The following is a 72,089-nucleotide window of genomic DNA, read 5'->3' on the forward strand; positions in this document are numbered from 1 at the left end:
CTTAAAGTAAATAAAGTTTTTTTTTATCGCACCATTACTCGTTATAACGATACTGGTAGCATCGGCAAACGTCATGGAGGTGGTCATCAAAAGACTGCAACGTCACGTGAAATGGTTCAAAAACAGAAGAAGCGACTTGAGTAAAGTCCCCGACAAACTGTCAATCAAATGGTGAAAAAACTGAAAATATCTGACCATAGCATCCGCCGCATACTGAAAAATTATCTAAAAGTCAAACCTTATAAGTTGAAAAAGGCGCATGATCTCACACCAAAGCAGCAACAAGTCAGACTTGAGAGAACGAAGGAGTTGCTTCGCTTGGACGAAAGCGATCAATTTTTTATAATTTCTGCAGCATAGCAAAGCGTCTACGACTCTCCTGTGCCGTAGGCATGCAAAACTGCAAACAAACCCACACATAATACTAATACAAGAACCATGGGTATGTCATAAGCGTATCTGTGGTCTAGGCACTATGTCGTGAGGACAAATACTTCATTGTGAAGGGAATATGAGACCGCGAGTATGTATTATCATGCCGAGGTTGATCGAACACACGATGTTAAAAGAGCTATGCTCCGGAGATATCGTTGCTGCAAAAATAAAGTACTTGAAAAGTGGGAACAGTGTCGAAGCTATCATAGTTTCGGTCTACCTACCCTACGACTCTTTACAGCCACCTCCTTCGAGGGAGCTAAGAGAAGTGGTGAAGTATGCAGAATCCAATAATCTGGGGCTAATAGTGGGCTGTGATGCAAATTCACAGAACATTGTGTTGGGAAGCAGCAAATGCAACCCCAGAGGTCTCAAGTTACTGTATTTTATCCTGTCATCAGATTTGGTCATTCAAAACACTGGCAACAAACCAACTTTTGTGACCAGAAGGAGACAAGAGGTGATTGATTTAACACTTACCAATAGGTCAGTTGAAAATCAAATCAACCAATGGCGAGTTTTAGAAGAGGACTCTCTTTCTGATCATCGTCTAATCGAATTCCGACTGGGAATCGATACAATATCAATACCTTCCGGTAGAAATCTTCGAAATGTGGACTGGGATAGGTATGGTGAGCTTGTAACAGAGCGATTACCAAACCTGGAAAAACTCAAATCAGCAGAAATTATTGAAGATGCTACTAAGAAATTAGAAGGTACTTTAATCAATTGCTTTGAGGAACTGTGCCCACTCAGGCAAAGCGGACAGGGAAAGCGGTTCCCTGGTGGAACCCTGAACTGTCGAAGCTTCGTGTATGGTCCAGAAAACTTCTTAATAAGGTCTTAAAGACCCAAACAGAAGAGGACTGGGCTAATCATCGACTTATACAGAGAGAATATAAGAAAAAAGTACGGAACGCCAAACTTGAATCCTATAGAAATTTCTGCAGTAGCGTTGAAGAAATGAGAGAAACAGCGAGACTTTGTAAGGTCCTTTATCTAGACCGCTCAGTAAGACTGGACTCCATTCGAAAACCTGATGGTTCATACACCATTTCAAAATCGGTAACGTTTAATGCTCTACTCGAAACCCATTTTCCGGGTAGTAGAACTCTCTCTGACGTAGAGAGTGGCATGAACAATAACGGTAGCAACGGTGGAACCTCTAGGTACAGCTGGTATATTGCTAGTCGGATAGTGACAAAGGAATCGATAAGGTTTTACTTGTCTTCCTTTGAGAGCTTTAAGTCCCCTGGACTTGACGAAATATATCCAGCAATGCTTAAAAAAGGAGGAGACAGGCTGATTGAGGCCCTGAAAAGGATCTTCACAGCCTGTCTTGCATTTGGTTATATACCATCCCAATGGCGACGCGTAGGAGTAGTATTTATTCCGAAACCAGGAAAAGAGGACTATTCCCTAGCAAAAAGTTTTAGACCAATCAGTTTGACATCGTTCATGCTGAAAAGTCTGGAACGAGTGGTGGAGAAACATATTCGAGTGGGAGAATTGCCGAGAAGTCCACTTAGTAGAAATCAACACGCTGATCAGAGTGGAAAATCATGTGAATCATCCTTACACGATCTTATTAGCAAGATTGAAGCCGGACTGGAAGCTGACGAATACACAATGGGCGTGTTTGAGTACATTGAGGGGGCTTTTGATAATGCCACTTTCGGCTTAATATGTTCTTCTGCCGAACGACACGGAGTTAATCAAACCATAGTAAAATGGATATATTCCATGCTCTCTGAGAGGCTGTTAACCGCTGGTGGGAGCAGTGACGAACAAATCACAGTCAGGGCCAAGCAAGGATGTCCCCAAGGGAGTGTTCTTTCTCCGCTGCTGTGGTGCTTCGTCGTAGACCCTCTATTAGTGGAAATGCAGGAGCTCGGTTTTCATGTCCAAGCATACGCGGACGATGTCTGTGCACAAACCTCGGATAAATCCTTAAGGAGGCTTGGCACGAAAGTGCAAAGAATTCTTGACAAAATCGGTGCATGAGGCAAAGTCTTTCCGTTAATCCGAACAAAACAACCATAGTCTTGCTTACGAGAAAACTGAAATTGGATGGACTCAGTCTTCCAACACCGAAAGGTCTTTCCAATGAAGTTAAATATCTAGGAGTAATCTTGGATAAGAAGCTGACTTTGGAGACACACGTTTCACTGAAGGTTAATCGTGCATTGAAGATTTTTCAGCAATGCCGTAGAGCCTTTGGTAAAACCTAGGGTCTGAAATCTGCTGTGGTCCTATGGATATACACAGCACTCATCAGACCAATCATCACTTACGCTTCTGTGGTCTGGTGGCGACGGAGCATGGTTAAGTCCACAATCCGGGAACTATACAGGCTGCAAAGAAGTGTATGTTTATGCATCACGGGTGCCATGAGTACAACCTCTGCTGATGCCCTAAATGCTATTCTTGATTTGCTCCCCCTGGATCTTAAGATACAACAGGAAGCAATAAAAGCAATGTGTAGACTCCATAAATAAGGTTTCTGGCACGGAGATGGAACTTTGGGACACAGAGAAATCTTTAAGTTGCTATCGGAGCATTATCCACTGTTTTTGGTACCTAAAGATGACTTGATACCCACAGTCTCATTTGGAAGAAAATTTGATGTCAGATTTCCATTGCGTGAGCAATGCAGCAATCCAGAATGCATGCAGGGAGGTTTGACGGAAATTTTCTTTACCGATGGGTCCAAGAATGAAATAGAGTCTAGAGCCGGATGGTACTTAAACGATAGTAATAAGTATCACTATGCTATGGGGGAAATGGCAACTGTTTTCCAAACAGAAGTTTTTGCCATCTTGAAAGTAGCCGAATGCATAATCGAGAGGAGAAGGAGCGGGAAACAGATTGGAGTCTTCAGTGACAGTCAGGCTGCACTGAAGGCCCTGCAAAACGCGAAGCAAACCTGAAAGATTGTTCAAGAATGTAAGAAGAAGCTTAATTCTGTCGCAAGACAAAACAGGCTTGTACTTATATGAGTTCCGGGACACTTCGGTGTTCAAAGAAACGAAATTGTCGACGAATTGGCCAACCGTGGAGCAGCGGTGCCCCCACAAGGGCCAGAGCCAATAATCGTAATCAGTTCCGCAGGAATCAAGAATTGGATCAGTGATTATGTAGGCAATCTACATAAAGAGCTATGGTCCGGTCTAGAACGCTGCGGAACTGCAAAGTGTTTTGTGACAAGCCCGAACAGAAAACTGTCAAACTTTCTATTAAAATTTGGAAGGAACGACGTTCGGTTGATGGTCTGTATTATTACAGATCACAACCCATTAGGTCAACATATGACTACCATTGGATTTATTGAGGAACCAGTGTGACTGTCTTGCGTGTAGGGGGCGGATAGCACTGAGCACTTTCTCTGTGAGGGTCCTGCCTTTGCTACAGCAAGACTACGAGGCTGGGTTCCGATGTCGTGAGACTGAGTAATATTCGTTCTCTAAAACTGGAGGATATTTACAGATTTGCCAAAGAATCTAGAAAATTCTCACAGGACTAACTATCTCTGTCTCTGTCTCTATTCTTTCCTATCTCTTTCTATGATACTTTTCTCCTTCCCTCCTTGACTATCTACCCCCTTTCCAGAGCTTCAAATACAATGGGCTTTTTAGCCTGAGTGTTTTAGGAGCCACCAAATCTCCTGGTGCTCCTTGGCTCGACTTTTTCAAATTTCAATTTCAGCAGTGAAGACATTGGTACTGTGAGCTTAGAAAGCCCACCGGAAAACTCTCTCTTGTGTCAGCCCATATGGGACACGAAGATGAGGATGCCCATCCTTGCTAGTGAAGGAGGCCCTAGTTGAAGTGGCGCACATTCCTACACCTCCTGGAGAAGTGCATAAATAAACAAAAGAGTTGAAGTCACTTTTTGGTTTTATTCTTAGCTAAAACGTGTTTATATAATATGTTATATATATAAATATATATAGTTGGTGCGTACACCCTTTTTGAGTGTTTGTCCGAGCTCCTTCTCCTAATTGTGGTGTGCGTCTTGATCTTGTTCCACAAAGGGAGGGACCTACAGTTTCAAGCCGACTCCGAACGGTAGATATTTTTATGAGGAGCTTTTTCAAGGCAGAAATATACTCGCAGGTTTGCCATTGCCTGCCGAGGGGCGACCGCTACTAGAAAAATGTTTTTCTTAATTTTGATGTAATAGGGGTATAATCCTACCTTAATTAATGCGGTAGAGGAGGTCCTTGACCTCATTCTGACCTCTTCCCCAATTATGTATCGAATGCTTACCGCTCACTCCTTTTCGGCTCATAGATATATTCAGTTCAGTTTAAACAAAATCAGGTCGAATAGATCCTCTTGCAGAAACCTTAGGAGTACAGTCTGGGATCTGTATTGCAGATATTTTCAAAATCTTCTTGAAAGCAGAATTAGGAACCCACAAGAAAATTTAATTATGGCTCATGAAGAAAATGCTGCCAAAGCGTAGAGATTTGCCATAAGTCCGTGAGGTTCAAACGCATTCTGTCGAGAGATTCCAAGCCCTTGGGTATCTGAGGAACGAATCGGGGTGTTTGCCGAGGAATGGCCAGGAGTCAGTCAAATTACTTCTTGATACCCATTTTTTGGCGAATCGATTATTGAGCAATTGCGTGTGGAGAATCACACATTTCGTGCTTGCCTAACTGTTTACTGGATAAACGATAACTGGCTTGTATGATTGACTAGTTCAAATTCTTTAAGTCGCCTTGGCCCAATGGCATCATATCCACTCAATTGCAGAAATTTGAGGAGATTTCTTGACAGGCAAGAGTTGCACATTCATACACAAAAGGTGTGAAATTCCTTGTTGACTGTTATCGCATGTCCAACATGCTTTTTGAAAAGGCAAATCTCCTAATTGAGGTGTCTGTTTCCCAGAAAGGGTTCGCTAAGGGTGCCCTTCACCACACTAAGGGGTATTTCAATAAAGTCCTCCCGGAGGCAATCTCTAAGTTTCTGGATAAAATAGCGGTCGGATCCGACCTTATCAGGTATATCTAGGGAATTCTTAGCGACAGAACGGTCGTGGCAGATTGGGCGGCGTCCCTCTTCGCGGGTAAATAAGTGGAGGATCTACGCAAGGCGATATTGTCTCACCATTACTCCGGGTAGTCGATGTTAACGGCTGCTGGAGGAGTTGTATACGTGGATGACGTGGCACTTATTGATGGAGAGACATTTTTGGACAAGCGAATTGCGGCTTGCCAGTCAAGTTGCCGAATTCACGAGGAAATGTAAAATACTCACACTTCAACTTATTCACTTTTTTTTTCTTTTCGTAAGTCACACTAACAGTTCTTTTTGTGGAAGCATGTGTGCATAGAAAAAATTAAGACACCAAACAACTGGTGAAACCCGGGGGCTTAAGAATAATGAAATGGGCATCGCCCCAAGACGATGGCGTAATAATTTGACAAATTTCCGAGTTTCCGATAATTTGGCGCTTTCAACAGGCTACTGCGACAAAAAAAAACGACAGCGTGATGAAAGTATTTGAGTGCTGCAAATCCCAGAGCCCAGATCTCAATTCTATTGACGATTCATTGTGAAAAACAAAATTGTGCAAGCAGCTTCGGTTGCTACGTGACAGGAGTACCAGGTAGCTGAATCCTGCACGCTCATTTCACACGTATTCACACACTCGACCAATCAGTCGTTGTTCAGCCGCAACGAAACAACATGAGCGATGGTTGTGTTAACTTTTTTTTCGTTTATCGCCAACACAATCTCAGTTTTTTAGTAAGCAAACTGATTCATAACTCCTGCTATGTCAGCCAATCAGCAGATTGTATCAAATTCGCTGAGAGCCGGTTAACGGTATGATATTGAACACACCTGTATACATCTTTTCAACATGGAAATGATCGGTGATTGTGACCGCACGCTCTCTACTACAGCAGCAAGCCATGGGATTATGAAAAAATAATATTTTTTAGCGAGAAAAAGTTTGAGGGAAGTGACCATTTTTTATTAAGAGTTTTCCAGATAGTGGTAGTTTTTCGAAAGTGGTTTCGCAAAGAAAATACTAAAAAATGATTTTTGTGCACCAAAGAGCAGATTATCAAAATCATTGAAGTTTATGCATATCATTCAGACCTTTTATGAATGAAGATTTTTAAATCATCTGCGTAGAGCAGAAAATTTACGTAACAATGGTGTAATTTTGTTATACAAAGTCTTAAACAGAGTTTCGAAAGATTCGTTTGCTCTGCCTCTGTTGCCTGTGTCTGCATCTTAACTGGTTCTATAACTGCCGACGCTGCTGCCGTTCTTGCTATCGTTGTTCACGCTGTTCGCTGTCGGCAATATCGCGACATTATCTTCGCTGCATTAGCATTCTCCCCATTTGTTGTTTTTGGCTTTTAATTGTTGTTGTTGACGTCTGTACGGTGCACTGTTTATTTTTGCTACTTACACGGATTATAAAGCTAGAACCGAAAATTTAAAGCGTAATGGAAGAGATATGTAAGTGCACAACTGAAGGCATATGAAGAACAGGTACTAAGTAGAATAGGCTTGATCACAGCTAAACTGATTTTGGGATAAAGCTCATGAAGGTTGAGAACGAATGTGCTCAAACGTTTCGTGAAGATATGTGGGAGGCTGGATTTGCGATACAATAAAAATAGTGTCTCAGTAAATTTTAATGTTAGTGAGATACCGCACCGCAGACCGCATTCCGAACGTAATCGCGAAGTTATGCTGATCTATTCAGGCAAAGACATTTAAAATCGGCCTATTCTGATATGGGTGAAGTAAACGTTTGTGTGCAACTTTGAGGTGCAGCTGTCAAGGTATTCTGGATACCATTAAAATTATATTAGTCGGTAACAAATAACTATAAGTGCCTCGGCACTTCTCTGCTCGCTATCTTTGGGCTCTGCAAAACGGTTTATAGCAGTTGTTTCATCTATTCGTCACTTCCTAAAGCTTGGCAAATCGAAGAGGACTTATGGTATTTGGAACACTTTAGTTTGTTCTCAATTAATTCTCTCTAGTAACTGTAGCATGTATTATCTCGAATTAAAGAAACGCAACACAAATAATGGACCATAATATTATTGTAATAATAGAGACACAATTCAAAATAATACTCTTTATGTGTTGCAAAACTAATCACCCGTCCAAGCGCATTGACATAACTAAAAACATAACGACACTTTTGCAGTTAAAGAAGACAGTCCCGGAACAGAATTGCAGCGGGACAGCGGGTAACGGGTTAATGGGATCAGCTGATCCACTTCTGTCGGTCGGTTAAAAACAATTGTGACGGGACGGTTTTCAACTGGCATTTTTTGGTTATATGCAATTCTGCAATTCTGTTCAAAGGGATAATGATGATAAAGGAATTCCTAGGCCAGTTACAAATGTGTGCTGCGAATTGGTTTATGGACAAATCGTTTTGGATAAATTCAGCTAGGGTTTATTCGAAAGAGCAAATATTCCCATTATGTATGGAACACGATGTTTTTTAAATGACTGGCCTACCCATTGTTAACACAACTATTAACACAGTTTTCCAAGACTTGTTCAATGGCTTGCTTAATATTCGCCCTAAGGGCCTGAACCGCTAATAGACTGTTCACATAACATCGGTCCTTCACGACACACAAAAAAAGGTTAACGGCGTGAAATCGTAGCTCCGAGGTGGCCAATTGACATCGGCGAGACGACTGATAACACGTATACCGGACGCATACAGAGCAGTCTTAGACGATGCAGCTATAGTTGTCGCCGGGGTTACATTCCCGCCCATATATTGGGGGAAGAGGATAATTTGGATAATTTTATACACATTAAATAATCAAAAACAAGTTGGCAAATATATTTATATTTTATTTATTAAGCAAGTAAGCACACAAACTTAAGACAATTCAGAGTAAAAACTACAGAAATCATTCAATTAAAATATTAAGAAATGAAAAAACAATATGACGTTGTAGTCAACATTATACAATAGTTTAACCGTTCATTAAAAATCATTTCTTAGTCAACTTTTACCACACTATATATCTTACGAATAAAGAAAAAGCAGGCCATGAAACCTATCGTTCCTGTAAGTAAAAAGAACAGGAACACCATAATACAAGTATACCCGAAGTATAAGAACACAGACGCTCCATCTTTAATGGAAAGTTTAGTAAAAAAGTAATGACAGCAGTAAATGAAAAGATACACAGCCGTGAATCCCGATGTTAAAAACGATCTCCACCACCAATGGTAGTCTTCTGCACATAGATGAAAATAACACAGCAAAACTGTGGTCTCCGAACAGGTTATGATCAGTATTAAAAAAACGAGGAATAGAAAACCAAACATATAGTACATTTGATTAGACCAAAGGGAACTAAGAATAAAAAATAGTTGAATAAAAATACAGCCAAAAGGTAAAACGCCACCCATGATTATTCCTGGAATTGGTTGTGTGTAAATCGATTGGTCCGGAATCTGTCGTGGAATTTGATTTGTTCGCACAGGATGTTCCAAGGCCTAAAAAATTAAAGTTTTTACATTACTTAAATATTTATATTTCATTTAGAAACAAAAATGCAACAACTGTCTTATCATATTTTAAATAAACTGTTTAGAAACACTTTGCAGAGCGATTTACTAATGTTTCAATATGATGTTCCTCTGCTTGGTTATTTATGCACTATTTGTTGAACAACATTAAGACGCGCACCAAAAATTGGAGGGGGGGTTCGGTACGCTGTTTGTATACTGCGCCGTCTAGTTCACAACTGTCAGATATGATTGACGTACGACGTCATTTGCAAAATTATAAATCGTCCGGTAATAATGGTTGATTTTGCCCTACCCTGTATATACATACATATACACATGTATTATATATATATATACTTACCCTAAAGACTATTAATTCGTACCCCTACGGTCTCTTCCTATATATAGTATATCGGTTTGCAAAACTAAAAACACGCCACTACTTCTTTATAAAAATATAATATCATATATTCATCTAACAACTTTTTAGCCACCGTAGCCGAATGGGTTGATGCATGACCACCATTCGGAATTCACAGAGAGAACGTAGGTTCGAATCTCGGTGAAACACCAAAAATTAAGAAAAACATTTTTCTAATAGCGGTTGCTCCTCTGCAGGCAATGGCAAACTTCCGACTGTATTTCTGCTATGAAAAAACTCCTCATAAAAAAAATATCTATCGTTCGGACTCGACGTAAAACTGTGGGTCCCTCCATTTGTGGAGGAGCTCGGCCAAACACCCAAAAAGGGTGTACGCGCCAATTATATATATATATATTTTTGAATTTTTCTGGGTAAGCAGTTTTATAGTCTACTGAATTTTAGTTGATTTTTGCAATTTTTTTTTGAGGTGCTAAGCTCGTACTTCCATAAAAAAAAATCCATCACGTATTTTGTATGAAAGAAAAGGGATGTACTTTGTAAAGAAAAACAAAAAAGAAAGGATTGAGCATACTCAGAAAAATTCTAAAAATTCTGGTTGAAACGTTTCATAGAATTTTGAATGTACAATAAATTTGGAGAATTAAATGTTAAATGATTTTTGTTTTAGTATGAACTATATTTTTATATTGTAAAAAAAAAGTGAGGGGTGTTTATTATTTTGCAACGGGTTGTGAATCACTAACATTACGAATTAATAGTGGTTAGGGCAAGCAAATATATATTTTTATAATCAAATGCGCCACAAACTGCGAAATTTACCACAGGGTTCGACATTAGAACATCACTATTCTCATGAACCTACGCACGGGGGCAGATAAAATAATACATATGTAATAAATCCGCAGTAGAACCAACTAGTAATATTTTTCTACCCAATTCGCTGTAATTTCTTGCATCTTTACTTCTGGACTCTTACGCTTCAGAGGAATTACTAATGGGAGGATACAGGAAGAAATTATATCATTACCATTGTATACAAGTTTGTGAATAGTTCCCCCTCTAATCGTTGTACAAACTTATAAGAAGCACCGATAGATTTGGAAAAGAAGGTTTCTTTCGTTTGATTAACTTTCAAATTCAAAACAAATGGCAATGAAATTACAAGCCATACCACGGTAGGACATAGAGGAGAATGTGTTCGCAACGCCGAAGGGCGCAGGGCGCTTCTCCTTAGCTTGCTTGAAGTAACAGAATATATGTAATTCAGGGACCAATAAATAAATAGCAGTTATCCCGAATTTACAATTGAAAACGTTGCCCGAATTCTGAAATTTAACGAAAAAGTTGTTTCATAACAGTTATTAGATGGAATGATCAACAGAAAAAACAAAAGTTGGGAAAAGTTCGTATCGGTGACAGAACAAATATTTCTCTTATATAACGGTTTTCAAGCAACTAAAAAAAAAAATAAAAGATGTGTCTGTTGTAACTCTTATCGGCGAAATAAAAAATGTTTCTCAATTTAAGCTCACTGATATCGATGGGCTTTCCGTAATTTTTATAAAGAAATGTTGGGCGGTTATTTATTCTCTAAAAATAATACTACTAAAATAATACTAGATAATTATTTATGGAATTTTCAACGATAATTGAAAATTAACAAGTGTGCCTCCACCACTAAAAGCCTAATTGCAGCATCGGTCTGCCACTGGATGGTGACAATTGACACAATGTCCAATTTCGCCGTTTTTATTGAATATTGCATATTACACGGATTTTTCCAAAGTGTATATACATATATAATTGGCGCGTACATCCTTTTTGGGTGTTTGGCCGAGCTCCTTCTCCTATTTGTGGTTTGCGTTTTGATGTTGTTCCACAAATGGAGGGGCCTACAGTTTCAAGCCGACTCCGAAAGGCAGATATTTTTATGAGGAGCTTTTTCATGGCAGAAATACACTCGGAGGTTTGCCATTGCCTGTCGAGGGGCGACAGCTATTAGAAATCTCTTTTTCTTAATTTTGGTGGTTCACAGAGATTCGAACCTACGTTCTCTCTGTGAATTCCGAATTGTAGTCACGCACCAATCCATTCAGCTACGGCGGCCGCACAACATTTAGTTATTATATATAAATTATCTTCGTTTGGATTACACTCTACTTTACTATCATACAATCGTAGCGTAAAATCGTATTCATGCAGAAGGCGTTGCATGGTTTCAATTGATGATATACCCTCTGAAATATTCACTGCCTCTTCTGATGTGCCTCTGGGAACTGCTTTACGCCCCCTACTCTTTGTATTAATTACAATTTTCTGCTATATTCTGGGATATGGTCGGGATATTAGGCGGTTTCCCCGCAAAATGAGAGGATCGGGATCCCCTTGACTACCTGAGATCTGCTATTGGATAGGTGGGCTCAACTCGGCTATGGCTGGATAAGTGCTTCTAGCGCTAACAAAGCTTTAGCTCTCTAATTTTATGAGTGGCCTTACAGGACATTGTCTGCGAGGTATGTATGTGAAACTCTGCATTTGAGCTATTTTTGACCCCGATATACGGAGGATGAAGTGAAATCAACTCAGCACCCTTTCCTTAGCGGTCATCAGTAGTTAACACAACTGTAATTTAGTCATCATTCGGCTTTAAAATGCTTCGAAAAATTCAGAGCTTCTAGAGCAGTTCCCTCATAACAGCAATTGTGGTTGAGGTCAGGATTTATCTGTGCTGAGCTGCATTTTAGGAGTCATGTTAATGTGTTGCTGGACTCAAATGTTCCATTTCTCTGCAAAGCCTCAAAGGTTTATTTACTGATGAAAGCATATATGCAGTCATATGATTGGCGGGTTTGCCAAAACTCAATAGTAGGACTATTCTTTTTTTAACTTATCAGAGATAAATTAAGAGATGAGTACTCCAATTTCACCACATTTGAAATAAGTGGAGCACCGGTGTTTAACAGGTTGGGCAGCCGTATGAATATTATTCCGGGTTAAACAACTAATTCAGCATTTAAGTTATGGTTTCCATTCTGTGGGCGACCGAACAGGGACCGAACGGTGCACCAGAGCTTTGATATCTGTCAAACATAAGTTCCATTTACCAGGTTCGTGTTTCCAACGTTACTTGTGATGAGCTATAATTCAATACTTGTATCGAGAAGTTTGATATTTCTTAGTATAAACTTATAACGTTTTCACTCACGAGCTCTTTTCGTTATTTTTCCAGTGAGTTAAAAAATTCAGCTCGCTCAAAAGATGCAATTAACTCGCGGGATGATTTATTACAATTTTCGACGTGAATTATGGAGAGAAGTGCATTGATCACCTTGCTTCGACTTTTGGCGTTGAAGCACCCCATTCAGCTACTCCGAAACACTGGTACAACGAATTTCAACGTGGCCGTCGATCCTTGCAAGTTGAATAGCGTGAAAGCCGCATTTTTGTTCCCGAATATCGACGTTTTTCAAACTATTGAAAAAATTCTGAGTGGCACAACTGCTTTGAAAATTGGTTCAAGCGAATACAGTATTCACTTCAAAGAATAATATTTTGCAAAACAATTAAGTTACACACAGATGTTGTGTTCCGGAACTCCTACATTTGATTTTGAACTCCATCCAGCAGTTCGCAGAGAAGTTTTAACCGTACTAAATGCTATCGCTAGCAATAAAATAAAGATTTACATTGCCGGCCAACAAAAGCATTTCTCTTTAAAAACATATCCCCCAATATACCGTAATTTAACAATAATACCAAATTCACATTCACATTCAGTGTAGTCTCTTTGAACATTAATACACTTATACCAACGAGATTCCAATTTATGACTTCCATCTCTGAAGTGAGAATCTGGAAGCGCTGTAAAATGCGCTTCTACAGCTGTTATAACCTCATCATTTGATGGAAAACGCTTTCCACACATGATTTTTTTTAGGTCTGGATGTGGCTAGGGGCCAAAACAGATTAATACGGTGGTTAGTCTAACAATTCGAACTTTAGTTGGGGGATTTAAATTTTTTCGCGATTTTTTCCTTCAGCTGATCTAGCAGGTTAACAGAAATTCAGAATTTATTGTTTTACTAGTTTGCAAGTAATCCACAATAAAAAATTCATTTCGCTACCCAAAAAAACTGATGCTAACACCTTCTTGGCCGATTTCTTGACACGAACACGTTTCAGAGCCGATTTTGGAACCAGATTCACACCACTCTATAGCCTCTTGTTCGATGTAGGATCTTGGTGATAGACCCCAAATCAATGCACAAAATAAACTTTATCCTCTAAATGTTGCTAAGAAAGTCGCATTCGAATGTGGAATTTTCTCCAGTCCTTATGCACTTTAAACATGAGTTCACAAATTTCCTTTGCTTTTAAACCTTCCAACTATAAAAATTCAATCAATGCTCAATACTTGATTTTATCTATTGTAGCAAATACTGTGAAACGTCGACAGATTGAAATGAACATACGTTCATATAAAGAGTATATCAATACAACAACAACAAAATTAGGCCCCTTTTATCGAACCCCAAAACTTATTGAACAACCTAGTATAATAATTAATATGTTGTATGTCATTACCCGTTTTCGAAATCCTAAGTATGCTCCAACAAAAGTTAATGGCACAGATACTCCAAACCACAGGCCAAGAAGGGCTATAAGTGTGCTAAATGGAACTGCGCCCGAGCTGCTCTCATGCCAAAGAACCAAATTCATCACGAAAAAAAGGCCAAATACAATCCTAAAGAAAAAAAGTTATAAAACTGAAAATCATTGATTTAGTCTTCTTACCCAGGACATACTACAGATGTAAGAATAACATTGCTTTTCCACTTAACTCCTCCGAAACTCTTATAAATTCGTGCCGATACGTATCCCGCCGGAGTGCCAAGAGAAACAAACAAAACCATTGCGCAAGTCATAAGCGCTCCTCGGTTGGCGGGTGAAAGGAAACCCAAACAAGCAAACGCCAATGTAATTAGAGTCATGAAAGTAACTTGTACGCCAGATCCGAGAAAAATTGATAATAGCATTCCCTTCCGCGGTGGCCTAAATACGTCTCCATGTACTAATTTCCAACCAAATTCTTCTTGCGCATCTTCACCACTGTCCATTTGGTTGTAGCGTGCAATATCCTTATGTAGTGTCCGTAGCATTATCATTGCTACCATTCCCGAAAGAAAGAGTACTATTATTAAAGAGTTAAGGATAGAAAACCATTGAATATTTGTGTGTGGCATTGATTCCAAAATGTAGTCCCAACGCGATGACCATTTCACAGAGTTATCCATAATAAACTCAACGCTATATGTATAAGCGATTGAGAGGTGCTCACCCCGATTTAGTGAGTTACTTCGTATAGCGAGTGGGTCAGTATTAACGCAATCTATTTTTGAGTTATCAAGGTGGTTAATTGAACGTGGTTTTACCTTTACAGATATTATTCGACCACCATTTCCGTGAAGCCCGACACTATCATCTGGGTGGCCGCTATGATATGTAATTTGCAAGTCAACATGATTAAATATATAATAAAAACCCTGACGATTATAATTAGGGTTAACAAGGCAGGCCTCATCACTATCTGGCTGAACAAAGCAGCCCATAGGAAATCCTGTACTACAATATTGTTTGTCGTTATCCAATGGGTAACACCAAGTAACAGGCATATTATCAACAATCCAGTGATGTTGATAGTTAAGACTAATTCCTTTCTTTAGTGTCATAATCCGACGGTCGCTTTCCATTTCTCCACCAGTATAATTCTTAAAGCAAACCTGAAAATAAAAAGAAGATATATTTTAAGTGATACAATTTCATAAAAATAAGAGTTGTAATAGATTAGATTTGTCGGGAGTGGGACAAGTCCAAGCACTCAGTCAGGAGACCGTTGTACTACCAAGAGTTGTAATAAGTAGGATCTATATTTTAAGATATTTTTGCAAATTTGGAATTTAGTCCAAAAGAAAAATTTGAGACCTCATCCAAACTTCCAACATATTCTTGATTTCATTACCTTTTCATTATTGGCTAAACACATTGTCTGCTATTTTTCTAATACTATGAAAGAAAACTTCACAAATTATTTAGCAGCTTGTGCTGTTTCCTTTTGAAACAAATAAACAACTAAAATGTGTGAAACATATTCAGATTTTTTTATTTTCAGACGTAACTGCACCGAACCTTGCAGCAGTCCACAGTCCCATTGAAATCTCAAGCGCATTCTTCGATTTTCAGGCGATATCATAAGGAATGGTGTCATATTCACTATGGAGCCTCAGTAGGTTCCTCGAAAAACACATAGCGCCAACTTATAACCTCACTTTTTGAATAACATATATCATACACTAATGAATTGGCGGCCGCTGTAAGCGAATAAGTTGGGCGTGACTATATGATAGAAAAATAGCGGTCGCTTCTCAGCAAACCAAACAAACCCCCGAGTGTATTTCTACCATGAAAAAGCTCCTCATAAAACAACTATCGGCCGTTCAGAGTCAGCATAAAAATTAAGGTCCCTCCCTTTAACACGTTGAATGCCATGGGGATCACCGGTGACCGGCACTAAGTTTTTTTGTAGCGCCGTGGGGGTCACCGATGACAAATATCCTTCGAATAAAAGCACAGAGAAAACAAATACAAATTTATTCGTTTTTATTGCCCAAAAACATAGCAAACGAGTCATAGTTGTCATAGATTGACAAAAAAAAAGTGAAAATTTCTAGAACAGCATCAAATTGTTCAAAAACTTTATTTATTTTTAAGTTTTCTCGGAAAACAGCGCTCACTGCGGCACTAATGATGTGAAACAAATACGATTGTAATTTTACGTATATCAAAATACAAATCCAAAGACTGTTTCACATGATCTTTGAAAAACGATATCCAAATATAAACTACAAGGTTCAAGTTTTATGTTGGCTATTCTTAAAATTTCTCAGCGGGTCAGATTCAAAAATGGAAAGAAAGTTCATTGAAGATCTTGCTAGTGATGCCGAAGCGTCAGCCGGAGCAAACAATATGAGAATGCTGAACCGCACAGTTTATGAGCAGATCCTTAGATGGAAAAAACACTTTGAAACAATTAGCAACATTGCTTTAGCAGTGAATTCAGCTTTGAAGTGGCCAGCACAAGAACCAGCAGTAAAATAACAATATCCTTCCCAGTCTAGCGAAGATCAAGGATGCAATTAGAAAGCCGAAGCTCAAGGTGAAGCAGCGGGCGAAGATGGCATACAGCCAGAACTATTGATCGCCGACCCTCAAATTTCAGCGGAAATTATTCATCCCCACATCACCGCCGCCTGGGACAATGGAAAGCTGTCTCCGTACAGAATAAGGCATCATCGTGAAGGTACCAAGAAAGGCGATTCGCATGACTGCGGCAATTGGCAAACTCGGTGGACTGGTGGATATTTGTGGAGGAGATGGAAAAGTAACATGGGTGACCGGTGGAATTTGATGAAAGCTTCTGCTACCTCAGCTGCACTATCACGGCAAACGGCGGAGCAGATAAAGATGTCAACAATGTTCGGGTGAATGCATACAGGATGGGTGAGTTCGCGAATCTCCCGGCGCTCTAAACTGTGAATATTCAGCTCAGTTGGGAAGTCAGTATTGTTGTACGGAAGCGAAACATGGCTGGTCTCTAACACCATCACACAGAGGCTACAATCTTTTGTCAATAAACTCCGCATCATCAGTAGAATATTCCTGCCGAACACTATCAGCAACGACACCCTGTGAATATTAACGAAAGAGGAACCCATCTTATGGCAAAGACAACGCAGAAAGTGGCGTTGGATAGGTCACTCGCCTAGAAACCACCAGGTAGCATCATGAGAATGGCGCTGGACTGGAACTCGCAAGGCAACAGAGGTCGCGGCCGGACAAAGAATACTTGGAGAAGGTCAATGTTTTGCGAGCTAGTAGATGCCGACATCATATGGGAAAAATCTAGTTGCGATAAACCTTTATAAGCACGAGTATTTAAATATAATATCGGCATTATATACTCGTATATGTATATATATACAGTAACCATCCATATATCCCTCGTATAACGCGGTATTTCGCCCATATTTCTATACTAAAACGCATAAATTTCATTCACAACATAGTTTTTCCTCTAAACCTTTTTTGACGTTCAAAATTAAATGTTAATAATTTGTATAAAGCGTCATATGGAGTCGAATGAGCGAGTTATACGAGAATACTCCTACAACGCGGAGCCAATCCACCTAATTATAGGGGAATTTACTGTACATATATAAGTATATATAATATAACTGCCGCTTATCACACCCTTTTTGTGGAGGTTTGAAATAGAAATATCGCAAATCTGGTATGATACCCAAAAATACAATAATTGTTACTGCCATAAACTTATTTTTTGTAACTATTGTAATAAATAAAAATACTACTAATAGTCGACGTAATAAATATTAAAGGTAACTTACCAAAGCACATTTGACATTTTTTAAGAATTCGATGTTATAAGGTCCTGGTCGAATGCGTTCTCCAAAAACGACTTGTCCTAAATTTTCGACAGGAGAGTTCATCTCGTTACCAGTACAAAAATCAAAATGATGGTATTCATATGGAATTACTGATTCTTCAGTGTTCAGCCGATTAACGTAAAGTACAATTTCCGACTATAAGTAAAGAGAACAAAAATTTTTATATTAATAATAAGCTTAAGTTTGATTGCTTAAAAAGAGAATAATTTTTATATAATCGTAGAGTATAAAAAGTAACATTTGTCGAGAAAACGCACACTGTTGCGTAGTATAGGATGTAAAGTACCTACCATAAGATTAGCTGACTTCGAAAATGAGCAGCTAAAAACTAAACCGTTCCTTTCATATTTGACTATAAGAAAATTATTTGGTAGAGCATAATTTTATTATGCAAGATTTATAACAAAATCCAAAATAATGAATCCGTCGTCTCGTCATTAATACACTGGTACCCCGCACTTTGTTTCACAGATTTAAAATTTTATTAAAATTAATGAATTATCAAACAAACAAAAAATTTTAAGATTTTGAATGTTTCGATATTTCAATGGAATGAACAGGGTAAATACCTAACTATGGAAGAATTAAGTTTGGCAGTTGAAAACTATTTTATTTGAGTGGGATCCAACTCGAACACACCTTTTTTACCACAAGAATTCCTCAATCCCACGATATGTATGTAATATGGCGAACTTACTCAATCATTTTGCCCACAACATCGATATACGAATGCTGAATAAAAAGGAAAATGTGAAAAAACCTTAGTAACATAACCTTAACCTAAATCAAAGGCTTTGGTGGACAGCCCCATTAGCGTTCACCAACATGCATACCAAAGCAAAAAGATCTGTCAATCAGCTTGACATAGATCGAAATGGGGTTGGTAGTATGTAGATGAGTGCAGTCACAGTGCAGTCCACAATAACCTCGTCTCCAGAAAACTTTTGTCCATTCCAATAGCAGCCGGTTCATCGTACCGGAAGTCGAGTTCAAGTCGGGTTCCGTCGCTCCAGTAACTTGCTCACCTTTTGCATATCGTCACTACAACAGCTCTTTGTAGGAAGACTGCTCCCAATGCTTCTCTTTAGGGCTGGCATGGAGTCTAACCCTGGGCCCGAAGTTATCAATAACTGGTACCACCTTCGAAGATGCTCTGGCCAGCGCACCGCTTGGCATCGGACAACTAACTACGGTTTCTCCTGTTATAGAACTCTTCGCCCGCCACCGCATCTTTTGGCGAGGACGCGTCCCACCATAAGGCCATAACAACAACAGGGACATGCACAGAAAGACCAATGCAGACAACCACCGAAACGCGACCCTCATTCGGACTCTCGAGCAAGATGAAGGCTTTCGATACGTCAACCATTCCACGCTACTAGATGATTGTTGTTGTTGTTGTAGCAGCATAAACATTCCCCATACATATACTGGGAGTGCTGCTGAAGTGATAGTCCTCGGCCGGATATATGTAAGTCCGGGTCGTTCCGGTCACGTAGAACCGACTGTCGTGGGAACTCCAGGACAGAAGAGGTTGACCGCGAACTACTTGTATGGTCGGCAATCGTGTCATCTTTCGAGACCAAAGTTCAAACAGAAGAGGATAAAGCAAAAAGTGCCCCTGGGTGACTGGTTGTCCTCGATTTGAATACAATTAAAAGAGATATCGATTGCATCTCTGTTACGGATGTTCATCTCTCTACTAATACTCTACGCAACACTTGCCCGTTTCGTTTTACATTGCTTTACATGAACTATGCGTGTAATGCTCCTATTGCCAGTTGGATTCCGATATCGGCATTCGGAGATCGGAAGTTTAGGAAGGTTATAAGAGTTTCCCAATAACTGTCCTTTAATGTATGTCTGTATATTGTCCGGTCCAGTAGTTGTAGTTCTGTTTTGTCCTGGATTTTGTAAGTGTAGTAAACTAGCCATCTAGTGCACCGTGGAAAATCGTATTTTTACGCTTTTTCTCGAGGTTCCCTAAGGATCTATATTCACCTAAGATTAGGATTTTCTTAATTAGAATGATGTATCCGTGTTCTTTCCACGGATACATCGTTTCCCCTTCCGCCCGCCATCCAATTACTTTGTGACTACCATGGAAAGTTTAGCCTAAAATTTGGTAAACTTAGAGAGAGAAACTCCCAGCTTTTCAACGGTGCCGCTTTTCTCTGTTATCTTCAATTTAAAGCCAATCTATTTTCTGAAACGCATTTGCATTTTTCTTTATTTATATGTAAAAAACCATGTCTTAGTTTAATGTTTCATAATTATATGTATGCATATGCCTGCATAAACTAGGCTGTGACCTAAGTTAAGCCCTACTTTTTGTGTACTTAATTTTTAACATTTTGAATGTTCTACACAATGTATTTCTACAATAAATTTTTCTTTTTAGTGGTATCAAATCGCGTTTGTGTTTCTTATTTTTGTCGTTATGAAGCTTTAGAATTGGTGGTGTGCACTACCACAAACGACCTGTGAGCCATTGTTTACTGAAATTCCAGCCAAAAAAATAGTGCCACGTGCACCTGCAATTTTCTAAGTTGTACTCTCAAATCAGTCCCAATATTTGAGTAATTCTTTCCCCTGAATATATTTTAGTTACCCATTTGTGAACCTTAGATATTCATAGATAGAATAACAAACTTTATACATATAAAACCTAAGAAATGTTTCTGGTTGTTTTGCCAGTCGTTGAAGTTCCAACTGACGATGCACAGTATCAATTACATCGTAAGTTCAATGCGTATGTATGATAAAATTCTGAATAATTGTCTTAATAACATACCTTGCACGCACCAGAAACGTCCGCTTTAATACAATAATTCACCGGTGCCAGACCAGGTAAATAGAAGGGCCAAGCATATTTCACATTAAATAACAGCACAAGTCCGAAGAATGCCCTAACATTTACATCGATATCTTTCATGACAAAATTTTTCAAACGATAAAAACAGAAGAAATCCAGTAATACAATTCAATCCTCATCCAGGAAATTCTTTATAGGGATGTAAGAAGACAACAGTAAGCAAACAAAATCGCTGTGTTTACTCGATACGTCAATACCACGTATTAAATTTCTTACTATGTTCTAAAAACGCAGTTAGTGTGAACATTACTTAACTTAACTTAGTAATTGGAAACGACAACTTCACGGTTGTGAATTTATATCTTTTAGAAAATGTGTTTAGCAGCTCGCCTCCTCCAACTAATTCGTTTGCAAAATAATTTTTAAATATATATTTAGAGCGGGAAATATTAAAAGTTCGATCCTCTGACTCTTTCAGTTCACGTAAGACAGAATCAAAAATATCTACAGCCTACAGCTTCTTAAGTTAAGTAAAGAACTAACTATCCGCCAACAAAGCTTCCATATAAGAAGTTGAGGAAATAGTAGGATAGATAATAAGATGCGAAACTTTTTCATTTTTAATGAGAACGCGCCTATGAGCTCGTTTCAAGACTTGGCAGCATTCACACATCACGGGATGACGAACAGCTGATAAGCGAAATGGCGGGCTGCCAGAAAAACCGCGTCAAAAATACCTAACGAAAACTGTTCGTTTGTGCCTAATGGAAAAATGTCGCGATTGAAATTGTCTTAAAATTAAATCAATTGAAACGTAATCATTTAAATTAAAGTGCTTTTTACAATTTTCCAAAGCTCTTGTATCCTTCTCGGCTTCAACTCCTAATTCGTCTTGTGTACATAAGTGATTACATTTTGCATATATGTGATTATATTGAAAACTGTGTGTTGGTTTATATCTGTAAATATATTACGGTTGGAAAGCGGAGGTGAGGTGAGTTTGAGATATTTTACAAACATACCTTTGCTAACTATTTTTAAGTCATAAAAAAATTAAAAGTAATCTGCTTTAATCTGCTTATTCATTACTTTATTAATACTATTATTATATTACTTTGGGATTTCAATTTTGAATAATTCCATTTAAATATTAATTTTTTAATTTTTTGCTTATTTATGCATTTAATATTGATTGTGCTTACTTTTACTTACTATTACTATTCGGTGTGGCATTGCGGACGAATGTTATAAAAAACTCACATCTTTCAGTCATCTATGAATAGAAAGGTTAAGTTTAAATTTTAAGTTTAGACTAACTGAAATCTAAGTGTCGACATAATGCCCGGTGCATATTACGGGGCTAATCATCATAGTCTAATCGTTTCACGTATTGTTGCTCCTCTTTCTAGATCTTTATAATCTTGATTTCGCCTAATCCTAAAAGCTGCTAACCATTATCGAAGGCGTTAGGCGTTTTGAAATAATCTTTTGTTTATATTTTTAAGTTGCGGTACACTTTGAAGTTGAATTTTTGCAAAATTAAACCAAAAATTCCTCATTTTTAAACAACTTGTATATAATTTTGGTCTTAAGAAATTTGTTTCAAATTTTTTCCTAAATTTGTACCAAAACGAGTATTGCAATGCAAAATTTAATACCGCTCCCATTTGCGGATGCCATTTATTTAAAGAAGTCAGGTAACACAGTTTTAGTAAAAATTTAGATTTTAGCGAATATGTCTACAACAACACAAACATTCTGCGATGTTGAGTTTTTAATTACTGAGATATAAACTAAATGCCGCCAGAATTTCAATTAGTATGCAAACTGTAAACATTTTTTAGTGGCAGTGCGCTCGCCTCGTCGAGCAGGTGGTCGTACGAAAAAGATGAATACAAGTAAAAATTTAAGCAACAAATTTTCCATTGCAGCGGGACCAGGGTACAGTGGTCGTAATTCTACTGCCAAACACACACACAACGCTCTTCAGCGCGGAGGTGCCGTTGTCAACGAAGACTCGGACCACGAAAGCGTCGGGAGCATTAACACAGCTGAGGAAGAGGCTCTTCTGCGTTCTCCGGCTGGATCCAATGGTGCTGCTTCGGATAACAAGATCAGACCAAGGATCAAGCCTGATAAAGAGAAGTTGAAGACCAAAGCCCGATACAAGGCCGCGGTCAAAGTTTGTGACCGATTTGGCAGCAAGTCCAACCTGACGCAGCAACAGGAGGAACGGTTGGCTTGGGCCAGAGAGGAGATCAAAAATGGCCGGGCCTTCTACGCAACAAAGCCAATGTTCGCGGCTTCCAATCCGAAATATGCGAACAAAATCGAAGAAGAGCTAGCCATCAAGAGGCAGCGTTCTGCGGATAGTGAAGCCTCAGGGCCATCAAAAAAGCAGAAGCACAGGCACGAGACGGCTAAACCGAAAAACGGTGACGAAAGACCTACGACGTCGAAAGCAGCGGCAGCGGCCAGTGAAATTGCCAAGAGACACCTCATAGTGGCACTCACTGACCGTAGCGACCAGCTGGGGCGAATGTCGCAGGAACGGTGGAAGGTAGTGGAAATGAAGCTACTGGAAGCCTTGTTTACAAAAATGGACGCAGAGCCGGACGCACCCATGCCAGCATTCGACGAAGCAGGGTGGTTCAGCGGCGTCAAAATCATAAAATGCAAGGATGATCCCACGCTCACATGGCTAAAGGAAGCGGTAAAAACGCTTCACGGCCTGTGGGAGGGGGCATCACTGGAAATTGTTGATCGCAGCTGCATTCCCTCAATACCGAAGGCAAAGGTTTTCATTCCGCGAGTGGTAAAACCGGAACATGCGCTGCGACTACTACAACGACAAAACACGGACGTGCCGACAGACGATTGGAAAGTGTTGAGTGTGGCAAAACCAGCAACTGCTGATGGTGGCCAGGACTACATCATCCAAATCAACAAGCCGGCAGAGGACCTGCTTTACGCGCGATTCGGGAGGATGGCTTGGGGAGTTGGCAGCGTGCACCTTCGCCTCAAAAAGCGCAACCCGACAGACGAAAACCACAACACGCTCGCTGCGGGGGAGGTGGAAAAGGATCTCGGTATAGAAGAGATCCTGGAAGCCTCCCTCAATATACAGGAAGTGGAGAAGGGTGACTTGGAGGTAGTATCCAACCCCGAGAAGGTACTGAGGCCAGATGCTGAAAGTCCTTCAGATAAACCTCCACAAAAGTAAGAACGCCTCAGCCGAGCTCCTGCTCAACATAGAGCGAGTCGACTACGATGTGGCTCTAGTCCAGGAACCATGGATAGCATCGGGCAACATAGTCTCCGGTCTAAAGTCACACAACTACAACACATACATCCCGATTGTAAAAAATAAGGTAAGAACAGTGATAATGGTCAAAAAAAGTAAATGTTCTTATATTGATAATAATCTCTCTTCAGACGACCTGACAGTGGTGGCGCTGGAGGGCTGCAAGGATGAGACGCTATTCTTTGGGTCCTACTATATGCCACATGATGAAGAAGCACCACAGACGGAACTTCGGAAGCTGGTAGAAACAGCTGCCAGAAAGAAGCATGCTCTGGTGATAGGAACGGACGCAAACGCACATCACACGGTCTGGGGAAGTGCAGATATAAACGACCGAGGTGAGTCACTATTTACTTATATTCTTCAGAGTAGCCTAGAAATAGCTAATAGAGAGAGAATCTTGGAAAGACTTCTGTAGCAGTATGGAAGACACTAACGATGTGGCTAGACTCAGGAAACTGCTATCCAAGAATCCGTCTATGCCAAGAACAATACGAAAAACTAACGGGGAGTGTGCTGACAGCTGGGAGGACTCTCTAGAAGGCCTAGCCAGTACACATTTTCCAGGGTGTGCGGACATTGCAGATCTCGAACCTAGAGGAGATATTGTGCACGAAATCCCGACGAACGTAATTATAACCAACAAAATAGAATGGGCTATACAAAGTTTCGTCCCATATAAATCGCCAGGACTGGATGGAATCTTCCCAGCCATGCTCCAAAAGGTAAGCCACCTTGTGGTACCATGGTTAAGAACGATATTCAGGGGATGCCTGAGGTTCAGCTACGTTCCTGTATTGTGGAGGGAAGCGAGGGTTGTGTTTATTCCAAAAGCGGGAAAAAGCAACCCTCTATACTCAAAAGAATACAGGCCCATTAGTTTGACTTCATTTCTCCTGAAAACGTTAGAGAAGATTCTAGATACATACATTAGAGACACAATTGCGCCGGACGAATTATCCAAGGCGCAGCATGCTTACACTAAAGGCAGATGCACTGAAACTGCACTTCACTCACTTGTACTAAACATAGAAAAGGAGTATTTCTAGATATATCAGAGCCTTTAACAACGTGACAAAAGATGCTATTCTAAATAGCGTAGAGTCACTTAATGTGCAACCCGCGGTTTATCTATGGATAAGGCAGCTATTAGCTAGCAGAAAGATAAGAGCGGAGTGGAACGATGCGAGCGTCACCAAATATGCATGCAGAGGTACTCCGCGGTGGGGTACTATCGCCGCTATTATGGCTACTAGTAGCAAATGAAATTCTTAAGAAACTTGACAGAGGGGCACCTAAACTAGTGGCATATGCCGATGACATAGCTATAGTAGTTACGGGAAAGTACCTGGACACCATCAGTAATGTGATGAACAGCACTCTCAAAACGATACATCAATGGGCATCTCGCGCAGGGCTAGGGATAAACGCGGGAAAAACGGACATGGTACTTTTTACCAGGAAGTACAAAGTTCCGGCGTGGAACCTCCCGAAGCTAGGCAACAACGAACTAATTCTCAAAGATTATACAAGGTACCTCGGAGTAATATTGGACAGCAAATTGCTGTGGAAGCACAACGTTGAGGAGAGGGTGAAAAAGGCCAGTAATGCGTTGTACGCATGTAAAAGAATGCTGGGCGTTACTTGGGATCTATCACCCTCCCTGGTGCATTGGTGCTACACAGCAGTAGTCAGACCGATATTGCTGTACGGAACCTTAGTATGGTGGACTGCGACAAAAAAACTGACATACTTAATGCCGCTGGAAAGGATTCAACGACTCGCTGCCCTGTGCATAACAGGAGGGATGAAGACCACTCCAACGGCGGCGCTGGAAATGATACTCAGCATGCCACCTATTGACCTCATGGCAGAAAACCTGGCAGCGAAATCCGCGAGGAGGCTAATGGCTGCGGGGGTATTCATCTGCAGAACCTTCGGTCACAGCAAAATAGGAAAGTGGAGCTCAGGTGGCACAGACTACATGACTCCGTACTTTAATTGGGAAAGAAGGTTCCGCACTACAATTGAAGAGGAGGGATGGCACAAAGGCATGAAGCCTGGCCATAGAACCTTTCACATCTATACAGACGGCTCGAAAACTCCAGACGGAGTGGGAGCGGGTATCTACTGCTCAAAACTAGGAATAAGGCAATCTATCAAGCTGCCAGACCACAGCAGTATTTTCCAAGCGGAAGTTTTTGCTGTGGGGAAGGCCGCGGAGCTAGTCTACACTAGAACAAGAAAGAACTCAACAATTAATACATACGTGGATAGTCAAGCAGCAATAAGAACAATAAGCTCATATTGTATTAAGTCCAAAAATGTTCGACGGAGCAGGGAGGCCATAGAAAGGCTAGCCGGAAACAGTAGGCTGCATATCTACTGGGTACCTGAACACAAAGGCATTATAGGGAACGAAATAGTAGATGAGATAGCAAAAAGTGCTGTGAGACTACCACTTGAACAAGAGAACGACATACCGAGACCGCTAAACACAATATACAATGAAATGGACGACCACATGAAAAGGCAAGTTAAAGCTAGGTGGACTAACCTGACCACATGCAAAACAGCAAAACTCATGTGTAGAACTAACGACAAAAAACTTACTCAATTCGTACTTACGCTCTCGCGAAAGGAATGCAGAACTATCATAGGTATGCTAACAGATCACAATCTATTGACTGCACATGCGTACAAGATAGGGATTGCTAACACGGACAAATGCAGAAAATGCAGAGAGGATGTTGAGGAGACTTTAGAACACCTTCTGTGCGTTTGTCCGGCATTATCAAAAACACGACTAAGATGCCTGGGAGCCCCACTGTTTGAGGGTCTGGAAGACGTCTCAAAAGCGGAGCTCCCAGCCCTACTTAGAATCGCCAAAAGCGCTGGCATCCTACATGATGTCTACTTTAGGTATTCATAGAGGTCGGTCTCCATCTGGTATCGCTAGGGACCAAAAGGTCTATGCGTGGCTTACTGCCAACCAGGCTAACCTAACCTTACCTACCTTTTGTTGGGTGTTTTATCTGTTTGTTTCTATATGTGGTGTACATCTGGCAGTTTGTTCACAAATGTGAGGATCTACAGTTTTATGATGCCTCCGAATGGTAGATGGTTCTTAAGAGGAGCTTTTTCAATACACTCGGAGGTTTATCAACGCCTGCCGATGCCCTGCCTCCATTAGAAAACTGTTTTTCTATTATTTGGTATTTCATATCCCTGGTTTCGAACTTGTGGATTACCGAAAAGTAGTTAAGCACATAGATGTGTCAAGAAATACTCCGACTTATTTCCTACAAAAATTCAAATAGTACATAAGTATATATGTACTTGGACAAATTTTTAAATGCAAACTTATTAAATCAAAGTGTCTGTCATGTTTCATTTTTAAATAACAAAATATGATAAAATAAAATTTGTCCGCCTTTGTTGGATATAATAATATTGTATATTGTACTTTGTCATTGCTTATGCCCTAGACGTAAAAAGGACTATATTTATATACTTATTCATTAAAAGTGTAGTATTGTACTACAAGTTGCTCATGTTAACGAGAACAATTTAAAAAATAATAAATGTATTAATGAAAGTTACTGCTTATTGAAAATATTGGATATTATAAAATGCGGTAGATTTTAAGCTTATTGTGGTAGATGGGGTAGAAATACAATTTAGCAAAGAAAAATTAAAGCGGTATATGTAGTCAGCACCCTGGCTAAATTCTTATCATTTTTGACGAGCAATAGATATGGGATTGTTTAAAGGCAAAATAGATTGTGTTGCTTTAGTTCAAATGTAAGAATAAATTATCGATATAGTGGACATTTTTATCGTTCATTACTAGATATCATTTTAGCTTTGAAATTAGTTTCACTCACTTTACTTAGCTGAGTCGGTTCCGAACTGTAATTTAGAGGTAAATATTCCTGAGAAGTCAACATTTAATAAAGAAACTAAAGTGCAAATACGTTCTGTTATAATTTTATACTCATCGTTTCCTTCTTGTGCAGTGACAAGAATAGGACGTTGTTGGGTGTGGCTACTATTTCTTTATTTACTGAGAAATAAAAACATTATTTTAGGAAGAATATTCAATGGTTGTTATAGTTGGTTTAAAGCTTTTGTTGATAAGTTCAAAGCAAGAAATATTCGTCAAGTATGTAAGATAGTCACAAAATTAAGTATACGGTAGATGCGTTTTCGTTAATGATGTTAAGACGGTGATGGGCGTTATATTGATATACTACACCAAAGTGTCATACATTTTATGCATTTCATTTGTGTTGGCTTTGAAATGAGAACATCTGATTCTGGTGTAAAAGTGATAGTGTTGGAGGGCTGGTGTGCTATTTTCTTTGAATAAAAGGATAATTTTCGAGTTATTTGTAGTTCAAGTTTTTAAATTTGTTAACACAAAACCATTTCCCCATGAAGATCTCTATATTAGTTAAACAAGCACCATCTAACGTTTAAACAGGGTTATCCATTTCAGTTTCAATATGTCAAAATAATTTGTATCATAATAGCCTCAAACTAAAAAAAGAAACAAACACCAACTTAAAAATTTTCGCATTTTGAGTATAAAAAAACACTAAATTTATTGCAAAGAGTTGGCAACAATGCACATCTAGGCTAGGATGACGTCACACACTCTGATGGGCGCAATCTTATTTCTATAATTCTTGGCTCAGACCTATAGGTCCAGATTGACCTTAACATAGGGGTATATAGCATAACTTCGTAGTCCAAGCAAAGCGGCGAGTAAAAGTTAATCAACCAGTGAAAACTACACGCTTTTAGATTTTGTTGAGCTTTTTTACGTTCGAAGTGCTTACGCCAAGTCCCTCGCCTGTCTAAATGGACCCCAGATAAGTTTCACAGTCCGTACGTTTTTTAATATCAATGGTAGGCAATTGTGTATGCTTAGCGTAAAGGTAACTTGCTTGAATTTTTACTCGTTCATTTGTATGCGCCACATCGCAAGCCTTTGTTCTATGGCTCACAAGTGGTTTTGTTAAAGTCGCTATTGCCTGTATGGAGTGACAAAGTATTGCGGTAACGTCGGCGGATTTTCAGTATATTGCTTCATAAGTACCACAAAAATTTTCGAAATCAATTTTTTCAAAAATTGTAATTGTTGCACAGGTCTCTAGCAATAATTTGGCTTTTACATATTGAAAAAATATCAATTAGTCGACGAGTTATAGCCAAAAAACCATATAAAAAATTTTACTCCGATTTCGAACTTCGAGTGCCGATTAAAAAAAAATTCGAACTAACATAAAAAACGGCGCGATACGGGTCTTTTAATTTCGCCTCTATTTTCACCCGCCACTCTCAGAATGGGCCTAATTTTTGCTAACCTGAATTTGTTCCACAGTGTAATTATAGAAGTCTACAAAAGTCTGAAAGAAAATCGAGACGAGCGGTTGGATGGAGGTAATTCTTATGCTATACAGATCATATCATATGGTGATAGAAAGGTGACATTTTAAGCTTCATTTAACCAAAAAAAAGTTATAGTTGTTCAAAAATGAGTGAAAATAATGAAGAAATTCGCTATATTTTGAAATTTTTGTATAAAAAAGGGAAGAATGCCACGCAAGCCACCAATGAAATTTGTGAAGTTTACGGAGACGGTGCTGTATGTGAGAGATGCACCTCGCTCCGGTCGACCTATCGTTGAAAAAGTCGATGAAATTATGGAAACTATTGACCAGGACCGTCACATAAGCTGTCATGACATCGACAAGGCACTAAACATTCATCATCAAACGGTTTTGAACCATTTAAAAAAGGCTGGTTACAAAAAGAAGTTCGATGTTTGGGTACCACATGAATTGTATGTGAAAAATTTAATGGACCGAATTATTGTAACATCTGCGATTCTTTGCCGAAACGAAATGAAATCGAACCATTTCTGAAGCGAATGGTAACAGGAGACGAAAAGTGGATCAAATACGACAATAATGTGCGAAAAAGATCATGGTGCAAGGGTGGTGAAGCTCAAAAAATGGTTGCAAAGCCAGGATTGACGCCTCGAAAGGTTATGCTGTGTGTTTCGTGGGATTGGAAAGGAATCATCCACTATGAGCTGCTCCAGCCTGCTCGAACGATTGATTCTACACTTTACTGTCAACAACCGATGAGATTGAAGCAAGCAAAAAAACGGCCAGAACTGATCAGCAGAGAGGGCGTCGTCTTACATCAGGGCAACGCTAGCCTGTGAAAATTACTTGTCGCAGTTTTTCGCCGAGAAACCACAAAAGTTTTACACTGATGGAATAATGTCTCTAGAAGAAAAATGGCAAAAGGTGGTCGACCAAAACGGTACATATTTGGTTTAATAAAATTCATTATAAATATAAAAAAAATGAGTTGAAGTTTGATTAGAAATACGAAAAGACTTTTTCGACTACCCAATATTTTATGTAAACAGCTCAAAATACTGAAATTTTAGGCCGCGGAGGAAACGTTGAAAAGAACGAGACGGAGTGATTGTCTTTGGATAACAACTAAATTGTTAACCTGTTTTTCGAAGGTCTCGAAGTTGACAAGACTTCGACGAAATCTTCCGTGGTTTTGACGAAAATAGAGATGAGCTGGAAGAATATGGCTTGGAGTATGGATATATACAATATAGTGCTCGTAAATTTCGCTTAAAAACCTTTAAATAAAACTTTCCGAATTTTAAATGGACAGATCTGGAAAAGATTTTCAAAGAATTAATGGTGATATATTTTCTGACGACAACTTCTTTGAAAAATTATTAGTTCCCACCTGCGGGAACTTCTGCGGCCACTACCCAAAGTTTAATTTTTTTTTTCAAAAATACAGCCAATCGTCTATGCGATTCTCCGTTTTCAATGCACTTATTGAAATTTCTGTAAGTTCTAATGAAATGTTTCCAGCCAAGAATTAAAGTCCTCGTTATTTAGTTATTTAAATGTGGTTTTATTGTCAAACATACTCGCGTTCTTTATTACATTAGCTTAAAGACAAAAAATAATACGATATATAAAAAAGTGCGTATCTATATCAGTTAATTTAAAATATTTTATTTAAATTTTCTAGTGGTGATATTTGCAAATTAAAGTCAAAATTGAAATATCAAAGGCATTATGTAGACGAATTCTCGCAAAATTTTTTAATGCTTAACAACACCACTTTAAGTAATTTTTTTTTAATCTGTTAAAAACTTGTACCTCACTTTATATTTCAGAAAAATTCGCAACCTGGCGCGTATTCGTTTTGTCGGCGAATAAATTCACTTCTACGAACGCCTATTATGAAGGTTTGTATTTTCGAAGCAAAATAAAATTTTAAAGTGTATTAATGTAAAAGCTAACATTTGCAAAACGCTTGCATAAGAGTTAAGAATATTTTACATCCTCAAAAACTATTCAAAGAAAAGAACTACAGATGTTAATTAAGTACTTCAAAAATGTGTGAGCCATCATTCTTAGTCTTTTGGTATATGGCGGACAAAACATTTGAAGCTGGAACATATCCTTACATTTTTTTCTCTTACAAAAACATTTTTCTTTTGAAATGCTTATTGCATGTTTTAGAAATTACTTATAGATTGCATGTTTCAGAAACTAAATTGCATGTTTTAGATACAAGCTAATGTCACACTAGAAACCCCTAAAGAAATCCTTGGTCTTAACAAATCATGTTGTCATCTTAAGCAAAAACATAAAACCAAACCTATCGGCAAGCGAAAACCATAACAATAAAAAAAACTTAGGTTTGTACTGTCCGTCTGTGCTTTCGTACAAGAATTCCATGGAGCTTTATTTAACGATGGAAAGGTCTTGAAATGTATATAAGGGAATCACAATATATCGTCTCCTTAGTATTAAAATAGCCTATACATTTTTTGATGTTTTGAGAAAATGAATTTCAAACTTTTTGTCGAAAGTAGCTCTCACTCAAATCTCGTTATGTCTGTAAATATTTATTATTTTTTGACTGACGTTTTGACCCACTTTGTGGAACTAAAATTTGATAAAATTTTGACCACATATAAAATCGACTATGGAGAATCCAAAAAATCAATAAAAAAATAATAGCCTATGAGCACATAGGCTATTGTTATACTAAGGGGACGATATGTTCCTTGTAATGTCTAAAGGCTTGGGAAATGCTCAAACAAATATTGGATATCGTAACGCCATATAATATTCTTCATTTAAGCAAGTGTGGCGCATCTGCGAACGTGAAAACTTTTGCGCCTTTGTCTACCGAATGATGATATATACCAGGTTTGGACGTCCGAAATGGAAATAGAATTGTGAGAGTAAATTCAGCTGCGACGTCATAGGGGACTTGGCTGCAGAATTCTGAACGCTCATTTACCCGTATTCATAAGCTCGTCCAATCAGTCGTTCTTCAGATCGCAAAAAAGTAACGGGGGCGTATACTGCATTGTTTTTTTTCGCATATCACCAATACAATCTCGGCTTTTTCGTACACAAACCGCCTGCTACGTTAGCCAATCATCTGATTCTTTCGAATTCGCTGAGAGCCGGTTAACGGTCTGATCTTGGCCGCACCACTAAAATCTTTTCCGCATAACTTGGACTGCCACGTCATTGGGGGCTCGATAGCAGATTTCAGCCCTTTCATTTCACACGTATTTACACACTCGTCTAATCAGTTGTTCAGAAGACAGCGAAGTAACTTGAGCAATAGCCGCAATGCTGCTACGTTTGCTTTGATTGTTTCTATGCTTTTAAGATATGTATATAAGTTAACATACCAGCTAGTATCCCTTTGCTGCTACTCTTGAAATATATGCTGGGTTAATTTACCTAAGCGCTAATGATCATTAATGATAACAGAGTATCAGAACCGGCTTAGCACTTTATTGTTGTTTACTTGTGCGGGCGGCTTAAAATAACGTAACTTTGTTAAGGAATGTGGAATTGCGGTACAGCAATATCATGATGCGTAATAAATAATAGGCTAGAGTTAGAAGCATTTAATTTTAAGTGATCAGTTGTAAAGTTGGAATTGAAGAAGCGAGTTATATTGCTGTAAATAAAATAACTATAACAACATAAAACTTAATTTATACATTAATTATAATACAGATTTTCTCTTCGTGCGTTAAATTTTTTTTGTTATCGTTATTTGAAAATACATATATATATATATTTAAAACTAAGAAAAGCGAATAAACCCAAGATAAAACTATTTAATTTGGTTTCTTATTATTTCTTTTTAAAATAATGAATGCCAAATTCTGTAAAATAGGGCAATTACATACATGCAATGGTTATGTAAATTTTTGCTTTTCTAATATTTTTTAGCACACCCTGTATATTGGCCCCGTCGAATGTGCCTAACTCTAGAATTTCCCATTCTTTGCCGGCGGTCATTTCATTTAGTTTTTGCTTTGACGTTTCTTTTTACATTCGTTAAGGGGTTGCTACATGGGTTTCGTTGGTTTAAAAAATCGATTTATTTTTTTGGTTCATTAATTTCTACAACATCTCAGGAATATTATCCTAAATTTTCAAGTCGATACGAATAATAAATTCGGAGATACAGCCTTTGGAATGTGTGCGCTCCAAGCCACTTTTATTGTTATTCAAAACTTTAAACGCGTTTCTCTCGGAACTGTGTTTTCAAAGTCGGTTGTCAAATGTTCTCGAAAACTACTCAACCGATCTTGATGAAATTTTACGCAGGTGTTCGAAATACAATTTACTCGTGCTTGAACGAAGGATTTTGTTTTTTTCAATCACAACTATTTAAAAAAAACAAAATGTCAAGCAAATTTGACCGAAATTTTAATTTTTTTTGCAAGAATGTCTGCCAAAATTCCAATTTTTACTTTGTTTTTCTTTCCTTCGTTCAAGCACGAGTTTATGGTCTTAACTAAAGCACTTATTTTTGTTTTTTCATTTTTGATGAGCCTGTCGGGAGTTATGCTGACAACGCGGACGCACCTTTTTTTCGAGGGGTCACCGGAAATGACGTCACAATGGAGGAGTTTTTTTCTTGAAAATTTCAGAAATTATTCTTTAAATATGTATCTATAAGACAGAAAAAAGTTTGAATTAAATAAATAATTTTTTACATAGAAAAAAAAAATTGAAAATATGCCTTTTGTTTACCCGACGAAACCCATGTAACCCCTTAAAATAATTACACAGGTCAACAACGTTTTGTTCTAGGAAAGTGTAGGGTCATTTTCGAAGTAATTTTTTGCGTAGAATCCGAATCCGGGGTTTAAATTGCTCTATCACGTCAGGATTTTGAGATATCCTAACCTAAAAGTGCAAAAAACGCTGTTTTTGCCCATTTTTGAGGTTATGTAGCTACGCAGATTTTGCTCTTCATAAAAAAGTAAACATAGTATTGTATTTTAAAGTATAAGTCCTCCTCTTTTAAATGCCGTTGAGTTTGCTCAAATATCTTTATTTTTCACTGAGATATCGCATTTTGTAGTTTCCATGTTTGTGAATTTTTCGACTATGTAATCAACGGCATTTAAAAGGAATTTAAACCCCGGATTCGGATTCTACACAAAAAATTACTTCGGAAATGACACTACACTTTTATTGAACATTCCGAACCCATTTTTTTGCAGACCTGTGTTATCTATAACACAGAAAAAAACAGGGTTGCTGGTAAAAGAGGATAGATATAATCTAAGATTATTTTATAATCTCAGATTTTGTATGGGTAATCTCGCATTTAAATTATGGGTTGGGAGTTAAGCACGAAAAAGTGGATAATATAGATATATTTATGTGAACATATTGTAGCCCAAAATTTACTTAAAAAGATCTTCACTTTTTCAGGCAACTGCTGACACAATACTGCCCGTAAATTTGAATAATAAACAAATCTGTGACGATATTATTAGAAAGTGTTCGCCATCACGTCGTTTGGAGTCACGAGAACTTGCGAAGATACTTATACATCCGCATATCAGGGTGAGACTTCCATATTTTATTCAATATTTTTTTTATTTCTATAAATAATTATTACGCTTAAGTATATCTATTAAAGATATAGCTACCTGGAACATCGGTTTATTAATATAATATATTCCTTACTATTTGCTTGAAAAAATAAATATATAATATTTATTTAAACTGCACTAATTACTAGGCGTATTCGATTCGCAAAGCGTTAGCAAGTCGCGAATAGATAAAACTACTGATATAAATATAGTAAACATATGTTGTTTAATTTTTATTGACTACTAGTAAAAGTCGGAGAAATTGAAAATAATAAAAAATAACATGCGTTTTATTTATTCTGAATTACATAAGGGTCTATTGCGTGCTCATGATGAAATAGGACAAGTATATCAGTGTCTCTACAAACATTTGGACCAATCATCAAATAAATTGGAATTGATGCCCTTTAATAAAAGCTATTATCTTTTTCCTTCTGAAATACTTTCTAATAAAATGACAGTGGAAGCAGTGAGAATAGTTGGGCTTCGGCGAGTTGAAAATAAACCCTTGGGATTTACCGTTGAAGTCAATCCACAAAAGCTATTGGTGGTGGCGCGTATTCTCTCGGGCGGCGCTATCGCTAAGCAAGGACTTTTGCATCCAGGTGATGTTATTCTGGAGGTTAATGGATCTCCGGTTAACACACCGGAAGCTTTGCAAATTGAAGTAAATCGCGCGAAGGACAATCTTACTTTAAAAATTGCACCACATGTAGATGATGAAGTTCGAGAATCTTCTTCCCCGAACTACGATGATATAAATGAAAAACCAGGAAAGAAATTGACGGTGAGTATTAGTCATGAATAATAAAAATAAATTTGATTAAACCTGTACACTTACCAAATTTTTTTACGTACAGTTAAAAGGCGGTCCATTACGGGCGGCACACTAACAATGTTATTTTTGTCTACATGTTTATACAAATACATATTGTGTCTGAGTCATCAAGCCAATTTTGTGACTCCTATTATAGGTAGGTAGGTAGTAATGGTTGCCCTGAATGTGTGCCCACTTGGACGAAAGAAGTTTGGTTCATACTTTGTGATCCATTGCAAGAGGGGGAAAAGAGGAGAAGGAAAAAACGATAGGACGAAAAGGAGAGGGGTGACTAATTTGGGGTTGTGTTAGCCTCTTTATGTTGCTGATGAAGTTAATCAGATTTTCTCTGTCTATGCTTTTATTGGCACCACCACTAGCACTATCTACCTACGAGTTCCTCCATTAGGTCAACTCTCCGTGTTGGTGCGTGATTACAATGGAATTCGAATTCGGAATTCGGAGAACGTAATTTCGAATTTCTGTGAAACATCAAAATTAAGAAAAAGTTGTTTTCCAATAGCGGTCGCCCTTCGGAGGGCAATGAAAAAGCTCCTCATAAAAAATCAATATTTGCTGTTCGAAGTCGGCTTATAACTGTAGGTTTCTCCATTTGTGAAACAACATCTCGCACGGAACAGCAGACACGCTCCACAAATGACAGAATGAGCTCGGCCAAACACCTAAAAAGGCTGTGAGTGCCAATTAAATATGTATATATATAATTTAACTTCCCATATAGGTGGTAGGTAATGAAGGCTAACAATTTCTGCCCCAACTTCCTAATCAAATATAAAGCCCTTGAAAGCGATTGGCACTGATAACCGAAATTTAGCAATTTCACTTAAAATAATTTGAGCTTTCAGTCGAAATTTTGCTGGAAAAAACTGAAATTCTCGAACAAGCTATGAATGTTGAAAGAAATACGATATCGTGCATGAGGTACTAGAAGAATTCTCTCGGCGCAGGAGAGTAAGGGAAGGAACTGACTGCTATCCATTTCCTCTGTTTTTTAACTGCTACATTCCGAAGCTTCCCCAACCGCCAGAGGAAATTTCATTGCTCTTGTACTTTATCTCTAAACCCATTGCAACTCTCTTCAAAACATGCGACCCTCTTCAACAAGCCTTAATTGACATTTGCCGACAATTCATTACCACCTTCACGAACTCTAGCCTCCTGAATGGCCGTTTAACTACCATAAATAGCGGTCAAAAAGCTTTAGCAGCCTCATGAGCTCCACTGAGAATAGTCGATGCCAGTATCGTAAAGATAGCGTTATATACTTTACAGAGACTCATTAGAACCGATCCAGTTGTCCGCAGATTTCTTTCCGTCAAGGTAGTGGGTGGACCGAATGCCTAGGTCTCTTGACACTCATTCTGGGTGTTGTCCAGAGACCTTTGTCTATTGGAGGCCTATTTCGAGGCGGAGAATGTGTTTCCCGTCGCTTTTCCTACTTCAAGGAGATTCTTTTATCCGGGATCACGGTCAGCCTTTCCACTGCCTTAGGAGCAGCGCATCGTTCTCGCTGGGTCTTTAGAGAAATAATGCGTCTCTTCGAGGTTTTGGAGCAACAGAGGCGCTGAGTGGGATCGTCAGTGCCTGAAAATCCAAAAGAGACAACGCTTGCACACCACGGAGGCTGCGTTTCGCACGATAAGGTTCCATGGTCGGCCACTTTGACGTGTTTATTCAAAGCGCCTTCAGCAGATTTGGACCTCCCTTCACAAGATTTAGTCCGCTCGGTTTCGCCATGCAACGACTTTGCCTCGAACCCCCGCGTTACTACCTGTGGGGCCAGAGAACAGAAGAGCGCTACAGACCGTGGTAAACGATTTTTTTTGGAATTTTTTAAACATGAACCACCCTACATCTTACATCCTTCTTAATTTAATTTTTTGGATATTTTCCGTGATCATCAAAGAAAGTGTTGCATATTATCCCACCTCATGCTATGTATGTGTATCTAAATATTATATTTCATGTTTTGGGTTTATGTCATATCTTTTTCTTTTAAAAATTTTCATTTTTAGTGTTTTATGCGATCTTTATTTAATTACAATCCGTCGGAAGACTCATTGTTGCCTTGCAAGGATATTGGATTGCCTTTTAAATCGGGAGATATTTTACAGGTTTGTTCATTTAAAAATTTATGATATGATTTCACTTACAGTATTTTCTACAGATATTGAGTGTAAAGGATCCGAATTGGTGGCAAGCAAAAAATTTACAAGATGAAACGGAACGAATTGGTTTGATACCTTCACAGGAATTAGAAGAAAGACGTAAAGCTTTCGTTGTACCTGAAGCTGATTTTGCTCACAAGATCGGCATATGTGGAACAAGAGTAATTTATATAGTATTAATAATGTATTGATCAAGATAAGAGTTTTTTATTAATTTTTGAAAAAGGTTTCAAAGCGTAAGAAAACCACTATGTATAAGTCCATAGCAAACTGCGAATTTGATAAAGCTGATTTGATGTTATATGAAGAAGTGACTAGAATGCCGCCATTCCGAAGGAAGACTCTTGTTTTGATTGGAGTTCCAGGAGTTGGTAGACGTACTCTAAAAAATCGTCTGGTTAATAGTGACCCGGAACGCTTTGGTTTTATTTTACCACGTTAGTTTACAATAAAATAAACAATCTTGTTTATAAATTATAAAAAAATTCTAATTTTTAAAATACTAGATACAACCAGGCCTAAGCGACCACTAGAAGAAAACGGAGTCGGTTATTATTTTACTAATAGAGAAACAATGGAAGAACAAATTAAACGAAATGAATTTTTAGAGTATGGTGAACATAATGGACATTTATATGGAGTACATTTGGATTCTGTAAAAGAAGTGATTAAAAGTGGTATGTTTTTTTATGTCTTTTGTCGACACTTACTAAAGCATATTGATTTTCTCAGGTCGCATGTGTATCTTAGATTGCGCTCCTAGCACCTTGAAATTCTTGCATAACAGCCAAGACTTAATGCCGTTTGTTATTTTTATTGCGGCTCCCGGAATGGAACAACTTCGAAACATATATTCTGAACGACGTGCAACAGGTTCTACTAAAAATTTGACGGTAAGATATTTAGAAGCAAATAACGTTAGAAACTCTATACTTATGTCTACCGAGTGAACAACGAAAAAGCCAATTAGAACTTAGAACAATAAAGTGCATGTTTGAAGTTGTTAAAAATACCTTTGATTTTTTATAATTTTTTCCTTGACTTTGCTGAGCATTTTTTCCATATATCAAAGGCACGAAATTTTTTATAACGATTTAATTTTTCTACGTACACCTCACGACTTGAGAGCACAACCCAAATCACAGTAAATCGCAACCAATTCTACGATACTTTTTATAATCACTTTAAAAATGCTTTGTTGTTGTTCAAACAAAACTATGAAAATTAAACGAGTTCTCCTTAGTTTTATCTAACATATTGACAATTTATTTGGCATTGTGTGAAACCTTTTTTCTGCGAACCTTAATTCCCTACTTGCCGTTGTGTGTGTGTATGGCCGTGTTGTGGTTTTCCTGCATTACTGCGGACAACTGCCTAGTCTCATAAGTAGTCGGAAGCTGCTGCCTGCTGCTGTACCAGTTAGTGCTTCGAATAATTTCCCAAAAGTCACGTAGGGAGCCAAATGGCAATTTGGGAATGTCAAGGCAAATACTATAGAAATCAGGTGGCTGTGAGAAAATTTCAAGATGAATATTCAAACTTTTATGGCATAACTTCCATTGGATACGATATGTTAGCTCCCCCCTTCTTTAGACAAGTCTCCTTCGGCTTGCATCATAATCTCTTCAGCGGCTCCTTTGGTTTTGATTTAATTCCCAGTTAATATTTTTTATTCGGTGGGTATAAAACTTACTATTGCATTTATAATGTAAATCTTCTCATAAATGATTTATGAGCCAATAAATTACAGAACCATGTATCTGCTGCTGCAAGTCTTGCTATAGTCAGCAAGATTCAAAATTCAAATCCTAGTTTAATAGACCTCATTGAAATATAAAAAAGTTTTATCTCTGATCAAGACCTAATATTTTGTGCACTAGATGTGTACTTAGGTTTTTCTAATAGCTCTTAATCTTATGGACAGTTACCTTTCGGAAAGAACTCAAAAGGTGTACGCAAGATTCCGTACTTGGACCTCTTTTATTTATTGCAAATGATGGATTTTTGTGGGTCAGTCACGGTTATGCTGACGATATTCAATTTTCTTTGTCTAGCCGTGTTGGTCTTGTTGAGGGCTTGTGATATATAATAAAAGGTGACTTGTCTGCAAATTCGCAATGGGCCCGTGATAAATGCCTAAATGCTGCAAAGTCGTACCATATGTGTTGCCCGTTAGTAGCATCTTAAAGATTTTCTAAAACTGTTTGTTAGTAACTTACGTTTTCTGACAAAATTAGAAATTTAGACTTCGTTGTTAATTCCATATTAAGCTGTTCTGACCACATAAATAAAATTGTGAGTAATGTGTATTCTGTTTTACATAGATTAAGAATGTCTGTGTCGTTTACGCCTTTAGTGACAATGCGAAAGTTAGCTGTTTATCTCATTGTACCACACATAACGTGCTCTGACCTAGTGTATAGCAAACTTGACTCTATTTATTTTCACCAATTATCTATGGTATATAGTTTGTATATGTATCTATAAACTCATAGAATTCAAAGTGCCGAAATATTTTTATAATAAATTGAAATTAACTAATTCTTGTAGGCATCAATCTCTGATTATCCCTAAGCGCCAATTATATATATATAATATATAAAATGTATTTTGAGATATTGTGTGATATTGCCTTTCGTTATTGAATAACACAATGAAATTTTGAAAAATGTCTTACTGTGTTTGCAGAATTAGATTTATCTTGTTGTTGATTGTTTCGAATTAGGTTATGTCGTTGGGAATATGTTTTCTGGATCCACGTCTTTAAATGACTCTGAACGGAACATTTTACTTTAAAAACTTGGACCATAGCAAATACCCTAGACTATGAAAATTCTTAAGGAATTTGGGTAATACATGCATCTGAATATGATGCTGATTCTGTTTTAGAAACTTCGACAAGAGGTTAAGGTTTTTAAGAAATTCCATATTACTGAATCTCATTGCCCGATATCCTAATGAACTGTTTCAGCATTTCTCTTTTCATTTAAGTAAACTTTATGTATTCATTAGCTCTTTTCATTTTTACTATTCGTATTCCTTTAATATATAATTTTTATGGTGAAATAAAAAAATAAAAAAAATTGTATTATCTCTTTCAGTTCGATCGACAAACTTCAATTCGTTTTAGCTCAAGACGTGCTCGCACTTTGGAATCACTTGCTTCTTTATATGAGGTAATGCAAAAATAAAACCTAACAACAGAAATATATTACATGATTCGTAACTATACTATATATGTACAACACTATTTGAGTATTTTTAATTCCAATTTTCTCAAAACTCCGATGAGAAGTTGAAGATTCTAGTTAAACTTTGTACATTACAAAAACCAATATAAGGGTTTCAAAAAAACCGTTTTGAATAAGATGCGAATAATAACTCCCCCTTTAATATTAGCATAGGTAGGCTAAATTCTTCAGTACGTTACGAAAGTATTTTGGCTGACATAATTTTAAGATAGAGCCGAACAATTTTTCTCATATTGCTACAACTACGACAACACAGCAATCACGGGAGAGCATTATTTGATGCGTACAAAGACACAAAAGTTACGCGGAAAGCTAAATTGTTAAAGCAATTACCTCAGGCAAACTTTTACCTTTGGTTCGGTTTGGTAGCGCCATTCAAAGTTCCTCTACGTTGACGAGAAGATCATCACATCATTATCACTTGCATTAGCTGTGGAAAATTCTAAAGAGAAACTTACCGTCGATTGTGTTACGCCTTTTTTTCAAGTAAAGTAAAGTTTGACATTATTAGGTGAAAATGCACTTTATTCAAAATAAAAGTCCAATTTAAAAATGTTGGTAATTTTTGCACCTGTCTCAATAAAATAAGATGAGATCGAAACACAAAAAACTGTAAAAATGTTATTTTGGCATTCCGATTTTCCCATGAAAATAATTAAAGTTAATTCAGAAGGTGATGTTAATATGTGTTTGATCGCGAATAAAACTAAAACTGTAGCTGTTGCAGAAGACGTTGAATATGTGTCGTAGTTGTACGGGAATCTTTTGTAGGTACGTTAAATTATGAAAAATGGCAGCCAAGTAATATTACATATATTGAAGGCAATGAATGTATTGTAAAATATACCATGATAAGAAAAATAGAATTTATAACAGTAGGCGAAGTTTGATAGCAACTGAATAGGTGAATACACCAAACGGGGTTTATCCATGGAATTGTGGTATAGAAGAATGGATTAAATTTGCATTTAATGAAAGTTGAAAGTGTTTCCAATTGTATTGGTTTCGGAAAAATTAGCAACCGCGTAGATTGTGTGAAAGGGAAACAAACGCGTTCTTCGTTTAAAAATTTGAGATCGAGCAGAAGCTTTACTTGATTTAGTTTACACAGATATATGCCCACATATGGTATGACTTTTCGCTGATGTTGTTCCTGAAGCCAAATAAATACAAAACATAACGGTTCCTAATTTTTTGAAATTAAAAAGAAAAACGCGTTTAAACGAAATTCTCGGTTACGGTTACTCGGAACGAAAGATAAAAATGGATGGGTCAGATTATGGTACCGAATATGTACATAACACTATACATTTGAAAGCTTTTGTGGAAAACAACTTATCTTGCATCAAACTACCTCGTCGTACACTTCAGAACAAAAAGGAGTTGCTTAAAGAATAAACCGCACAATAATTGATGTGGTGTGGTGAATTGTGAATTGGTGTATGCTATTCGATTCTGGTTTAGAAAAAAAGTTGTGGGCTGAGGAGAAATAGAATACAGAAGCGTATATATCGGGTGTTATTTTGGATGCATGAGAACTATTGATATCGATAACTTTAGTTTGACAACTGATAATGGCAAACTGTGTTGAGATTTCTGTTCAGTAAGGTTTGGCAAGCCATCATATGGAAATTTACTTTGCAAAAACAAAAAAATCTGTTCGCAAAGTTCATAGAGCGAAGTGTTGTTTGGCCTTTCCTTTGTCCTTCGACTACGTGGTAAATTTGACGTACGTTTCTTGGTTTACATTTCTATAAAATACAACTCGTCGGCTCATTTAGATTTATTGGAAAAGCAACCAAAAATTGGGCTGATCGAACGGACCATATAACTCGTGGCCGCAGCGGACATATGCCCGGATATTATATCCAACAAAAAATAAGTGCCATGAAATTATCTATCTGAGTATAATAAAAAAAATCCTTCCAATAATATTTATGTTTTGTATTGTCATTTTTAGTTCTTAAGCTCCTAAAAAACACCCGATATTACTCGTTTTATTTACTTAATTAATATTCAATAAATAATGATTATTTGGTTAAGTTAGAGTTGGTGAACTGCCAGCTTTTGGAATCAATATTTGTATCCGAAGAAGTTACAGGACTGTTATAGTCATACACACCTAACACACACACATACACTTATTTAAAAGAACTGATCAAACGCAACACACAAAATGCTAAAAGAAAAGCATTTTCTTTGCTACTATGTCTGCTTTTGTTTTTAATTCATACACATTAGCACACACAAAAGCATTTCGTAGTAAAAAACATTGAGTAAGTAATATGAGTCACATCATTCAATTTTTATCAAACGGCCAGTGGGCACATCATCGCAACAAGTTACAAATGCGAGAAACGATGTGTTTGTTCGTATATACACAAAAATAAATGAACAAGAAGCAAGTACCGTGTCAATTTGTTTCCGCCCAGGTACTGCATACATGCACATATACTCGTGCATGTCTATTTGGTTTGCCTATTTTTATTTTTGTAGGGCTTTTATATAAAATACTTTATAGTTATTTTTTTTTTATATTTTTGTCACGTGAAAGTAGATAATTTTATACTAAACATGTATGTATGTTATACAAAGTATGCATGCATATAATGCATAAATATTATTGTAATAAAAATATATGCCCTTAATTCATTAGGTATTCAACAAAATTTGTCGTCCATCAGTCAAAATTCCAAACAAAAACAAAATAATTTCATAGGCGCTGAAACAGCCCTATGCGCCGAGTAAGCTTTGTTGCCAAGCATTCTAAAATGTTCCTCAATACAACAACAACTATTTCATTCATAAACGCGAGCGCATTTTTCTCAAACTAAAGCTCAGTTATACGAGACCACAACATCTCTCCTCACGCACGAAAACAAAAATATTTGGGGAACATATATATATCTATATACAGTTTACTCGCTCCTAAGGACACCTCTCTTAAGGAGACCCCTCCCTTAAGCGGGCAAATTTTTCAGTCTACTTACGAGATAGTACACTATATACATATATAATTAGCGTTTATACCCTTTATTGGGTGTTTGTCCGAGCTCCTTCTCTTATTTGTGGTGTGAATCTGTAAGCATGTAAACATTTAGATTCTTTCAGGTTTTACTATTTTTATTTAAAATACGGCTCTTCATAATTATATGTAAAAAAGGACTTCATTTAAATATCCACCATGAGCACGTCTACAGGTAAATTCCGCCAAACAGTCGATTTATAAATGCCTAATAGTTAAGAACGTCGGCATATCGATGTTGAAGGTTGTTCAGCAATACTTTGCACTGCAGCAGCAATATTTTCAACAGAACGTCCAGGTTTTGGTCCGTCCGTCCTTTTTCTATCCTCGACAGAACTAGTTTCTTGAAATTTGTTCACCAACCTTTCAATTGTCAAATCATTTCCACCAAATATATTAGGAATTTTTCGTTATGTTGTTCTTAAAGATCGACTATTTTCATAATAATCTTCAATAATTTTAACGTGTTGTTCTATCGTGTAAAATTGTATATCTGTCTACTTGACAAATGTCAAAGACGACATAAGTAAAGGTACCATCTAGGAATTTTTTACCCTGACATCTTTTGGCAGACACTTTATATGTGCATATGTGTATTGATTTATTCTTTGTTTGTGCTCAATAATACATTATTAATCTACACATCTACGTGCTAATATTAGTTTTGCTTTTAATTTCATATCCTTGGTTGTGTTTGTTATATTTTCAGGAAGATGATTTGATTGCCACAGTCGAGGAAAGCTCGTTTGTTCAACGACGATATGGAAAATATTTCGACATGGTTATTGTAAATGATGACTTTGATAATACTTTTCAACAAGTAGTGAAAGTACTCGATCAAATGAGTCATGAAGAACAGTGGGTACCAGTTGATTGGATATACTAAAATATGTGAACTATTCAAAATATAATATAATATTCCCACAATATTCAAATCTTATACAAACTATTGTTTAAAATAAAAATAAAACTTTTTAGAAACTAATTTACTGAGTGTATGCAAAGTAAGTAGGTAATAAGTGGACGAATTCATGTAGACGAAGACTGCCTTTTCTAACTTTCACATTCCCCTACTGCAAGGAGCTTTACACTTTCGACAAAAAAGTCAAGAATCAAGGTAAATAATACATATGTTGTTATCGTAAATGGCCCAAAGCTCTTAAGGTTTGCGGAGACTAATGAGAACCGCATTTAGCAGATATTACAGATACTACATATTATTATTATGCATTATGGCTTCTGTCATTCATTTTTGGAATTTCGCAAATGGAGTGTGAGATGTACGTTGCAGTTTACAACCGTTGAAGGTGCAGGCCTTCAAATGCTTAAAAGGATTCTCTTTTTGACTTAGTTTAATTTTGAAAGCGTGTAGGCTAAGATCTTAATCGACGTAAATATTGTAACTTTAAGTTGTGGCTGCGCACTCAGAATTTCAATAAAAATTTTTAATACTAATTTCTAAATGTTGCTCATTGAAGGCACTTCTCCACGATGAATATGTAAACTTTGAAGAATGTTTGGAGTAGTAATGTCATACAAAATTTTAAGGGTAAGTTGATATTTAAAGACAAAATTATGTCCCCTCTCATAGCAGCTTTTGCTTGACGCTAGCGTGAGGTCATTCGTCATAAAGACAGGACATGCTGTAATCCATCACTTAAGAAAAGTCAAACATTATTATTTTTCAGTGTAAGATTAAACTGTGTTAACATCAACTGATGCCGGATGCGCTAATTAACGTTAAAATTAATTTTTTCGGCGATGAAATGGTATATTTTTGATAAAAATATATATATCAGTGTGAATTTCGTAATTTATTTTTAAGTGGTAGTAAATGTTAACTTCTTGATTAAAAATGATAAATTGTATTCACTTATTCGTTCTCACTGTTCCTCAAAATTATTCCTTCGAATTGCGTGAATTTAGTAAGTATTTAGAAGAATATGCAAATATTTTGTAATGTAAATATTATATATAGTTATATACAGTGATGTGCATATGCTAAGCACCTCGCACCAAATTTCAATAAACTGACTATTTACTCTGAAAAAAATAGTCAAACAGTAAGTATTATAATTTTTATTTATGACTTATATGAGTCCAAAAAAATATATAATGACCAAAATACCAACAACTTCTTTCTCAATTAAGTACAACAAAAAAAACAAAATTAACTCAATTTTAAGCTGATTTTAAGAAAACATATATAGAAGCATATTCTTTTTCTCAAGTAGATAACGGTACTTTTCAATTCATTTTGCATTGCTTGTTCGCACTTCAATTATATCAATGCAATTTAGTTGTCTAGAGGTTACAATTGTGCCAAAACTGTGACGTTAAAACAGCTGCTGTGCGTAAAGTGCGCGCATGAGCATACAGTAACTTGCAGAAAACAGCATAAAAAGTTCTGTTCTTCAATACTAGAAGTAAATTTCGAAACAATTATATTATTTTATGTTCTCTGATAGTAGATAAATAGTTAATTAGTATATTACTTTACGTATGTAGTTCTTCAATTGATAAAAATTGCACAAAAACATATGCATACATATATTGCAAGGTTAGAAACTTACTCTGAAATCAGAGTATTTTAAGGTTACTGTACACACAATTCTGTGCCTATGAATGTGCGCTGGATTTCTTAGGAAGTTTTAGAGAATCGTAATATTTTTTGCTGTGGCAAGTACACATACAAACACACATCATATATGTATATATGCGCATATGAATATAAATTCACATATGCTATCTTCCTGAGTGCCTGGTAATGAATCAATTCTCTATGAAGGACTTGATTTGGTTGAAGGGGATTCAACAAAGTTTAACAGAGCACCCTTACACATACATAACATATGTATATATTTTTGGATGATTTGCTCTTATGAACATACAATTTCGCGCAATTTTCATAAAAAAAAAACAAAAAAGAACAAATCTGTAAACATGCATACAAACCATATCATATCAAATGAACACATCTATTCTGTACGCAAGCAAATGTGAACTACATTTTTTCACACTTGCGTATCACTCTCTCCCTCTCATTTCTCTCCGGCAGCCATATTAATTAATTTCCTACTGTTAACTTGTGGTGAAGTAATTTCTGAGTTGAATTTCTTACCCGTGTTTTGTTAGAACCCACAATGAGGAACGGGCCGGATGCGCCTTCTCTATGAACTTATGTTCTGTGTATGTATGTACATACACACATTCAATGGTCTTACGTTTGACATGTCATTTTTCCAATTTAAAATTTTTGAATCTGTTGCTTAAATAAAGCGATATGAGAATTATTTTGACCATGTATATACATTAAAGGACGTAAGTCTACAGACAGCAGCATATTTTCTTATTCTCCTGAAGGTATACAATAATAAAAAAAAAACGTTTGATGTAGTTTTTTTCGGAATTCATATTTATTTATAAATTTACAAAAATTAAATTATTTCTCATGCTTTATAACAAAAGAACAAAAAAGCGACAAGACAAAAGTCTACATACAGTTCAACTAGCTTTAAAAAAATTCATTTTAAAACTAGCTTTTTTGAATACTTTTAGTATTCACTTCTTGAAGGCGTCGTGGCATTGATCCAACTAGTTGGCCAAGCTTTTCTCGCGTTTATTAGTTCCACGCCTCTTTATTTAGCGATTTTGCGTCAGTTACTATACTTCGTTGAATTTTTCTGTCTAATGCTCCCAAGCATGCTCTATCGGATTTAAATCCGGACTCTGTGGCGGGGTATTAAGTTGTGTGAGTGAGTAATATAGGAGGCATTCTTTGACAATTAGAGCAGATGGGAAAACCAGCTTTGCTTAAAACCGAAGCATTCTGCTAATAGCTTCAAATATTATTCCAATATACTTTTATCTTCATGTCCATGGTACCTTGAATAAAGATCATCTTTCCAACACCAGATGCTACCAAAACACTACCACCGCCATGCTTGACAGTAGGTATACAATTTTTCATTTCCATGTCCTCATTTCTTTTCTTCCATATTTTAGCCCGGCTATCACTTCCAAATATATTGAACTTCGATTCGTCAGTAAATAAAATTTTAGACCAGAAATCCATTCCCTTGCAAATATCTGCCCGTACAAACTCAAACCGAAGGGGTCGTTGTTTTCTGAAATAAGAGGCTTTATACGTGGTGTCCTGGTAAAATATCCGCTTTTATTAAAATACATATCTTTTGAAAATATCATTTTTCCCGCATGTCTCGACGATATGTTGGATAACTAATTCTCGGGTTTTTGTCGACTTATCTTATCTTCTTCGCTTTTTATTTTCATACGTTGCTCGATTAAAATTGCCATTTTTTGCAATTCCGCCGTAAGTTATTTTCTTAAATCAGAAGATACTTTTTTCTCGGGTTCATCATTTTAGTCATTTGGCAAGAACCGTGAAAACCACGAAATAAATAATCCCATGTATGTAATAGTAACGAAGATTTTTCAACTGAAATTTTCGATTAACGGCACTTTATAGATAACGATTGCTTTGATTGAGTGAACCCAATCAGATAGATGTTACATACATATGTACGTAGACTTTTGTCATGCCACTTTTTCGTTATCTTGTTATAAAGTGAAATAATTTGTTAATTTTCTATTTGAATATTGTAAATTTTTAAATATGAACTCCGTAAAAACTACAGCAAGTTTCTTCAATTATTGTATACCTTCTGCGAAATAAGAATATATGCTGCTATATGTAGACTTCAGTCCATCACCATGTTTGTGCTCTAAATGCACCCTTCACCTTCGCACAAGAGCTTTTGGTAATTAATTAAATTTTTTCATTTTTCCAAATGAACCGCGAATTAAAAATACTTTAATATACAGTAATTGATACATTCATTTATTAACCTTCAAGTTTATGATACAATTTTAGTAATCCAGCTTCATGGTGCAGGCGGTCGCGAGTCCGGATTAGCATTAAAAGTTTCGTTAGAGTTACCATCATCCTGTGCCGAAGATAATTGGTTTGCGAAGGACTGGAAAAGTTGTAGCATACCATTGGGAAGTAATGGTGAGCTATTTGCATCACCACTATTAGCTGGCATCCCAGCGAATAACTGCGAAACTGCGTTCATTACAACTGGATTTTGGGATAACATTTGTAATTGCTCTAAATCTACGTCAGCATTATTAAATATATTTCGAATGGCTGGAGTTGACAGCATGGTGTTTATGCCCTCTGTAATCTGCGGAATAGTATTTCGTACTTGAGATGCATCTCTAGCAACTTCCAAGTTATTACGATAGTCACGGTTATCTGGCTCTAGTTCAATCGCTTTTTCATACGCTTGCTGAGCCTCAGAGTACTTTTTCAAATTGGAATACGCAATACCAAGCCGCCCATATGCTTTGCTGTATGTTGGATTGTACAATAAAGCGGTCTTGCAATCTGTAACAGCGTTTTCATTATAATTCAATCGAATATAAGCGGCTGCCCGATTACAGTAATAAATAGGATTTTTGGGATCAAAAGAAATCGCACGATTATATTGCAACAAAGCTTCATTATATTTTCCGTCTTTCATAAGACGATTGCCTTCATTTTTTAATGTTTCAGCAATTTGGGCTACTTCTGGACTTCGCTCAATATATAACGATTGAAATACTTCAAACAAATCTATGAGCGTTTTATTTGGTTGGCCCATATCACTACCATTTTCCAGTGAACCGGTTGCTTCTAAGTCAGATGCATCGTCAATATCAAAAGCAGTTTGCAGACATTGAATAGCAACATCAATACTCTCTTTGCTATCTGAAGATAAAGGTTGAAAAGTACACGGCCGTCTTAAAAACCGTATAAAAGACTGAACAAATTCCTTTTGAACCTTATCGGCCATATTCCACCCTCGAAGTTAATGAATTTTACTTAAGTAATGCTGAAAAATATCATCTATTTTAAACGTGCTCGATAATACATAAACCAGAAAACTCACTGCCAGCGATGTGCAAAATACATCGGGTTCAATCAGTATAATATACCATATACACGCGCAATATTTCCAAAACCTGCTAAATGGTCTTTAGGTCGTGCCTTATAGAAACCTTATTGCTTTGACAACATTTTTCACTTTGGCAGAGAAGCGAAAGGGGTTGTTGTAGTTGAAGTGGTTGAGTTTTTCCATCGAAATAATCCTAATTAGTGACCAGTACCGTTTTGCCACAAAGAAAACTCTGACAACTCTTGGGCATTGCTACTTTACCTGTTTTATACATTTAATTTTTCTAATAAAAATATCAAAATGTTAATTTCCGATATATTATTACTTGTAACGAGCAAGTTCTGGGTGCGAAGACTTTATAAAAATCGTGAGAAGACTGTGAAGAAATGTACATACGAGATTCGAAATAATTAAAAAAACTGTCCGGATGACATTTGTAGTTTTTAACATCCTGCAATTTTATAACTTTTATAATTTTTACAAGTTATTCCCAAAATTAAACCTTAGACTTGCAGTTTTTGGGTTTGAGAGAATTCTGAACGGTTTCCAACGCGTTTAGTGGAAAGTGTGTTTAAACTATAATTCATATACATTCATATTTAAATTGTAGACGTAAGCCAATTAAACTGTTGGGAAAATTTTTTTTCGTCGGGAAAAGTAGCGAGTACAGTAGTCAGACACAATTAAGTCCATTGTGCTGCGTTCATATCCCTTTTTAAGGAGCCAAGGACCCAAGGTGGTCGCTTCGTAACACATCAGTGCCAAATACCTCAAATCTGATTCTAGCGAAGACGGGGCAGACGCACAGGAAGTGGTCCGCCGTCTCATCCTCCTCTTCACAAGCTGAGTTGAATACACTGTCTGATAAGCCTACCTTTTCCATGTGATTCGCCCACAGAAAGTGGCCTACCATCAGTCCAACCAGCCGTCTGCACTCCCCTCTGCTTAATGATAGAAGGATTTGCGACAATAAAGTTCATCGCTTCTTGAACTGCATACATCTCGGCTTGAAGTACAGAAGCATGCATTCCAAGAGCAAAGTGCAGTTTTGTCCTGCTGGATTCCACGTAGACCCCAGAGCCGGAGCCATGCTCGGTCCTGGAGCCATCCGTAAAAATGTGAAAACAGTGTTTGCCGGGCTCATTTCCTGAGTTTGACCACAACTGAGCCTCTGGCAGTACTACACTGTATCTCTTTTCAACGACGACTCTTGATGGCATGGAGTCAAGGAGCATGGAGACAATCGTTGGATCGAAGTCCATGCATTCTCTGTTTTCCAATGCCGGACAAGGGTCGTACCAGTTCCCTTTGCGTTTCAACCTGCAGATGGCATTCAAGGCCTTTCCTTGGAAGAAAGCAGCAACCAGCGCATCTAATGCCAGGTCTGATGTAGTCGGAAAAGCTCCGGTGCAACAGATGGCCACAGTGTGTTGTAGTCCTCCTGACTCCCACGAGAGAGAGTGTGCTCATCCAGACCACTGATGCATAGGTGATAATAATAGGTCTTATCGTAGCCTTGTAGACCAATAGGACCTTGCTAGGAGAAAAACCCCAATTTTTCTCCAATACACCTTTATACTGCCAGAAAGCTGTCAGAGCTTTGGATGTCTTTGTTTCAACGTGTGACTTCCAAAGAAGTTTACTATCGAGGATTATTCCAAGATATTTGATTTCTTTGGCTAGCTGGATTGTGACTCCTTTTAGCTGAGGCGGAACGAATCCATCAAGCTTCCTCCTTCTGGTATAGAGAACAATACCAGTTTTGGTGGGGTTTGCCGACATCCCATTCTCACAGCACCAAGTGTCAATCATATCCAGAGTTTTCTGCACTTTTCTACAGATGTTCATAAGCGAAGGGCCCGTTAACAAACAGGCAACGTCATCATGTAAGGTGGTTAGTAGGGGATCGATCACCATGCACCAGAGCAGTACCAGCCTTTCTTAACCCCTGATTGGAGTGTTCGATAGAAAGAATCTGCGTAAGATTTTTGGACCTTTGCACGTTGGCAACGGCGAATATCGCAGACGATGGAACGATGAGCTGTTTGAGCTTTACGACGACATAGACATAGCGCAGCGAATAAAGATCCAGCGGCTACGTTGGCTGGGTCATGTCGACCGAATGGATACAAACCCTCCGCCTTTGAAAGTATTCGATGCGGTACCAGCTGGTGGTAGCAGAGGAAGAGGAAGGCCTCCTCTGCGTTGGAAAGATCAGGTGGCATATACTGCATGCTATTTTATAGCTAAGCTGATTTAAATATACGAGTACTTTAGATATATAATATTAACATCAAGGAAACCGTTAAAATTTACAGTGATACGGTGCACTGTTGTTGTTTTAGCAGCATAAACATTCCCCATATTTACATACGGGGAATGCTGCTGGAGTGACAGTCCTTGGCCGGATATAAATCCGGGTCGTTTCGGTAACGTAGAACCGACTGTCGTGGAAACGATACAGTACACTAGCCATTCCGGTAAAGTAGAATCGGCTGAAATGGGAATGGCGATACAACTACGTTCTGGATTCTGTAGCAGGTTAAACTCCCACTTATCCAGAATTGACCTCGACATACTAAACATATGTCCGGCATGTGAAGACACTAACCACCTTTTTACATGCCCCAACAAACCCACTCATCTAACACCCCTCTCCCTCTGGACCCAACTCGTCGAAACAGCTAATTTCCTGGGCCTACCGTTAGATGAATTAGACGAAGACGATCGTTGATTACACTACAATAACAGGGCTAAGAAACTGCTACAACAACAACATAAAATTGGCCGTATAACTGAATTATACAGCCATAATGTATGCAGAGGTTGACGACCTCATCTTCTTCTAAGCATACCTCTACAGGCATATAAAGCAATTTCTGCCTTCTTTACCAGTTCTTCGATGTTTAATTTCCAGCTAAGGAGTCCAGATTTACCCCGACTTACTTTGCACTGGGTGAAAGTGAAAGAGTTTGTCCGTTAATATTTGGTAGGCTAAAAGTTGGTACCTTATATCTGGAGATGAAAAGCACAAGTTCTGTTTTACGCGGGTTTAAACTTAGGCCACATCCTGTGGCCCAAGAGTTAAGCTCGTCTAATTCCCTTTGAATGATCTCACTGATCGTATTGGGACACAGTCCTGACGCCATTAGCACCACATCATCAGCGTGCGCCACCGCTTTTACCCCACCTCTATTAAGTTGTGTTAAGATTTGGATAGCATCAGTGCTAACGTTATTAAATACGCCTTCTATGTCTAGAAAAGCTGCCATGGTATTCGTTTTGTTCTCTAGAGTGCCCTCTATTGTTCGAATTACCTCCTGAAGCGCTGTCTTCGTAGATTTGCCTTTAGGGTACGCATGTTGTGCAGTTGATATACCAGAGCTCACCAAAGAGCTGCTGTGATGTATATCAAAAAGTCTTTCAAAGGTGTTTGACGGGATAGACGAAAGACTGATTGACCTATAGTCCTTCGCTGATTCATATCCCCCTCTAGACGGAAGACAATCTTGATTAGTTTCCAACTATCTGGAATATGACCTAAGTTTAAACACGATTTAAAAATTTCCTCTAGCTACGGCTGCCGTAGCCGAATGGGTTGGTGCGTGATTACTATTCGGAATTCACAGAGAGGTCGTTGGTTCGAATCTCGGTGAAAGCAAAATTATTAAAAACATTTTTCTAATAGCGGTCGCCCCTCGGCAGGCAATGGCAAACCTCCGAGTATATTTCTGCCATGAAAAAGCTCCTCATAAAAATATCTGCCGTTCGGAGTCAGCTTGAAACTGTAGGTCCCTCCATTTGTGGAACAACATCACGACGCACACCACAAATAGGAGGAGGAGCTCGGCCAAACACCTAACAGAAGTGTACGCGCCAATTATTATTTTTTTTTATGGTAAGATTCAACCCAAGGTTTCCTGTAGCATTTTTTGAATGATCCCATCTGACCACGGAGATTTAAATGGTTAAAAAGATTTGATCGCCCATGCAACTTTCTTCTTGGTAATTATTTCTTTTGCAAGATGCTGTGGATTATATTGGCGCCGTCTCATATTTCCCCTCCCACTTTCGTGGTCGGTGCATCCTGGAAAATGCGTGTTTAGCAGAAGTTCTAGCGATTCTTCTGTCGTAGCAGTCCAAGTACCATCAAGTTTCTTGACCCAAAAAGCCTTTGAATGGTCTTTTTATGGGGCAGGACATTTTGTAGACCTTACTCTCAAGGTTTTCAGTGAGAGTGATTTGGTGGATGGGAATCTCTCCTCTCCTTGTATTTACTACGTTCTTGAACCTCTTCCAGTTGGTTTTTAATGGATTTCTATACGGTAAGATCCAGCATTAAGATCCAGATCGTAGAAGATCCAGCTGTGATCCGAAAAAGACCTTTTATTGGAGACCCTCCAATTGTCTAACCTTACTGAGCTGCTTTCAGACAATAGAGTAACATCGATCACTTCCTTCCATCCCCCGAAGTACTCCGTACTGGGAAAGGTGAAAGTGGGAGTGTTACCCCTGTTACATACCGACAAGTTAGTATTAATTATTAATTCATAAAGAGACTCACCTCGGTCGTTTGTTTCGGAGCTTCCCCAAAAGGCGTGCCTCGCATAGGTGTCACATCCGAGAAAAAGGGTTTTGTTTGAATTTTCATTCACAAGCTTACGTGTCTCATCAGGCGGTGCTCGTATATCATATGCCATGTATATAGAGGCAAGTGTTATTCTGACTCCGTCAGTGGCTTCCACCTCAACAGCCGTCGCCTTCCGTGAACTAAACAGGGTTTGATTGAAAAGTAATGAGCCTTCCCGCGCGGAGCGTCTGCCAAGAACCGGCTGGTGGGGGAAAATGATCGTTGGATATTCCCCTTCCACTAGAAACCAGTACCAGTTCGCTGGCAACAGCGGTGCAGTCAACATCGCTCCGCGCGTGAAAGCTGTTTTAAAAGTGTGTTAGGATTTTGCAGTGGCGAAAATGCAGCGATTGTTGGAGCAACGTTACTCGATCAAATTTTGCGTAAAGCTAAACAAAACGAGTACCGAAACCATTGGGCTACTCAAGGAGGCTTACGGTTCATTTTACAAAGAAGTGCTCCTTCGGCTGAAAAACCGCGTCGCCCGGGTTCGGCCCGACCTCGTCAACAATTGGACGCCTCATCACGACAATGCGCCGGCGCACACCGCCTCCCTCTGCACCTCTGCATTGATCAAGATGGGGGTTCCGGTCCGCACCCAGGGTTCCTGAATTAAGGCGATGTCCACGTCGTTCTCCGTCAGGAGAACGGATTGGTTGTCCGTTGCAGTCTGTGAGTGCTGCAGATTAATTTGGATAACCTTTAAGCGCATGTTTACTGGTTTCCTTTTTCGGACCCTAGCTGCATGCCAGTTGGCACCATCGACCTCATCCTGGTCCTCTTCTGGGTTCGCAGAACGGAATGTCTTCAGCTGGACCTTCCGAATGTCGTACCGAAGTTTGTTTTCCACTTTCTCCAGTGGTTCCAGACTCTTTTCTATAATTAGAAGGAGTGTTGCACAATCTACAAACTAGTTTCTTAATTATAGCCAATTAAATGTTATGTTATGTTATTTATTATTTTCCCACATTCCTTATTATATTCTCTTTTGTTTAACGACATACACACATACAAAGCATACACAGGCATTTGCTTAGCATAGCATATGCACACATAACAGTGCTTCTCTTTTCGCTAGTCTAATGCAGTTAAATATGCACATATATGATATACAGGGTGAACGATATGAAGTGTTACCAACTTCACACTGCTTGTATCTGTAAAACAGCTCATGACATCAATGCCACAATTGTTTTAATGGCAGTTCAATACATTGTTTATAAGCCATTAAAAGCATTTGCGTCTCAGTTTTGTTGAATTTTTTTTCTGTGATGGAATTTAAACATAATAGTGTGATTGCGTTATATTTGGCTGGAAAATCACAACCAGCCATTGTTCGTGAGCTCAGTCACCTCAAAGTGAATCAAATGTTTGTGTACCGCACTATAAAATGTTACAATGATACTGGTAGCATTGGACCAAAAAAACCGCAACAACGCCAGAAATGGTTCGGAAAGTGAAGGCTCGACTTGAACGAAATCTACGTCGGAGTGGAAGAAAAATGGCCAAAGAACTGAAAATATCGCAAGACAGCATTCGACACATATTGAAAAATGAGCTCAAGGTCAAGGCTTACAAGTTCCAAAAAGCACACGATCTTTCACCCCAGCAAAAAAAAGTTCGGTGCGAAAGAGTAAAGGAGTTGTTGCGCTTACACAAACGTGGCGAATTTCCTAACACTGTGTGTTCTGATGAAAAAAATTTCCCAATTGAGTAGTTCATAAACACTCAAAACGATCGTGCTTACTTGACCCACCGCTCATACGAGAATTTGAGCCTACGTAGGGCCACTCGAAGCAATTTCGCATCGCAAGTAATGGTTTGGGCCACAGTGACCGCTCTACAATCGTTTTTATCGAGCCTGGCGTCAAAGTGAATGGTCTTATTATCGGGAAAATGTTTTAGAACCTGCTTTAGAGCCGTGGACACGCAAACATTTCGGTCGTAGACCATGGACGTTCCAACAAGACTCGGCACCGTCTCATAAAGCTCGTGTGAACCAAGAATGGTTAAAAAATCATGTTCCATACTTCATTTCGTGCACACAATGGCTCTCGAATTCGACAGTATAGATGCGCTGAAAAAAGCGATTATACGAGAACGGACCAAAATACCTCAAGATCACATTCGTGCAGCATGTAACTCATTGTTTGACCGTTTGAAGGCTATAGTCAAGGCAAAAGGTGGTCATATCGAGCTAAAGTGAATATATGTTAAAATTGTAATCATTTTTGAACAATTTTGTCTTTGAAATCAATAAAAACTAATTTCACACAAAAAAGTTATGGTGTTTTGAATAGGTATCGTTTACCCTGTATATATGAGCATATATTCGCGAATTGACATTAGCAGTTCAGCTTTTGTAAATAAATTGTAAAATATAAAGTTTAAAAACCTTTTTTTTTCTACTATTTTGGAACATATAGCTACAAAAAAATATTGGTTGCTCAACAAGGAGGAAAGGCGTGATGTGCTTTTGCGGAACCTCCGCTTTGATGATCGACCAGTCGGTCATCGGCACCGAGTGATTACGATCCTGGGGGTTGGGGATTAATTGATTGGCTTCAAACTCCATGCTAGGTACCCAGATGCGAGCCCTCGGCTTTCGTGGAATCTCACTAGCTGAAATTAGCTTTAGTTTTAACACTTCCCAGATGTTCTGGACTTTACCAATCACGTTTTTTAGAAAATGCAGCGAGAATTGGTGATCGCATTTGATGACACGGTAACCGCGGACTACCTCCATCGAGTCGAAACATGGTGTTTGACCCTCCGGGTTCGCCATGATATGTTCAACGACTATTCGAGACAACCGTGCCTAAATCTCGTACCACTTGGTTTTCCGCGGTTGCAGGTTTCATCTACCAATGCCATTTGAAGATGGTCCCCTGCCACTTTACTAAATTGCTTGGTAGGTTTGGAGGCAACTGCACCCTGATCCGAGATCTTATGCTTTTTCGGCTGGCTTTATTCCTAACGAAAATATTGAGGTTTGATAACACGACGATTGAAACCAAAATTGTAAGCGGCAATCGAATATTTGTGTATGCTTTATCGATTCTAATAGCATGATTCTAGTTTTGGTACGGTTGGGGTCTTTACTGGCGCTACTCTTGACTTCGAGTATAATAGGCTGGTTTTGACTTCAGCAATGTACGAGTATTGCTCTCCATATACACATGCACTATACATAGCTAGGCTGGCATTACGAAATTCGGGAAGTTTTAAATAAGAATTTGACATTACTACGTATTATTTTATTATATATTTATATATAATTATATATATATATATATATATGTATTATAAAGGGTGGTTAAATTTCAAGGACCGATGTTGAATGTGAACTACACCTAAACGTTAACGACACCGTTGGACTTCTTTCTTTGGGGTTATTTCAAAGAAAAGGTATACGTCGACAAGCCAGCAACAATTCAAGAGCTAAAGGGTGAGCTAATTCGGCACATTAACGACTTAGAACCTCAATTATGCCTCAGCGTCATCGAAAATTTGGAGGTGTGCCACCGAGGCTGCGGCGGCTATTTGGCCGATATTTTGTTCCATACGTAATTGAGCCATACCAATATTATCATAATAAAGAGAAATGACAATAATTAAAAAAAAAAATGTATTTTATTCAAAATAAACACCGGCCCTTGAAACTTAACCACCCTTTATTATATATTACTAGCTTTACCCCGCGGCCCCGCTCGCGTAGGAGTGGTTTTGAGGGATTTAGGATATGTATATAAAAGAATTACAAACAATAATTTCATAGAAAATATTTTTTTATTAATAATCATAATATTACAAATCAAATCAACCAATCAGAAAAATATCAAGCAAAATTTTGTTTATTAACTTTCTATCTCAAACCGTGTTTGAACTTTGCATTTGGGTCATAGTTAAACATAGTTCACAGTTAAACAGCTTATGCGGATTATGAAGTGTGCTACAAATAGTGGGAAATAGGAAAACCTAAGATTTTTTATATTAAATTTCGATTATTAGTGACGAATGAGAGTGGTGCGCGGCCTGGGGACTGTGGGAAGGGAGTTCCATCATAAAACATGCCTATAACCTTCATTGGGTGAAAATATGAATCTATACAAATTTTTACGTCATTTGGTGTTGTCGTTTCGTAGTGATGCGCGGACAACGTACAGACATTCACCTTTATAGTATAGATTAGGAGGGAAATACAAATTGTATACTTTCGCCCCAGTGAAATCTTTGCTTTGACATCCTTATCTGAATAGCGGTTCGTAAAACTTAGTAAATGCCGCTAATGCGATACGTTTAGTTACCTGTCTATGATTTCTCATAGGCACTGATTTTGGGTCCCACACTAGTCCAAGCGCTTTTGTGATATGCGAAACTGTAGCAGGGGTTCACGGTTAATTTCAGACAAAACATCGAGACAGTCAGAAACAGTTTCCATGTGAAGTAATTGAGTTGTTTAACGTCGAATTTCAATCACTTGCTCCAGGGTGTCTGTATGTGATGTGATTAGCATGTGTGATAAGGTCATCCACGTAATATATTTGGCAAACGATCTGTGCTCCAAGCGAGAAATTGGCTTCTCGCCACAGGATCCATTTCATGTAATTATCCGGAAGCAAAATACGTCCGCAGTTGTACATCTCTCAGATAACTCCCGTTAAGGGTACCTTGAACACGAAAACGCAGATGCGTGTTGAAGAACTCAGGCTGAGTGGCTGGACCATCATTTAACCAATATCCACGAACGAACGAACACTACTCGCAGTTTTGTGTTTGTGCTGTCAGTTTTATAAACGCAATGATGCGGCAAAAATAAAATTTTCATTTGTGGTTCTGTCCTTGTAGGTGACAGGTTCAGTCGAGCCCAATATAGTTTAGTTGAAAGAGAAGTTCGCTCTCGACTTTCCAGAATTGTTTGACAAGGTAATTGAGACTAGCCTCCTCTTCTCCTGGCTGAGAATGAACTGCAAGTAAATCCGATGGCTTTGAGAGACCAGGCATATAAGAAACCCATTAGTAATCTACTCACCAGTTGCCATGGTTTGTTAAGAGCGCAAGTATTCGTTTGGCTTACCACTAAAAGAGCGCAGACCAGAAGCGTAGCCACTCTGAACGGCTTTGAAACCAGTAAAGAATAATATATTACAGCGGGTTTATTCAACAAAAACCAGGTTAACAAAATATTCAAATGAAAAATCATCTCTTCTTATATTCATGCATTCACTGGATGTGATACTACATACATCGGCTTTTTAAAAAAAAAGGAAGAATACTTTTATTAAAATTTTTAATAATGATAATAAATTACGTGCAGCTGCTGAAACTTTCATGATTGAAGAACGAAATGAAGATGTATTGCTTCTCACCATGTATGGTGCCAAAAACTTGAATGAACTGAGGTACAAATGTTTTATAACATTAGCTGCAAAGGACAAGAGCGTCCAACTCAGCTCATTGCCTCCAACAAAGGATGCAGCAAAACTCCACATAAAAAGAGTCTATCTACAAGTTCAACATTGGACGCATAATTCATTAATATCTCCTGAGGAATGGGGTTGGCAGAAAGGCAGTTATTTGAAACCAATAAAAATGACGCAACCTGCAGCACCCAGCAATGTTTTGAAAATTATATTTTGCTCTTTCAAAACAGGCTGTGGAGCAGCTTGCGGTTGCAGAAAAAGTGGCCTTTATTGCTCACCCGCCTGCACTGTATGCAGTGGAAGTGACTGCAATAATCGACAACTGCTTGAAGAAGATGAAAGTTTAGAATCTTTCGATAATAATGACACATAATTTCCTTCGAAGCACATACGTACATGTTACGAAAACAATAAATTTCCATATTTATTTAATTATTTGTAATTTTAATATACATAATAATTTTAATGTGATGTTAAGTATAAAAAAATTTGTGTAAGTAATATTAAATAATAATGAAAAGGTGTAATTATTATTATTGTTATATTAGTATCAACATTCTAATTTATGTAATAAATATTTTTAATACCTAATGTAATTGCAGTACACAATAGTTTTCATCTTTTGTTGTACAGGAAAAAAAATGTTTTCCACACGAAAAGGATACATATTGTTTAAACAATATAAACAATTATTTCCCCCTCTTCAAAGGTTTCTGATTTTAAATAAAAAAAAAAAATAAAAAAAAAAATAAAATCATCTAAATCGGAGCTGTTCTTGAGGACCTCCGACAAAAGCCTTTGTAGTTGTTGCATCAACCGACTCCAGCAAACCTCTTTCCGCATACTCGTGCTTCGCAGTTCACAGAGGGCTTAATGTTATCAGTAAAGAAATTATATCAATCTGAAATTTAACAGATGGTAATCTCCTCTTATTTGGTAAAAACGAAGTCAAGAACAGAAATATTTATAAAGACCAATAATCTAGCAGGTATTTGCAAATTACATGATCAGCTTAACTATGTGAAGGGTAACATTTTCGCCCCCTGTCTCAATAATATTCCTGAAAACGAAATCGTTGAAGAACTCAAATCTAATCATGAGGCGCCAGCTTACAAATTTACAAAAACCGTGTTGGTGTAATCAAACCAACAAGAGTTGTTCTGCTGATTTTTGAGCTTTACAACTTATCAAGCAAAATATATATATCCTGGCATAACGTAAAAATACGTGAATATATTCCCAGCTCGATGAGGTGCAAATCTTGTCAAATGTTTGGTCATATGATGAAACATTGCAAGAATCTACCGAGCTGTGTAAACTGAAGTCTCCCACCACACCCCACACAAAACTGTTAACGCGTTAAATGCGCCAATTGCGCCGAGGAACATCGCTCCTCCTCCCCACAATGCAAACAATTTCAGTAGCAAAGAGATATATTACGTATTAAATAAACAATAAATGCGATTTGCGTGAAGCATTTAATATCTACAGAAAGCAAACAACAACAAATGAACTCTCCCCAATAAGCTACTCAGCGATCACAGCAAGTACGAATGAAATCAATGAAAAAGAGAACAATAAAACCTATGAAAAAGATCACAATCAAACAGAAAATATAAAACAAAAACCAAAAACTCACCACGAAATTCAAGCCCTTATAGCTCCTGGTGACGCTCAAGCATGCATGCCACACGAACTTGCTTCGTGTCACACATACTTGTTGTCGGCTTTTGAATGATGAAAATCAAAAATTTTAGATATTAGCGTCAAGCACCCGACACGCACACATATAAGCTGTTGGGCACGCATGCTTGAGCGTCGCCAGGAGCTATTACGCACCATTCACTGAATTCTCATTCAAATCTCAACTCACACGCAAAAAACAACTCTGCAATAAATTTCCACCATATTCAAAATTACGTCAACAATAACCGCCCACTGGCCTTTGGGAGACCTAGCCAGGAAGATGGGGTGGCCGTACAACGATAGATGCAGAAGTTGCAATCAAGAAGAATCTAAAGAAATAGTATTTCACCGTCTGTGTGAGTGTCCAAGTCTGGTTGCTCAATTCTGAATTCTCAATTGTAAACTTGAAATAAATTGCAAAAAAGCAAATAGACGACAGAGGCAGATTCATAGTCAAATTAAGATGGTTCGACTAATAAAAAGCAGCGGTTCTACAAGCGGTGTATCGAAATGGCATTTTCGTGCTAATTGGGTCTGAGCTGTGTCACTCAGACAGCACCTCCACCACCAGAATTTTACAATACAGATTTTTAATAGTCAAAATTTTGAATATAGAATACATATTTCGCCATAAAAATTGCATACCCAACCCCTTCAATTTATTTCAGTCTATGATATAAAAGTCATTCATACTACTCGTAGATTAGATAATTATTTGAAAGCCTAAATCATAGCGATTAGATTACAAATTACTTGATTCTTAGACTAAGAATAAAGCGTTTCAAGCATTGAAGTGATGAAACTCCGAAAGCTCTCTTAAGATTGAAGCTAAAGATAAAAGATAACACAACGTTTGAAAACATAAGATTCCGAGCGGAAGATTAAATCCAATTTACTCCAATAATTCAGGACAGCCATATAGGCTTGTTTAGGAAGCCCTCATATAGACAGTCTCCAAAAAACGTGAATCCCACACTATTTGTTCCACTGACATATAACGTTTATGGATATAAAAGGCAGATAGATCTTCCTTAACTCTTCACATGCAGATGTTAGTGATTTGTTTTTAGAGTGAGCTTTTGCGATTCGGAGATTCCCCTTGTACATGATACTTATTATCGAAAAGTCGCTATTACATCATTTTGAGTTCCGCATTGAAAGGTATAAACTGTAATTGTTTTGAAATTAAAATTTAATTTAAGGGTGTTTTGGTCGTTTTTATAATAATAGGCGAGTTTAAATTCTGCTGGACTGAAACGTTTAAAGTGAGTGTCGTAAAGTTTTATTTTTCATTAGAGGGGGTTTTTGCCTTCTCAATATCGTAAGTCTAAATTTTTCTAATTTGTTTCCTAAGATTTTATTTAGCCTAATGGAGGAGAGGCGGCCGCCGTAGCCGAATGGGTTGGTGCGTGACTGCCATTCGGAATTCACAGAGAGAACGTTGGTTCGAATCTCTCACCAAAATTAAGAAAAACATTTTTCTAATTCTCGCCCCTCGGCAGGCAATGGCAAACCTCCGAGCGTATTTCTGGCATGAGAAAGCTCCTCATAAAAATATCTGCCGTTCGGAGTCGGCTTGAAACTGTAGGTCCCTCCATTTGTGGAACAACATCAAGACGCACACCACAAATAGGAGGAGCTCGGCCAAACACACAAATGGAGGGACCTACAGTTTCAAGCCGACTCCGAACGGCAGATATTTTTATGAGGAGCTTTTTCATGGAAGAAATACACTATATATATATGTATATATGTATAATGGTGGAGAAAAAAACCAAAATTGCAATTTAACATTGCTTAGCAGAAGGAGAAGGATCCATGGTGATTCGAAAATATTTTAATTTGTAAGTGTTATTAAGAAGAATGAGGTTGAAATAAGACTTTTTCTTTTAATTTCTGCAAATTGTTTTATGCGGTTTTAACTTAATTTTAACTTTAATTCCACCGCATAAAACGAGTCCTTGCAGTAGTTGACAGCGACCAGCATAAGATGGAAGTGGGTTGGAGAATTTAAGGGGTTATATACCTTGTGGTCCGGTGAAATTAGCGAAAGTTGGGTTTTTTTTAAAGATATGTAGCAATAATTTTATTGTATAAAAGTTTTTATTATTGGATATTACAATGTTTAAAGAAAAAAAAAGGCTTTGTTTGTGTAAAAATATTTCAAAATGGCGGAGTTATGGCGTTTTCCCCCAAGACCCTTTTTTTGGAAGAGGCTTGCGGTGGACGCGATTCAAGTCCACCAAGTCAACTGAAATCAAAAAATCGAAAAGATTTCATTAGTATAGGGTTATATCTTCTTAGTGAACGATCAATATATTAAATATTTTGATTTTTGTGAAAATAGGAACATGTTTTTAAAAAACTCCACTTCTACAGTCCTAAAATTGGCATTAAAAAATTCATATCTGCAAAATAAAAATTTATACATAAAAAGTTGATCGTTCACTAAGAGGCGACATCAATTACGAACAATTTAAAAAAAAAATTATAAAAATCGGTTGAATACTTTTTTTGCAATCGCGTCCACCGCAAAAGCATTTTTGGAAAAACACGTTTTTGAGATAATCGCGTTTAAAGTTTCAAGCGCCGCATGAGGCCGTACGCTCAGGACGTGACGACGCACAATTTAAAACGCTGTAACTTTCGATCTATTGCTCAGATCTCTATGAAATTTTTGGAAAATGTTCTCAAGGGATTGTACTTTACGATAAAGAAATAAAATTTATTTTGATTTTTTTGAAAAACACAAGGTATATAACCCCTTAAGGGGCTGAACAGCAAAACGAAGGAATTTTCATTGAAGTTTTTCGATTTTCGAACATGAAGGTTATAATTGACATCCAGATGATTGCCGCGAATTCTAATTTCGAACGAACTTTCCTAAAAGTCCTTAAAGTCTTTCACATAACACCCAAAAACAGCTAAGTTACTAAGCGTCTTTTGTGGCATATATCATACGAGTATAAGATTTAAAAGAGAAAAACCCGAGTCAAATACTATAGTATCGTCAACAAAACCTTAGTTGCGGGAAGCTGATGATTTAAAATAGCGTAATGCTAAAGAATTATATGTACACATATGGAACGGACATATGGAAACAAGCCCCAACGGATTGGATTTATTGGATTATTTAAATGAAGTCGCATATTAAGATATCGGACGGACAAGTTATTTTCTGAAACTATTCAAGATCATTGCCGTAAAGTAGATATCTGGAATATTTTAAGCAAACTTTAAACTTAGGCCATGGAAAAAGTTCAGTTTGAAGCAAACTCAAAATTTAGGGCATGAAAATATAGAAACAGATTTCTCTAATAGTGGTCGCCCCTAGGCAGGCAGTGAGAATCCTCCGAGTGTATTATATATGCTTGTAAATACCCAAAACAGGGTGTAAGTGCCTTTTATATAAATATATACATACATATAATACACTCTTAGGATTCCTATTGTTGTCCGTGGGGCAATTGCTATTAGAAAAAACGGATTCTATTGTTCGTTGCATTATTTCCTAAGTTTCGAGCCTGACCTTTCCCGAATCGTGGCCTCGCAACATCTCGTTCGGCAATGACGGTCGCAAATCTGTTGTGACTCCTTCGAACCCATGAATTAAATTTTAGTATTTATACTATTTTATCGAGTTTTATTTTCTCCTTTGGTAAGGTTTAGCCAGGTGTTTGTGAAACATCAGTGCACATCAGACACAAGCGCATGTTTGACGGTTGCATTTTCCTGCAAGTTCCATTCGCGTATATTTCCAGGCTAATAAGATGCTATTGAGTCTTCAATCCCTTGTTAGAATTCCTGTGATGATTTGAAAATTATTCTAATTTAATTCCATACAAACTTTAAATCGGCTGGGTTAAAGCTTCCTATTATTCATCTTGATTATAATAAGCCCGATAGATTGTCCCAGTATGATTTTTTTGTCTTTCCTCTACTTCCTGAATAAGACAGGAGAAGTTACCCTTTTCTATGCCACAAAGTGGCTCTAGGCATATAAATGGGCAGGCTGCCCCTAGCTAATTTATCTACCGTTTCGTTCCCAGCTACCCTGGAACTCGTTCTTGGCTTTGGGATAGTTCCTTTGAATATCATCCTTGAATCATCATTGGAGCCCAGTTGCCTTGCATTTTCCTTCCATTCGTCTGTCACTTTCCGGGTCGTAGTTTCTTTCGGCGCTGCTCCAAGTTTGTCTTTGCCCTCCGTCATCCTTGCTGCTCTCTGTTTTGGAGTTAGTATCAGCGATCTGACGATTCTGCAGAGGTACATCAAAAAGGTGAAAGGGAAATCTCCATAGTGGTCAGTGAATAAATCTAACTTTCAGGACTAATACGACTAACTTTTAGCATAAAACACGTCATTAGCTGGTTTCAACCTTACAAATTGCCAGAGTCAGACCGATTTTCTCCCACTGACCTGCAACATAATATATGCAGATATGGTTGCACCTAGACTTGTATTAATTATATCCCCAAAGAGTGGGCTGAGGTGTGTAAGCTAACACCTTCTGCAAATCAGTAGAAACAGCACTTGACTCGCTGGGTGTTACAAATGAAAAATCATTTCACAATAAAAATATAATATACCACCATAGCAAACTTTTGCGTTAGTTAGTTAGCAGTGTGCTAGTGTCATTCATAGAGCGAATACTAATCGAAGTGCAGAAATAGGAGAACCATTTCTTAAGAAATTTTACGCGAAAATTCATCACTTCAGGTAGACAATTCCTTAATGAGTTGGAAGATCTCAGCGCTGGTTACATAACAATCACGTTGGTTTAGGGAGATCAGGACAAGATCTCTCTGCGAGATCACAATGGGATATGAAAAGTTTAAAAAGAGCATTTAGCTTTTGGCTAAATGCGTGTATCTCGTATAACGACTAAATAATTCTCGGCCAAACTTGGTACATGTATTGCTCCTCACATCAAAGATATCCTTCTGATGTTACAGGTCATAACTAGTATCATCGCTCGGTGCTGACCGAATTTTTTTTACTAGAATTACATCTTAGAACCATTAATTAGTATTTTAGTAATTTATTTCATAGGTACAACGCAAAATATGCTGAAGAAGCTTATATATCTCATATTTATTCCAGAGTCTTACTCTTTTTGGAGTGCACCAGGGATGTTAAATTTGGAATAGAACTTGTATATAAACAGTTCATTTTAAACTTTCTCTTTTGTTTCTTTTGCTATTGTGATGTACCATCGTCATACAATAGCTTTTTAAGGATTACCATGTCATACCGTTATGTTTATGTGAATTAAGTCCAGGCTTGTCTGGCGTGTAAGTTGACCAATGCGTAAGAAATTGAGGCGCTGAAAATGAGCAAAACCCGTTAAAGATGTGAAAGTTTGTTTTGCTAGTTCTGGTAGTTCTATAAGCAGGCCCGACGAGAGAGGGGGGGGATCGGGTACTTTTTCCCCCGGGCCCGGAGTTTTCAGAGGAGCCCGGACTCGAGGGTAATTCCAAGAAATTTCCTGCTTGAAAAAATATGGTAAATAATACTTCTACCAGAGTTCCGTCACAGACTTTTTTTGGTGTCACCATATCGAATGTTATGATCACGATTACGAAGAATAAATATAATATGGTGATACAAAAGTGCATATTATTGAGCTCTTATTAAAATGGAACATTTTATGCTACTGATTTATAAGGTAATTAATAATTATAGTGATGATTAGATTAAATTTAGATAGTTGTATTTTAAATGAAGACCAATTTTGAAACGTAGTTATTCTTTAAAGCAATTTGTCCTTACGTTGATAAAAAATTAAATGTAGAGATAGCAATAATACTTTTTATAGACTAGAAATTTTTGATTTTTCACTGGGTATGTTATTATATAAATAATTTTCTAAAGCAAGAAAAGCAAAATTCTAAGCATCGTGGCAGTCATTTTCAAATATGTATTTGTAAGGCTCACAAAATGAATAAAAAAGTTTAACTTTTTTCAGCTGCGTTTTTTATTTCAGATCTGCTGAAGAGTTTTCTAAAATTCATTTTAATCAATATTTCATAATTAATTCTATCAAAAATTTGATCAATGAGTTTTTCAATGTTTAAATGTTATATCACTATAACATAATACGCGTTTTGATAAATAAAAAAAAATTGAAGGGGCCCACATCTCAAGTTTCCCCCGGGGCCCGAATACTCTCTCCACGGTCCTGTCTATAAGTATATACATTTATTCATCTGGAATATTTTTTTTTTTTCAGAAGACGGAGTTACCAGGAGTTGTATAACAAATTGTTGGAGAAAGATTTTAATAGACGATTTTGCAGACGAGTTGTGTCGAAAGGGACCGCAAGCAAATGCACAAGAACTTTAGAAGAGTTGACTGCGCACTTTAGCGTCATAAGCGAAAGATGGGATGAAGAAAGAGATAAGAAAAGTCAAAATCGCACACAAAATGTAAAAAAACATTATTAATTGCTAAAATTTATAATGTAAATTTTTTAACAAAACAAATATATAATCAAGTTGACGAAAATCCTCGTAGCTAGTTCCTCCCCGTGGGCGCCGACTGGGCAATGGGCACCACTGGCTGCATTGCATGAGGTTAGGTTAAACCAGGTCTACCTGATTGCATTGTGGATAGGTGATGTCTAACTAAGATCGATGTATGACCTATTCTTCCTCTCCGCGGTGACTAACTCTATATGTTATCCCATGGTCGGGGGGCTAATACAAAGATCATTTCTAATGAGGTTCCTGGCGGCTAGGAATAAAACGCTATGGGTTTGAGATCCCTGAAATAAAAACTCATATGGAGGTAGACGAAGGAAATAAACGGGTTAGGAGATTAACCCAAACGTCGGTGGGAGAAGGGGCTGCTACCACCGGCGGGCACAGTGAAGACGGAAACTGTGTCACCAGCGGCCACACCTCTACTATAACGGGAGCAGGTTATAGTAGCTGTATTGCTACTGCCAACACAAAAACCAAAATCGCTATGCAGCGTGTGGGTGCCATAGTTCAAGTAGACTCGGACCAGGAAAGCACAGCTAGCGTAAATACCTCAGAAGAAGATGCTTTACTTAACTCTCCGGTAAAACTCCATTATGCCATTTTGGACAGTACGAAAAGACCTAGAGTAAAGCCCAGTAAGGATGCGATGAAAGCTAAGTCCCGATATAAAGCAGCGGTCAAGATTTGCGACCAACTTGGTGGCATGGCCAATCTGACGCAGGCAGAAGCGGAAAGACTGGCATGGGATAGGGAGGGAGTAGGAAGAGGCCGTGCATATTTTGCAACAAGTGCTAGCTGTGCCGTATCGAAACCAAAGTTCGCCAACAAGGTAGAGGAGTAAATGGCCTTAAAGAGGCAGCGATCTTCTGAAAGCGAAGGGAAGATGCCCAACACAAAAAGAAGGTGCAAAGGTGACGCTGTAAAGCTTTCCGCGAGGCACTCAACCAGAGACGGTGAAAAACCATCCACATCTAAAGCAGCGGCGGCAGTGAGTGAGGTAGGCAAGAAGCACTTGACAGTGGCGGTTACTGCTCGCAGTAACCCGTTGGGACGAATAACGCAGGAGCAATGGAAGGTAGTTGAAATGAAACTACTGGAAGCTCTGTTCTCAAAAATTTACGCTGATCCGAGCGCAACAGTGCCTACATTTGATTGAGCAGGTTGGTTCAGCGGCGTCAATTTATTAAAATGTAAAGGGGCCAACTACGATGTAGCTCTGGTCCAGGAGCCATGGATTGGTTTGGGAAACCTGGTGTCTGAACTAGACTCGCCAAACTACAATACATACTTCCCGATCGCTATAAACAGGGTAAGAGCAGTGATACTCGTCAAGAAAAGTGTATGTTCCTACTTTAATACTAATCTCTCCACAGATGCCCTGACAGTGGTGACAATCCAGGACTGCAAGAATAAAGCTTTACTTCTTGGGTCCTGCTACCTGTCACACGAAGAGGAGGCACCGCCGGACGAGCTTCACAATTTGGTCAAGGAAGCCGAGCGAAGGAAGCTAGCGCTTGTCGTAGGGTCCGATGGAAACTCAGATCATACCATCTGGGAAAGTCTGACATAAACGATAGAGGAGAGTCCCTATTCAATTTTATTTTACAAAGTAGCCTAGAAGTAGCAAACCGTAGGGAGGAACCAACATATATTGGGCCCACCTCGAAAAATGTTCTAGACTTTCACGAATAACCTTATTAACGCCTTTTTTTCCGACAGATACATACATTTCAGAATAACATTCACGCCCAAGCTAAAGAGCAATACCTTCAGAAATCCCAGAAATACAAACTGGGATCTGTTCAGGAAATTGCTAATGCAAAAACCATTGAGACCTCGCAGGTTCAGCTCTTGTGCTGAACTGGAAGAGAGTGTTAGAAAGGTGACAAGGGCACTTAATAAAGCATATCTCGCAGCATGCACTCCCCTACGCTTAAAACGGAGATCAAAGCCACCTTGGTGGAACAAAGAGCGAAGCGTATTAGAATTCAATAAGCTGGAACGGGCAGCCGACAATGAACCCTGCTGGGAAGAATATAACGATCTACGACGTACATATGAGAAAGAGATACGTAGGGCCGAAAAAGAGTCATGGAAAGACTTCTGTGGCAGTATAGAAAATACAAAAGAAACGGCTAGGCTCAGGAAACTGTTACTTTCGCAAAACTAACGGAGACTGGACCGATAGTTGTGAAGAATCACTTCAAGATCTAGTCACTACGTATTTTCCAGGATGCATAGACTACTCAGATTACGATCCCTTGAGAGATAACGTAGCAAACATCACGGAAGAGTTTATTACAATCCAAAAAATATAATGGGCATTAAACACTTTTGACCCATTTAAATCGCCAGGCATAGACGGGATTTTTCCAGCCATGCTCCAAAAGATGAGCAATCTTTTGGTACCATGGCTAAAAGCGATATACACAGGGGGACTGAGGCTTAACTATATACCTGTTATCTGGAAGTAAGTAAGTAAGGGTAAAAGTAAGGGTTGTATTTATACTCTCAAAGAACTATAGGCCCATTAGTCTGACCTCATTTCTTCTGAAAACGCTTGAGAAAATCCTTGAAGCACACATCAGAGGAAATAGGATGTCAGACTTCATGTCTAAGGCACAACACGCATATACTAAAGGCAGATCCACAGAGACTGCGTTATACTCACTAGTGTTAGTTATAGAGAAAGCGCTAGAGTACAAAGAATATGCTTTAGGAGTATTTCTAGACATTAGAGGTGCATTCAACAATGTGTCGAGAGAAGCCATTTTAAGGGGCTTAAATACAACGAATACAGATAACGCTGTTTATTCATGGATAAAGAACCTGTTAGGTTGTAGAATAATAAGGGCGGAATGGAACGAAGCTAAACTCACTAAAATAGCATGCGAGGGTACGCCACAGGTTGGTGTTCTATCGCCACTTCTCTGGCAACTCGCTGTTAATGAGTTACTAAAGAAATTTGAAGGTACGGCATCGAAACTAGTAGCATATGCAGATGACATAGACATAATAGTGACAGGCAAATATCTAAACATCGTGAGCGACATAATAAATAATACACTCGCAGCAGTGCACCAATGGACAACACAGGCAGGCCTAGTGATAAATGCCGATAAAACGGATATGATACTTTTTACTAGAAGGTACAAGATCCCCTATTGGCAACCCCCGAAGCTAAACGGCGTGGAACTAACTATTACAAAAAAAACACAAAGTACCTTGGAGTAATTTTGGATAGTAAACTATCATGGAAGTACAATATATTAGAGAGGAAGAAAAATACCAGCAACGCACTATACGCATGTAAAAAGATGCTGGGAGTTACATTTGGTCTATCTCCTGCTATAATGTATTGGTGCTACTCAGCCATAGTAAAGCCAATATTACTATACGGCGCTCTGGTGTGGTGGACTGCGCTAAGAAAAGCAACATATAAAAAGTCTATGGAAAGTATTCAACGTCTTGGTGCACTTTGCACAACAGGTGCATTGAGAACTACTCCAACGGCAGCGCTTGAAAGGATACTCAACTTGTCAGCGATTTATGTTGCGCGGAATGCCTAGCAGCTAAATCCGCCGTAAGACTCAGCGCGACAGGCGAATTTATCTGTAAAACATTCGGACATAGCTCAATAGGCATTA

General features: G+C 38.0%; 3 protein-coding genes across 3 annotated transcripts; 1 reads left to right on the forward strand and 2 right to left on the reverse strand.

Annotated features, from left to right (window-relative positions):
* Window positions 1-8,270: 8,270 nt before the first annotated feature.
* LOC128863213 (transmembrane 9 superfamily member 2) lies at window positions 8,271-20,911 on the reverse strand. Its single transcript, XM_054102253.1, has 5 exons — window positions 20,662-20,911; window positions 17,808-18,002; window positions 14,140-15,125; window positions 13,930-14,089; window positions 8,271-8,945 (listed from the first exon to the last, which is right to left on the reverse strand). The coding sequence occupies exons 1-5, from the start codon at window positions 20,800-20,802 to the stop codon at window positions 8,442-8,444; spliced, it is 1,986 nt and encodes a 661-aa protein (XP_053958228.1). The 5' UTR covers window positions 20,803-20,911; the 3' UTR covers window positions 8,271-8,441.
* A 6,900-nt stretch (window positions 20,912-27,811) lies between these two features.
* On the forward strand, window positions 27,812-45,243 carry LOC128863192 (protein PALS2). Its single transcript, XM_054102210.1, has 11 exons — window positions 27,812-27,911; window positions 31,218-31,289; window positions 34,813-34,947; window positions 35,290-35,763; window positions 37,830-37,928; window positions 37,982-38,143; window positions 38,209-38,419; window positions 38,489-38,659; window positions 38,715-38,875; window positions 41,084-41,158; window positions 44,968-45,243. Exons 2-11 carry the CDS (start codon window positions 31,284-31,286, stop codon window positions 45,142-45,144), a joined length of 1,671 nt encoding a protein of 556 aa, XP_053958185.1. The 5' UTR covers window positions 27,812-27,911; window positions 31,218-31,283; the 3' UTR covers window positions 45,145-45,243.
* Window positions 45,244-49,098: 3,855 nt separating this feature from the next.
* LOC128863927 (small glutamine-rich tetratricopeptide repeat-containing protein alpha) lies at window positions 49,099-50,228 on the reverse strand. Its single transcript, XM_054103349.1, has one exon. The coding sequence runs from the start codon at window positions 50,114-50,116 to the stop codon at window positions 49,163-49,165; it is 954 nt and encodes a 317-aa protein (XP_053959324.1). The 5' UTR covers window positions 50,117-50,228; the 3' UTR covers window positions 49,099-49,162.
* Between the last annotated feature and the right edge of the window lie 21,861 nt (window positions 50,229-72,089).

This window comes from Anastrepha ludens, chromosome 5 (assembly GCF_028408465.1).
Source record: "Anastrepha ludens isolate Willacy chromosome 5, idAnaLude1.1, whole genome shotgun sequence".
Classification (NCBI taxonomy): domain Eukaryota; kingdom Metazoa; phylum Arthropoda; class Insecta; order Diptera; family Tephritidae; genus Anastrepha; species Anastrepha ludens.

Excerpts from the sequence above, each read along its gene's own strand:
- LOC128863213 (XM_054102253.1), bottom strand. The coding sequence starts at position 20,802 with ATGAAAGATATCGATGTAAATGTTAGGGCATTCTTCGGACTTGTGCTG. Across the intron at positions 14,090-14,139 it reads ACATCTGTAGTATGTCCTGG|GATTGTATTTGGCCTTTTTT; the intron begins GTAAGAAGACTA and ends TTTTTTCTTTAG. Across the intron at positions 8,946-13,929 it reads ACTTAGGATTTCGAAAACGG|GCCTTGGAACATCCTGTGCG; the intron begins GTAATGACATAC and ends TTAATTTTTTAG.
- LOC128863192 (XM_054102210.1), top strand. Across the intron at positions 38,420-38,488 it reads CTTTGGTTTTATTTTACCAC|ATACAACCAGGCCTAAGCGA; the intron begins GTTAGTTTACAA and ends TTAAAATACTAG. Across the intron at positions 38,660-38,714 it reads AAAAGAAGTGATTAAAAGTG|GTCGCATGTGTATCTTAGAT; the intron begins GTATGTTTTTTT and ends TGATTTTCTCAG.
- LOC128863927 (XM_054103349.1), bottom strand. The coding sequence starts at position 50,116 with ATGGCCGATAAGGTTCAAAAGGAATTTGTTCAGTCTTTTATACGGTTT.